Raw genomic sequence first — 69,567 nt, forward strand, 5'->3', positions numbered from 1 at the left:
AGAGGGGGAGTCATGACTGTGTAAATAGGTTTGATATTGCTTTAAATGTATGGTGCAGATGGGGCCTAAAACCACAAGGAGAGGAACATCTGGGGCAGAAGGGAGAGGGCAAGGAAGACCTTACACAAGAATGGGTGTATTATGAAGTCACATAGAGCTAGAAGGGACTTGAGTTCAACATTCTGCATTGCAGGGGCTCGAACCCATGACCTTGACCATACAAGCATGCATAAATGTATGGTTTAGATGCAACTGCTGTCTAACCTCCCTGGAAACAAATCAGAATGAATGTGCAATCAAACGAGTTGCTCAAGCCTTAAGGTTTCTTTATTTTCAAAGGGGCGATGGTTGTAGCCCCAACCTTAAGGCTTATTTGTATTTATTTTTTTATTTTTTAAATAATATTTATTGAAAATTTTAAGATTACAAAGAAAAAAAGGGGGGAAAGAAGGAAAAAACAAGTAACATTTAAACAATACGAATCAATAAAAAAAACAAGGTCAAAAAGAGGGGGGGAACAAAACACATAATACATCAAAAGCAAAAAGCAAAAATAGACAAAAAAATTAAAAACAAATCCAATATTCCCAAATCATTAACTCATTACCTTGTTTCATCGACCTCCTCACACCTCCCTTTTTTGTATTCTAGTTGTTAATTATCTCAGCAAATCCTTTCCATCTTTCATAAATATTCTGTCATTAAATTACCTTAATCTATTTTAACCTTATCTTACCATAAAAGGCCCTAAAACTTAAAATTTAAGTCTTATTTATACCAAATTCTCTTAACCATGACATATTCGTACATAATTCTTTTTAACATTTCTTCTACGGCCAAATAATTTCATTCCAACATTTTTCTAATACTCTTTACTTTTACAAGATTTCCCTAAATAAATTGTTTAAAACTTTCTTCCAATCTTCATCCAACATCTCTTTCTCCTGGTCTCGGGTTTTGTCAGTCCTTTCTATCCCATCCATCTAGTCCATCAACCTGGTAACCTTATATCCGAGGCCCTTGGATCTCTTCCATGTCCCATCCGCAGATCTTCTTCATATTTATACCTGTGCTTTACTTTGTCTTCTGTTCCTTTCACTCGGGAAGACTCCAGCTTGACAATGTTTTTGTCCCTTCTCGACAGATCAGCCCCTTTTCCAAAGTCAACACTGAACTCCATGTGGTATTTAAAAGCATGTTTTAAAGTCCCTCCAAAGTTAATGGCCCGCACAACTCCGAATGCCTCCCGGCCCAAAGCCAGACTTGAAAGGTCAAAACATCCCTGCATAGGGGGGTCTATCCAGCCCCCCATCTCCAAGCCAAACAGAACTCTGTCTCTCCAAATCTGGCTTTCTCCAGGTTCATTCGTCAAGTCCAACAACTCATGTTCCTGCTGGGCCACAGTTCCCTCCATCTCTGCCTCACTAGGTCCAGCAACAACCTCCTCCCTCATCTGATCTGTCAAAGCACACTCCTGAGTTAATTCCTGAGTGGGTTCTATATAAGTGCCCACTGCCTGTCCAAACTTTCCGATCCCAACAGTCATCAAATCCATCTTCTCATGTAACTGTTCCAATAAAGCACTTGTCTTACGAAAGGCCAACACCAGAGCCTCTGAGTACATTGTTGTTGAAGGTCAGAGTCTGTTCCCACGATCTTAATCTATTGCAGCTGCAAAGCTCCCCAGTTCGAATTTAATAACAGTTTCACAAGCTCCCTCTAGGGGAAAAAGCTTCTATTTGTATCCATCTCTCTCTTTCTTTCTTTTTTAAAGCAAATCTAACAACAAAGTTTCCTTTTTCAGATATTTTGTCAATATTTTGTTCCTTTTAGATGCAAAGGGGAACAATAGAATCAATATGTTTCTCTTCTTTTAACTATCTGTCAAAGACGTTTGTCTATAGTCAATGAACTTCCCAAAGACGTCTGTCCAGACACCCCGCTCCCAGATTCAGGACGGTGGAGAATTGCTTTTCTTTGCTTGTCTTCTGCAAGTTTAATCAGTCCAGAAAAAGTTCCCCCCTCTTCTCCTGCTTCCAAGGGGGGTTCAGTAATTTTAAATGATAAAAATTGATCCTTTACAAATGATTTTCTAAGCTCTAGCTTGCCGTGTCTTTGCTTCAATCTATTTACAAAAAGAGGAAGGCAGACTTCCTGTTTAGACCTTCCCGCTTCAGTGCCAAATTAAAAGAAATTTCTTATTCCAATTTTCTGTTCTACTCACGGACAGTTATTTAAGCTCCAATTGTCCACAGGAAAAAGTCAGCGCTCTCCGGCAACAGCAATGTGGCTTCACTCCGTGAAAGAAGCAGTCGATTCAAGGCACCGCGCCGCTCACCCCACGTCGCTCTGGAGCCCCGAAATTGGGTTTCCCCGCGAGTAGAGGGGGCGCAAAGGTGCCAGCCGAATCCCACGTCCACAGGCTTCTCCCGCCTGTGGTTTCTGATGGGTCTCCGCCTCGCCGTGGCGGTTCAGACCCTGTTTTCCAAGGAGCGGATTCCTCCCGATCGGAGGAAATCCACCATTGCCAGAGGCGCCAACCCGGAAGTCCAAGGCTTGTTTGTTTTTAAAGGGGTGATGGTTATAGCTGCGCTTTTACATGTGAAAGCGCAGGCATGTGTCATCAACCATTTAGTTGACGAGCTGGTAAAGCGCAACTATGCCCTGATTGATCCAGTGTTTCTGGGACAAATCAGAAGTGAGCTCAATGTAGAGGATGTAATTGGTGGACCTGCCATTGGTGGACAGCGTGCCTCTCCCAGCACTGGTTTCGAATATGGCACACAGGTAAATTCCCTTGTGTAGAATTTTGGTACCCTTGCCAGGTTTCAGCCAAATGATGGGCAGGGAGTCATAGAGGGTTTGGGGAAAAGGCTCTCCAATCCGCATGGTCTCCCTGTCCCAACAGGGCCCTTCCAGATAAAGCCCTTTCACATAGGCTCCATCTTCAGGCAGTTGAGTCATACTCTGCTCCTGTATCATCCCCTAAATTGGGTGGGGGAAGGAGAGAAGAGATGGTGTATTAAAACATGGCCTAGGTCTTGCGGAAGGAAGGTTCTATCCGGTGCTAGTTGCTAGCCATGGCAAGGAATGTCTCCTGTAGGTTACCAAGTATTATTTCTGCATAGTATACAGGAGCTCTTAGACATGGAATGAAATGGTTTTACTTACCTGAAATTCAAGTCCAGTGTGATCTATTGTGATGCCGTATTTCCTGGCATAGTTCTGTGAAACTATGACAACTGAGTAGCAGTTGGAACCATAGCAACTTCCAACAAGATCAAATGTTGGGGGGTTCAATATGTATCTTCCCCATGTTGACTGCAATGAACAGTTGGGTGGCTGGAATGATTTTCTCTGGTCTCAGGCATCAGAAGATGACCATGCGGTCAAGACCTGTGAACAGATTCCATTCAACGGAAAACTCTTCTTCATGAAGTTTGGCAGACTCATAAATCATTTTGTATTCCACAAGATTGGACTCCAAAGTCCTTATAGAGTTGGTGTCAGACAACTTGATAACGGAAAGCTTATTGCCCTTTTCCATATTTTTGACCCACTTGTTGGCTTGTCCTTGAGGATCAATCATTAAAGCCCTTCGTCTTGAGATGGAAACGATGATGCCATTGTCAATCGAAAAAGAATCAATTGGCAACCCAGCAATCTGCCAGGCACAGATCTTGACTGGTTCCAGTAAATTGCTACTCAGGCTGAAATCAGAAGAAGAAGAAGAAGAAGAAGAAGAAGAAGAAGAAGAAGAAGAAGAAGAAGAAGGAGAGGAGGAGGAGAAGTTTGGATTTGATATCCTGCTTTTATCACTACCCAAAGGAGTCTCAAAGCGGCTAACATTCTCCTTTCCCTTCCTCCTCCACAACAAACACTCTGTGAGGTGAGTGAGGCTGAGAGACTTCAGATAAGTGTGACTAGCCCAAGGTCACCCAGCAGCTGCAGGTGGAGGAGCGGGGACGCGAACCCGGTTCACCAGATTATGAGTCCACCACTCTTAACCACTGCACCACAGTAGAACATGGGACTTTCTCCTCCTTGCACAAAACCAGCCATCTCTTCTGAAATTCTGTATGGTAATCAACAGTAAAGGCTTCCTTTACCACTGTCCCTGAAGATAACAAGACATCCCCAGTGAGGTCAGGGTGCCGAAGTCCTGGCAAGTGTGTTGCTTCCGTCCAACTATCCTTCTTGCTTCCCAAGCCACTGTTCAGCTTTTCAGCCCTGTCCAGCTTCTGAGAGCATTCGTCAATGCTGTTTTCGAGTTCTTTCTTCTGGTTATTAAGTTCTTCAAGTTCATCCTTCAGTTCCTGGAGGCGGTCCATCACTTTCTTGAGTTCTGCTCGCTTCGTACTGAGCTTCTGCATTTCTGCAGTGAACAAACCTTCATCTTCCCTGAGTTGTTCACGTTTTGGGGGCGCCTCCTTTGTGACACGGTCGTGCACGTCCATGGCTCTCACCCCGTTGCACAAGCCTTCGCAGGTGAATGACACATTCTTTAGGACAGCTGGCTGAAAGTCCGAATGTTTGATGAACTTCTCTCTAATTCTCTTAGTTAAAGCTGGTGGGATATTATCTTTGTCATAAGTCTTCAAGACTTTGTGGAATTTCAGATCTCCTAGAGCCTTTTTGGAACTACCTGAAATCTCACATAAACACATACATATTAAAATACTTTCAAAATAAGAATATCTCATGAAAAAATCTGGAAGATTTTCAACCTCCCTCCTTTTACCCCGAAATACAGTGGTGCCTCACAAGACGAAAAGAATCCATTCTGTGATTCTCTTCGTCTAGCGGTTTTTTTCGTCTTGCAAAGCAAGCCCATTGAAGGATTAGCGGATTAGCGCTATAAGCACTATTAGAGGCTTTTAGAGGCTTTTAGCGGCTTATCTGCTGATCGGATCAGCTGATAAGCGGCTTAGCGCTATTAGCAGCTTTTAGCTGCTTTTAGCGGCTTATCTGATGATCGGATCAGCAGATAAGCGGCTTAGCGGCTTAGAAAAGGGGGGAAGGGGGGGAAAACCAGCAGGAACTCGCAAGACATTGTCGTCTTGCGAAGCAAGCCCATAGGAGATTCGTTTTGCGAAGCACCTCCAAAACGGAAAACTCTTTCGTCTAGCGAGTTTTCCGTCTTGAGAGGCATTCGTCTTGCGGGACACCACTGTAGTTTTTTGAGCAGCCAGGTGACTCTTAAGCCAAAGCAAATGGATAAGGTAATATAATGTCTCACTTCCCATAACAATTGTATCTATGGTCCATTTAATTGCATTGAATGCAAGGAAGGCTGATGCCCATTGGACTTTTAGGGCAAGCTGCAGGAGACTCAACAGTGGCGGGGAGGTAGAGCCAGTGATAGGCAGAGTCAACTAATTCTAGATTTCTCCTCCCCCCTCCTTCCTGATGAGTTTTATAACAGCAACACTGGGGCTAAGGAGGAGCAGGTGGAGGCGTGGGCTGTGCTTGGAGGGGCAGTGCCCCACTTGCCCATATGGACTAAAGTCTACTGGTTGAATATCTTAATATATAATATAGTGTGAGATGATGACAATGCTCAGTATCAGCAAAGAAGCACATGACAACCCCCCCCCCCAAATAAATGATTTTTTGTTGTGTTTGGTTTTTACAGCTTCCACTTGGATCAGGCTTTCTTTCTGTCTTTTCTCTCAAGCGCTTCATGACCAGCTTGATAGGTCCTGGTGGATTCTGCATGGATTTGACAAGGGAGGTATTTGCCGGGTTCAGGTTATCGAGAGCCAAAAAAGCAGCTTCCAGGGCTGGCATTGGTTTTGGTAGGTTCCCCTTGCACTCCTCCTGTAATCACATCAAATATATTCACAGAACATGGTCAGGATGCTACCACACAGTCCAGTGGAACAAGAACTTTGCAAGAGCAACCCTTTCCTTTCTTACTGCAGCTGAAGCCACTGGATGTGCCTTGACTGGAATTGATTGAGGGCCCTCTCGGTGGCTGGTCCCCACCTGTCAAATGCACTCCCTGGCGCAACGGGCACATGGTCACCCAGTGAGTTTTAGAACTCAGTGGGGATTTGAACCCTGGTTGCCCCGGTCTAACACTCTAACTGTATCACACTCACTCTCTGGTGACCCCATAAAAGCGGAGCAGTTTTAGAACAACGTCACTTTTAGCATATGTGTGTTTGGAAGAAATAGTTTCTCCCTGCTCTGGGGTAAATAGCAGCCCTGGGGAGGCAGATCAGATCTGGGGGGGGGGGGCAAGGGTTTGAATCCCCTCTCAGCAACATCATGTTCCCAGTGTGACCATCCCCTCTTATGTTACTACTCTTTAGTTAGAAACCAACCAAGGAAGGGGACATCCTGTGCTGACAGTGCAGCCCTGTGCATATTCAGTAGTAAGTCTTGTTGAGTTCAATGGGGCTTACTCTCAGGTAAGTTGGCATACCAGAGGATGGAGAACACTCTCTTCCTCTCTCTCTGGCCCTCAGAGCTGTCCTCTGGCAACACCCCCTCACTTTGTCCCCCAACCGTTTTTGTCTGACTGGACTGTGTCCATGAACTCTTGCAATGCCCCTTGCTTGTCTGAACGGGGTGTGGATATGAGGAAACCAGCCAGCTGTACAAAAGGTAAAATGGGCATTTGTCGCCCCTTCCACTTCTGTCTCTGGCCCTGCCCACCACTAGCATGTGGCCCTCAGTAGGTTGCCCGGGAGGAGATGTGGCCCTTGGGCTGACAAACATTCCCACACTTGAGGTGCAGCCTTAGGACTGGAGTCAATGGTAGTCCTACGCAGAGCAGATTCACTGAAATTAAAGGACAGAACTAACTTGGGTTCCTTAATTGCAACGAGCCTACTCTGAGAAGAACCAGCATTGCATACATTCCTCCAGGGAAACCACAGATAGGTCAGAAAAAGCACATCACTGGTAGCTCTTTACACCTCTCTTACTTTGGATTTCTCATTTATGACACTGCACTGTCGGAAACAGGGACACGGGTGGTGCTGTGGGTTAAACCACAGAGCCTAGGACTTGCCGATCGGAAGGTCGGCGGTTCGAATCCCCGTGATGGGGTGAGCTCCCGTTGCTCAGTCCCTGCTCCTGCCAACATAGCAGTTCAAAAGCACGTCAAAGTGCAAGTAGATAAATAGGTACCGCTCTGGCGGGAAGGTAAACGGCGTTTCCGTGCGCTGCTCTGGTTCGCCAGAAGTGGCTTAGTCATGCTGGCCACATGACCCGGAAGCTGTATGCCAGCTCCCTCAGCCAATAAAACGAGATGAGCGCCGCAACCCCAGAGTAGGCCACAACTGGACCTAATGGTCATGGGCCCCTTTACCTTTACAGAAAAGGAAAATATTAAAATGGCAACATATTAGGTTGTCAACAACAAATATCCTATGGCATCTGACAACAGAAGAGGGAGAAATAGAGTTTCAAATTGAAGATAAAAGGTTAAACGATTTAAATGGATGCTGCTCGTTATTTCTCCCCCATCCCCATTTATGATTCAATGGCAGAGCACATGGCTTTGCACATTGGTCCCTGGCATCTCCAACACCTGAAAACCTGGAGAGTTGCTGTCAGTCATTGAAGACAGGGCTAAGTTAAATGGACCAGGGACAGCGACAGCTTCCTATTTTGCTAACCATGGAGGTTTTTTATCAACCTCCTGATCCTAAATCAAGTGTCCCTTCATTTAACAAACACAGAACAGTACAGGATTCTATAGCAAGAGCAGTGGCAGTCGAAGATAGTGACTAGATGTGGTTGGGGGAAATGTGTTAGGGAAAGAGTTAATGTAGTCTGGAATCCTAGGATGTTCTTTTCCGGTTAGGTCTGTTATCAAGTGCAGAGAGGGAGTTTTACTGTGAGTTTGCTTTATACTGCTATGTGCCTCAGAATAAGTCTGTAAAATCTCAGAAATCTGCCAGGTTCTCGTGTGTGTGTGTGTGCGCGTGCGTGCGTTTTCAGTGCTTTTTGGGGTGGGTGGGTTACGCAGGGCTATGCGTAGCCCTAAACATTTTGTGAATCTAATGGGAGAAGAAACTAAACATTTTATTTTCTTCTCTATCATGGTGAATCATCACTACCATTGCTACTCAGACAGAAGCGAGCGTTTAATATGTGAAGTAGGAGTTGGAATCTAGCCTCAGGTAATGTATGTTCTTTGCACTTTTGTCCATTTACTATATTTATTTTCCCTGATTTGAACTATAAAATGGTGATTTCTTGAGTCAAAATGAGAGTACCCCTAAACATTTTTAAAGAAAAAAATCACTGTATGCTTTAGTATACTAACTAAAGTTTTGTGCTATGTTTAAAATCCTGGAGCAGCTTCTGCACATATAAATACCACAATATGTGCTTTCTTGAAGAGAAGCACATTCCTCACTGTCCATTTACCCCAGAAAAGTGGACTCAAATCTCAAATCCAAAATTTCACCAGCAATGGCACGGATGGAAATAATGGGCAGGTAACTTATGAAACGCCCTGTAAGACACAAAGGAAGACAGTAAGTCTCCATGCAGCTTTGCCATTCCTTCTGGTGACCCCAGGCAGATAGTTGAAACTTCTGATAAAGGTGTGGCAAGGTCACGTCACATCAGAGGTTGCAGGTCTCCAACTCCCAGCATCCCTGACCACTAGTTAGTCAGGGATGATGGGAGTTGTAGTCCAACAGTATTGGGGTCCCAAGGTTGAGAAAGGCTGTCCTATTGCATTTAATCTGACATCATACCTGTAATATCATTCCTTCCACCTCCTGGAGGCCCCATTGCTGAAAGAAGCAGAACCTCAGCAAGAGCAAGCCTTGAGGTGTCCTTCTTTTGTTTTTCTTTTCTTTTGCATTGAGTTCTTTAATCAGATGCAACACTAAAACGTTGTTCTCTTTCAGTTACTCTAACGCTATCAAAGAGTTCCTATGACCTTCCAGAAATTGTTGAATATGAACTCTCATCATTCTATTATTATTATTATTATTATTATTATTATTATTATTATTATTACTACTACTACTACTACTTTATGTAGTTGCTTTTATTTATGTATTGTTGCTTTTGTTTATGTATTGTTACTTTATGTATTGTTGCTTTTATTACGTGCACTATTTTATGAATTGTTGCATACAACCCTGGGATTCTTCAGGCTGAAGGGTGGGGTATAAATTAAATAATCTCAGGTCATACTGCTTGGGGCTTATGGGAGCTGGAGTTCCCCATCCCTGGTGTTCAGGATGATCAGTTCCTTTCTTAAGCTCTGGGACCTATTACAAAACAATTCAATGCCCATAGTGAAGATATGACGCATCCTGGTGCATAAGCAAAGCCACTTATTTAAATTTGCAAGAGTATATGTGTTTAATCAGACCTCTTTCTGGAAACACGTTATTCTTCATCAGCTTTATGCTTTTGGGACGTGGCGTAGATGGTTATCATCCATTCCCATCAAAACCTCTCGGTAATAACGGTCACATTTCTTTCTTCCCTCAGCATTGGTTCACACTGTGGCAAATAGGAATAGACCCTGCACCCACAGAGTGGACATGGTCATCCATTAAAAAAGAAGAGCAGATGAAGATTGTTCTTTGACAGAAGGCACAGTCATCCATGTAGACCTGTGTCTTGGGGCAGATCCAGTAATCCTGGGCTCCACTCTGTCATGTGCCAGCCCTCCTCCAGGCCTCCAGTGCCTAAGCCAAATCCAAACTACACCAGGAATCAAGAGTTGGTGTGGCCAACCATGGTCCTCACCAAGGCAACCAGGAAAAGACCACGCAGCCACAGAGTGGACATAATAATCTATTTAAAAAGAAGAGCAGATGAAGATTGTTGCATGGCAAGAATGATAGAATTTCATAATGTGCAAGGACCGTTACAAAAATACGTCGGCTACAATAGCTTCAGAGAATGAAACACTTTTGTTAAATTATGCTAAGAATAATTCCCACATGGTGGCAAATATTCAGCATATGCTTGTTTGGTAAATTTCTTCATAATTCTTGCCAAAAAGAGAAGTCTTTAACAGTGTTTGCATATATATGTCTGCAGTTGCAATAATAAAATACTTGAACTATTGTGGTCTCCCTGATATTTGCTAAACAGTATACTGTACAGTACTGCTAAAACTTACCAATCAGTTTTTAACCAGCTACGAATTTGAAACCAGCTACGAATTTGCTGGTGGATGGGAAAGGTTGGCTCTTTGACACAATCGTACTCAGTAACATGTACACATTTCTAGTGTGCTCAAAACACTTTATTGGTGTATTTCTCAGCAATGCTGCCATTTGCACATAAGGGGGAGCTGAAGTCAAATGTGCTGAGTAAACCTTTATTTTAAATTTGGGGTGCGGGAGGAGTATGTGGAAGGCTTTGCAATGCTGCCTCGTCGTCGTCGTCTTCCCCAATAGGAATGCGTTTATTTGGTTTACATGGGAATATGTCTGTTTGTCTATCTGCTTTGTGTGCGTGATGCTTCCCTCAGTCGGGGTGCTGCTCCGAGTTGGTTTTATTCAGAATATTTACACGACACGCAATGAGAAACGTTCTTGGGGTGAGAAATGACTGGCAGAATCCGAGACCAGGGAGAAGAGTCGGCAGAAGAAGATTGGAAAAAATTTAAGGACTATTTACAAAAATACTGTAAAATTAAGGAATGTTGAATGATGTTGGATTGAAATTAAGTGGTTTCTAGCTGTGATGGTACAAAGGAATATGATAAAATGGTTTTCTTTTTATAAGTAAGAATTTAAGGTTATAATAGCCTAAGATGTTAGAGAAAATAAGGTGTTTTTTGTTTTTAAAGCTGTAATGCTTTGATATATGGATTTGCTGCACAAATAATTTGAACTGGTATGAGGTCAGGGAAATGTGTTATGAGAAAATAAGTTGTGAAATTTATGTGTTTTTAACTTTTTTCTTCTTATGTTTGATTTTTCTTTTTGTTTGTAAAAAATTGGAAAATTTAATAAATATCTTTATTTAAAAAAAAAGAGAGAAACGTTCTTGGGGTGGTTCACAACAATAAAATACCGAAATACCACTATTTAGCTGCCCTTTATGGGCACAGGAGTCAACCCCACGGAACTCGAGACGCGTGTCGGGTGGTCATCTGGTCTCTTTTGACATGGGCCCCGCACCCTTGCAGGCTGGGGTTGGCACAAAAGACACGTGTGTGCGCGCGCACGTGTGAGTGAGCGAGCGCGTGGAAGGAATGTCGAAGTCCAGCTCGGCCCCGTCCCTTCGTCCTCTGACCCGGAGGATCCCCGGCCCTCCTCGCCAAGGAACACGCCGCCACCACGGCAAAGGAGGGCGGCCGGGCGGCCCTCTCAGAGCCTCGCCGTCCCTCAGCTCTGGCCTTGACGCGCGCGCGAAGCTCGGCAGCCGCCGCGCGGGCCTCGGTTCCAGGCGGGACCGTTAGAGCGGGCGGGCGGGCGCGCGGCCGCAGAGCGAAGCGTCGCCATGAAGCTGTTAGCGGCGGCGCTGCTGCTCCTCTTCGCCGCCGGCCTCGGTGAGTGAGGGCGGGCTCCCTCACGCGCGCGCCGCGTTTAGGGACCCGGACTGGACAAGCCCAAGCTGCGGCCCTTAGGCGCTGTTGGACTACAACTTCCATCATCCCTGTCCTCTGGGCCTGCTAGCTAGGGGATGATGGGAGTTGTAGTCCAGAAATACCTGGGGACCCCAGGTTGAGAAATGCCTGAGCTGTCTATCATAAAATGAACACGCCGCCTGGTTGTTTAAAACCCCTCAACGCGGTTTACAAAAAGATAAAAGCACTGAGAAGAAATCACAACCATGCTTTAAAACATAACAAAAGTTAAAATACTAAAACGGGTTGCCTCAGCTTTCTAAGCGTCTCTGAGCAGGGAACGCTTTGCGCAGGCGCCTGCTTGATCTCAAGAGGCAGGGAGTTCCCAAGGCCAGGTGCTGCCACACGAAACGATCAGGCGCTGAGCAACACGTGGCACCAACTCCACCCATGAAAATGGCCCCCTGGGCACAAGTGGGGCAGGTTTTGCAGGTAAACGGGTCCCTATCTGAAGAAGTGTGCATGTGCACGAAAGCTCATACCAAGAACAAACTTAGTTAGTCTCTAAGGTGCTACTGGACAATTTTATTATTATTATTTATATATTTCTACTTTGTCAGACCAAGCCGGCTACCTACCTGAATCTGGGTCCCTATTTGTTAAGGGCTTTATCTTGATCTTGGCCAGTGCCAATCTGTGAGTGCAGGCACTCCATGCTGACCAGGCCTCCCTCCTGTCAGCAATCGTGCTGCAGAATTCTGCCCTAACTGCATCTTCCAGCTCAGTCCCGAGGGAAGCCCCACACAGAACACATAGGCATCCTAACAGAGATGGGTACAGCAGATGGTTAAGGCAGATGTGGGTATCCAGTTGTCAGTTTACTATCTAGGAAGAGGGGTCAACCTCAGTGTGGAGGAAATGTCCTTTAAAATCTGTCTCTGCCTTGGAACCTAGGAAGCTGCCTTAACCAAGTCAAACCATTGGTCCACGTAGCTCAGTATTGTCCACACTGACTGGCAGCAGCTCCTCCGGATTTCAGGCAATAATCTCTCCCAATCCTACCTGGAAATGTCAGGGATTGAACCTACCCCTGGCCCAGGGCCCTTCTCCCTTAAGGGAAAAGTAGCACTTGTTGTTGTTGTTTAGTCGTTTAGTCGTGTCCGACTCTTCGTGACCCCGTGGACCAGAGCACGCCAGGCACTTCTGTCTTCCACTGCCTCCCGCAATTTAGTCAAACTCATGCTGGTAGCTTCGAGAACACTGTCCAACCATCTCGTCTTCTGTCGTCCCCTTCTCCTTGTGCCCTCCATCTTTCCCAACATCAGGGTCTTTTCCAGGGAGTCTTCTCTTCTCATGAGGTGGCCAAAGTATTGGAGCTTCAGCTTCACAATCTGTCCTTCCAGTGAGCACTCAGGGCTGATTTCCTTCAGAATGGATAGGTTTGATCTTCTTGCAGTCCATGGGACTCTCAAGAGTCTCCTCCAGCACCATAATTCAAAAGCATCAATTCTTCGGCAATCAGCCTTCTTTATGGTCCAGCTCTCACTTCCATACATTACTACTGGGAAAACCATAGCTTTAACTATATGGACCTTTGTTGGCAAAGTAGCCCTTAAAATAGTGCAAAAATGGTATCTCACACCAGTACAATCAGCCCATTTTCGTTCCTCCTGCTCACCAAACTGTTGCAGGAAGTTAGGCTCATATCAACACATATTTGAGGTGGGAAAGTTCTGGGAGGAAAGTATTTGTCAAAATATATTTCAAAATATCCAGAACTGATGCTGCTCAAGTCTTCTCACAGGCAATGATGTCAATGTACGGCTCAAACCTCTAAGTTTTCTTTTAATAGTGGCTCCTAATGAGATGCTAAAAGAAGTTGTAGGGTGCATCTCTGACAAATTAGTACAATAAAATATGGCAAATAGCACTTGTGGGAAAATCAACATAAATAAAATTGGCATAAGGTTTGAAACATAAATTCTCTTGTAACAGATTGGTATAGCTTTGTTATGCATATGGCTAGAAATGAAAACAGTCTAAAAGTTTCTGGTTTACAAACTGTTTATTGCTTTCTATACAAATGGTAGTCTGGGATAAGAACTTATTGTGTTATTTGGATATTATTTTGGATGTATTGCCTTCTGGGTTAGGGTGGGATATTTTATTACTTGTGTACAATGTCATTATATGTTGTAAGAATTTAATAAATGGAGAAAAATAGAAAAAAGAAGAATGGTACTGATAAAGGCACAAGGGTTTGTCTTTCCTACATCTCTATTCGGTTAGCGATCCTAATTTATATGACGTAAATGTATATAGAATTTCTAGAGAGACAGCCCCCTGCTCCCAAGCAGGCTGCAATATAATCTAAGGACCTCTCCAGACTAGTTTATTGTGGGTGTAACCTGCCACATATCATTAAGGGTGTTTCCAGACTCACTGTTTTCATGTGGGATTCAGCCATTTCTCAGCGAATTCAGAATGTGCAACTGAATGTGATTGGATGTTATTCTTAGGTGTCTTACGGTGCTGTGACATTTGCGCCTTATAGACATTAAATGGTGATTAACTTCTTGGCATTTTTCTTCTTCTCCAGATTGTCAAACCTTTTTAGATATCACAATTCCAAAGAAAATTCCATCCAACATGACTGAAGATGGTCTAGGAGAAGATGAGGTATTTGGAATTAAGAAATATACTTATTCAAAAGTTTGTGCTATGGAGTGAACATCTACTCAGTGGATGATATTTTGCACAGTGATTCCCAAGCTTGCTTCCCATGGGAGTCAACTAGATACCTCTGGGAAACCCACAAACAGGGCACATGTTCCACACCTGGGGTCCTCCAGGTGAGTGAATGAGCAGAGATCCTCATGTGTGCACTCTACAGTTGTGCATAAGAATCTTTGGCTCCAACCGCCTCCAGACACTCACACAGGACCTTCACCACCTTCACTGGTTCCAATTTGAAAGAGATATAGAGCTGGGTATCATCTGCATACTGGTGAACACCCAGCCCAAACCCCCTGATGATCTCTCCCAGCGGCTTCATGTAGATGTTAAAAAGCATGGGGGGGAGGGCAGGGAACCCTGAGGCACCTCACAAGTGAGAGCCCAGGGGTCTGAACACTCATCCCCCAACACCACTTTCTGGACATGGCCCAGGAGGAAGGAGCGGAACCACTGTATAACAATGCCCCCAGCTCCCAGCTCCTCTAGATGGTCCAGAAGGATGTTATGGTTGATGGTATCAAAGGCTGCTGAGAGATCCAACAGAACTAGGAAACAGCTTTCACCTTTGTCCATAGCCCACCAGAGATCATCAACCAGCATAACCAAGATGGTTTCAGTTGCATGATGAGGCCTGAATCCCGATTGGAAGGGATCCAAATGGTCCACATCCTCCAGGCGTGCCTGGAGTTGTTCAGCAACTCGACTAGACAGGACTCTAGCACTCTCCCTCCCCGGCCTTGCTCCCATGGTGTAGTCTACCTCTTTCCAAATCTGAGCGACTTTATCTGCAGGAGATCTTGGGGTCTTTATCAGGGCCCGATGACAAAAGTGGTTCTGTTAAATTGTGAACCACCTGAAAGAGTCTCCTTCTGCTATTTTCTGCAGATGCAGTAGAGGCGGTGAGGAAAGTCCTCTTCGCCATCGCCCTCGCCACTTGGTAGGCTCAACGTTGAGCTCTAACCCGTGTCTGGTCTGATTCAAAATGAGGTTTCTGCCACCAGTGCTCTAGCTGTCTCAGTGATTGTTTCATCGCCTCAGCTCCGGGGAGAACCACGGGGCTGTCCGGACTTCATGCAATCAGAGAGGGCACTTCGGAACCAGACAGTCCATAGCCCTGGCTCAGCCAATCGCTGGGCAGCAGCAAAAGCAGCAATCCTTAAGAGCCTTTCAGGCCCTCTCCAAGCCAGCTGGAAAGAGGCCAGGCAGGGCCTTTCAGGCTCTTCTCAGGAGGCCTGCTGAGATAAAGAGGCTCAGCCAATCCCTGCCATAGCTTTTCTGCCATCATCAAATACATCTCAATAGAGAGTGTTCATTTCATTTGTAAAAGTACTGTTTCAACATACTCTTCTGATTGATTTTTTTGTTTTCTTTTTAATTGTCCAGAGCACACAGACTTACATTATTACAATAAAAAAGAAGACGTACACAATTCACCTGCAGCAACAGTAAGTGACCGCCTAGTCTTAACCCTTTGGCTTCTGGCTGTGGGATGTAAAGGTGCAGCCAAGTGCGACATTCCGACAGAGGACTGACGGCCTCCATGTTCTAACCAGTAGCTGTGACAACCAGTTTGTCGGTTGCTGGTAGTTTTGAAAGATAACTGCTCAGCTGCAGTCACCTCAGGACCAACTTCCCTCTGGTATAGTTTATTTGCTTGTTATGTAACCTAAGCCTGCCTTCAGATACAGTTCTGTAAACCTGAATGAATCTGAGAGTAAAATAGCTATATGTGATGGGATGATGAGCTGCTTGTGCGTAAAATCCCAGTCCCTCAGAGTTTGGTTAAGTCCGCAAACCTCTGTCTGTAACGGAGCCCCCTAAGCATGGCTCCGTCAGTCGCTGGCAGATTCCGACAGTGGTTGCTTTCGGAATCTCTTCCAACATAAAAGCTCCTTAACGGAAACGCGTCTTCTGGACTCTCGGCGTGACAGTTTCCGGCGAGGAGTGGGTGTCCCTACAGGAGGTCCTGAAACCTCCCCACTGTTTTCGCTGGAAGTGTCTCTGAGCCATCCCTCCTGCTCACTTTCCCTCGGAGCTCCTCCTCTCCCCCTGCTGGTTCCCTCTTCAGCTGCTGAGTCTCTCCCAACCTCTGTGAGCCCTTCCACCTCCTGTCCTTCCGATGGCAGTTCCCTGACACTATATGATATTAATGTTATATTAACATGAATCAGATTCATGTGTGTATTCTTTAAGAGGGATTCAAAGGGATTTTTAACCAGGAAGGCATCTTTATTAGTAGAACTCAGGCAAGTCAGCAACAAGCTGATCGCTGAATAAAGGGGATTGTTTAACTCTGCTAAAGCAAACCTTCCCACAATGGGGAGGCTGTAGCTCAGTGGCAGAGCATGCGCTGTGCATGGAGAAGGTGCCAAGTTCAGTCTCCAGTGTCTCTAGGCAGAGACCCGTCTGAAACCCTGGAGAACCATGGCTTGTCTTAGCACGACACATGACCCAGGTCACTTACTAATCTGCACTGGATTTTGATTTCAGGCGCCCATAATGGCTAGCTCCAGAAGGTGATCAGATTGGGCCTTTTCAAGTCCACTACTAGGGCCACTGGTCTTATTTTGCTCAGAAATGTCCAGAAGGTCAGAGGCAGTTTGAGAATTCTCAGTTTATGCCTGCTCTAGACAAAAGCACCCCACAAAAGATTGATTGATTGATTTCTTAGGAAGCATCTTACCCAAACTGTTCAGCAGCAAGTTTCCGGAATGACTTACAAGGGATCAAAGAAGCCCAGTATTAGTAGTAGTAGTAAAAATGACTACTAAAAATTAGTAGTAGTAGTAGTAAAAAATGACGACACATACATAACAATGGCACTTCTCAAGAAAACGTCATGGTGGAAAAAATTCCAGCAATGATTAAAAATGGATGAATCTAAAAGGCACTGAAAGAAAAAGAGAAATGACATGCAACAAGCCTCCTTAGAGAGGCGAACTGATAAAGCTGCAGGCACCACGAGGCAGTAAGGGGTACTGAGAGAAAGGCCTAAAGTTCATGTGAGATTCTGGCCCCCCACCCCCCCAAATTCTGGAGCCAGCCTGGATTATAATTTATATTGTTATTCCTATTTCTGTCTTTAAACACCAGCTTCCAAAATGTCATTCCACAATTCCAACATGCTGTTATGCTTTAGTGTGACCTGGAAACAGAAGTTAGGAGAAGACTTTGTGGACACCAACTAATTTAATTTATTCTTTTTCCTTAAAAATAACAATACATGTTTTATTAGTTTCATATAAAACAAATATAATAATAGCAATAAAGAAATAACACTCAGGCTACATTGCTTATTAATTGCCAAGGACACCAAAAGTAAATAAAATATTTAGTTCAACACCCCCTATGGTGTCTCTTGAGAAAAACCCTTGGATTTCCTCTGTGGAAATTAATGGTTACCATTCAATTCAGTGGGAGGAAAGGCAAACCACTGCAAAGGGAGAGAGCATTGTGGTGAGAACAACCTTCCCTCCATTCCCTGACACTGTGTAATCACAGAATCATGGAATTGTTGAGTTGGATGGGACTCTTGGGTCATCTAGTCCAACCCCCTGCAGTGCAGGGATCTCAGCTAAAGCATCCATGACAGAGGGCCATTCACCCTCTGCTTAGAAACCCCCAATGAGAGAGAGCCCACAACCTCCCAAGGTGATCTGGGCCTCACTTATGGGAAGCACTGCAGTAAAGAGCTTGGCCTCCATCATTGTGATAGGCAGTTTGCTACTAGTATTTATGAATGCTGTACCTCTCCACTTAGCACTGCCAGCATATTTCAGAAGCATCCCCTGTTTCTGTTCCTCAGCTTGCTAGCTGACAAAGACAAAGTGCAGCATTCTAGGGGATCTTCATTAGTTACCTCTTCAACCCAACCCTATGAGACTTTTCCCAGAGGGTAGTTAGTGATTCTTTTTGCAGTGCCAACGTAAATATCACTTTGTTGTTTTCTTCACAGAACATTTTTGCCCAATGACTTTTGGGTTTATACGTACAACCGAGGAGGCTTTGTTAATCCCAGTTCCCCACATATTCAGGTAAAAGTTCTTAATTGTGTTTGGATGTCATTTCAGACATTTATTGATTGATTTTAAGTGTTTGTACACCACTTGTCAGATATATCACCTCCCTGAACAGCATTTTGAGGCAATACAATATTGTTATGGGTGTGTGGGGTACCATGTCTCTCCTAAATTCCTGCATGCAATATTCTGCCCCACCCCCCAAAAAAGCAGTGTAAAAAGCAGTGTAAATGGCGTTTCTGTGCGCTCTGGCTTCCATCACGATGTTTCTGTTGTGCCAGTAGCAGTTTAGTCATGCTGGCCACATGACCCAGAAAGTTATCTGCAGACAAACGCCGGCTCCCTCAGCCTGAAGCAAGCTGAGCGCCACATCCCATAGTTCCCCTCCATGGGTCCTTTACCTTTACCTAGAGGGCTGCAATATGAGAATGTCGGGGGTGGCTCCCTGCTGATGGAATGCTCTCCCAGGAAGGCTCATCTGGCACCTTTGTTACATATCTCTGGGGGCCAGGCAAGAACATATTCCTCTTCTCCCAGGCCTTTGGCTGATTAAACAATCTATGGCCTTTTAAACAGTGGGTGGTGGGTGGTAGTTACTGTTTTTGCTTGTTACTACAATAATCTATTTTTGTATTTTTACATTGAAAACTGCCCTGTGATCCTCAGATGGAGTGCACACATTTGATAGATAATAGTAATTCCCATGAACAGCACAAATAACTGTGGCTAGGCTCTCTCTTTCTAAGACAAGCTATCATTGGCACATTGACTTGAATGGATAGAAGATGGTTAGAAGCACAATTCTGGGGGAATTGAAACTGTGCGGCAGGAGGGGGAGGGTTAAAAACTGCATGTGCACCTAGTTGATAGAGAATTTCAATTGTGTAAATGCTGCGCCAATTGCTTTTTTCTAATTTTAAAAAATAACTTTAGGGTGAATGCTTCTATCAAGGATACATACAAGGGTTCCCAAACTCTGTTGCAATACTCAGCACCTGTCATGGGCTCAGGTAAGAGATTTCAACAGCCTAAGTCAATTATCTGTCAAGCCTAGCAGCGACCTGTCTCCAGCGTAATCCAGGCACCAGATGTTTCACAAAAGTACATGCAGTATATGTTCTGTCTCTCCCATCCCCATCCTTGTGTTTCACACTCCTGACTTTCTTCAGTGGAAGTTTGCAGCAGCCCAATATATTTGCTCTTCTCTGAGCAGTGGGTGCCTACCCAGGTTTGGTTTCCTTTGGAAGGAAATCACTGGAGACTTACTTGTGTTTTGTAATATTTGAGCTTATTCACAAACATGCAGGTTGATCGTAAGTGGAGGCCTTGCTTAAGCATTCCAGTAGACAGCTAAATACCCCTGTCCCTGAATGAGGTATCCGGAGGAGATGGCCAGCAGCCTAAGATACTGTGCACCCAAACACAGGGCTAGCAGACTCCAGGGATTAGTCGGCAGCCCTTACGCCAACCATTTCCTTCTCTATACATTCATACCTCTGGTTGAAGTAGCTTCAGGTTGAGCATTTTCGGGTTGCGCTCCATGGCGACCCGGAAGTAATGGAGCACATTACTTCCGGGTTTCACCACTCACACATGCGCAGACGCTCAAAATGACGCTGCGCAGAAGCAGCTAATTGCGTCCAAGTGCAAGTAGATAAATAGGCACCACTCCGGTGGGAAGGTAAATGGCGTTTCCGTGCACTGATCTGGTTTGCCAGAAGCGGCATAATCATGCTGGCCACATGACCCAGAAGCTGTACGCCAGCTCCCTCGGCCAATAAAGCAAGATGAGCGCCGCAACCCCAGAGTCGTCCACGACTGGACCTAACGGTCAGGGGTCCCTTTACCTTTAAGCTCACTTTTCCTATAGTCTCCTTGAACCTTGGCTAGTACTTGCTATTTTTCCAGAGGGCTGTTGCAGTTTGAGAATGTCAGCTACGGAGTTGAGCATTTGAAAGACTCGGCTAATTTTGAGCACCTGATTTATCAAATAAACAACAAAAACCTCCAGAGTCTCCTTAGGAGAGAAGATTTGCCATCTACAGAAAGACATCTGGGGAGCGAGGGCATGCCTTATAAGTTGCTCTCAGATAATGCGGTAAGTGCTAAGAGGTTTCTTGCCTTCTTAAACTGGCCTTTAGGAGTGATTACCATCAATATTCATTTTTTATTTGGATTCCTCCCTGAGAACTTAGGTTAGTAGGCTTACAATACAGATGCAATGCAATAAATAGACAATAGCTACTGAGGTGGGGAAAGGTGTATTTTCCTTTGTACGCTCATTGCATAACTTACCTGCACTAGATGTCTGTTATGTACCTGTACACAGGATACGGAGAATAAGTTTAAAAAAATTAAAAATAACAGAAAAAGGCTGTGGCATAGCATTGGTTGCTGGCGCCCGGGGTGCGTGTGTGCATGTGCCAGATGGGGGGAGGGTGCACGTGCACTGGGCGGAGGGATGCCAGCCCAGCTCTCAGTGCTGATGCTGCCGGAATGATTCCATCCCCAAAAGAGAAGTGGAGCCATCCTGAGCCACCTGCCTGTGTTTCTCACCCTTCTCTGAGGCTAGTGCAGGTGGTGGCAACCTGAAAATGGGACTTTTCACAGGTGACTCCCCAGTTGTGGAATGCTGTCTTCAGGGAGGTGCACATGTCACCACCATTTTCAACTTTTAGGTGCCAGGGGGAAATGTTCCTGTTCACCTAAGCATTTGATCCCTAATTGGGGTCATATTGTATAGCCGATTGTGGTGTTCATCTCTTAGTACTGTGGCATAGGATTTATCCTTTCTATAGTATTGCAGAATGAACACTTCCAGTTTATTTTTCTTTTTGATATTTGTTTTAAACATCTGTACTTGTATCCTTTTTATGACGCCTTAAGACATTTTATCTAGTAAATGGTGAATAAATTTAAGAAATAATAATACCATCAGGTTGACTTGATGGCCCTCTTGCTTGACTCTCATCTTCATGTCTTGACCAATACCTGCTTGCCTCCAAACATCAAACCCTAATGCTAAACCATATCAAAATACCTTTCTGGGCACAGCTGTGCATATTTTCCGAATACTGCTTTGGATTTTTTAAACATTATCCACACTCCTCTGCTGAAACCCTTAGACAGCACTGGGACTTGGGTGCATTGGTGCCTTTTCTGGAGAGATTTTCTGTAGATGAATAAATTGAGAAAGTAAGAACCACTGTTAGGTGAACTGGATAAATGCACAGCTTTTGAAGTGATTTTTTTCCCCAGTGGGGCAGCTTGATGCAGGCTTGGTTCTAGTAATCTGCTAACGTTAACCCATTTTGCATTATAAAAGCTCCAGGGACCAAAATACAAAAATTATTACTAAATGTGACTTATTTTGTCTTTCCTCAGCCACTGTCAGATGTCACTAAAGTACACAGATACATAGAAATATATATCGTTTTGGATAAGGGTTTGGTAAGTTACTGACCACAAGAAATACATCTTCTTGGAATGCTAACAAGGGCAATTCATTGAACCAGCATGGTGTTGTGCAGAGTTTTTTAACCTTTTTGAGTCCATGCTCCCTTGACCAACTACCGTATTTTTCGCTCTATAAGATGCACCAGACCACAAGACGCACCTAGTTTTTGGAGGAGGAAAATAAGAAGAAAAAAATTCTGAATTTCAGAAGCCAGAACAGCAAGAGGGATCGCTGCGCAGTGAAAGCAGCAATCCCTCTTGCTGTTCTGACTTCTGTGACAGCTGCGCAGCCTGCATTCGCTCCATAAGACGCACACACATTTCCCCTTACTTTTTAGAAGGGAAAAAGTGAGTCTTATAGTGCAAAAAATACGGTACATTCTTTCTGCGGCTGCCCTGTGGGGAAACACAACCCAAACCTCCGAAGCCAAGTTATGTCACCCCTTGCCTGCAGCCTCTCACCCCTTTTTGAACACCCTCCCTTGTGGAGTATTCCCTCAGCCTCCTCTTCTTGGGAGTCCTCCAGGCAGCTGCCGCCACTGCATCCTGGTCTCTGAACCACCCCAAAGAGGCCCTGGGAAGAGGATGCCCCCAGCCTTAGTGGCCCAATGGACATTGGCCGAAGGTAAACGTGAGGCCAGCACCATACTCACCTGGGAGGCTGCCGTGGGTTGCGCCAAGCCTGCAGGGTGGAAAGGCTCCCTTTGGCACTGGGCACTCAGCTCCTAGGAAGGCATTGCACACAGCAAGCACAAGAAAGGCCAGCATGGCGCCTACCTGCCTGGCTTCCTACTTATTCGTCCATTCTGAGCAGTAAGGGCTGGGCTCTCTCACCTACTTGCTTGCTTACTCCGAAGCCACCGAAGCTCCTGGCAACCAGCACCCCCTGGCCAGCCTCAGAGGCACCATTTGTTGAGAATTTGTGTATGTGCAGCTACTCACACAGAGTCAGTTAAGGTTTGGCAGACAGCCAGAAGGCAATCTGAAGAAGTCTGCCTGGTGATAACAGAGGCATGGAGACAGCTCCCTGACTGGTCAAGCTCTCTCAAGGGAGTGATAATTAGTGGCCTACTAACTGGTAGTTTGTGGTTAAGTGTGTCAGTGAGTGTAGGAGTTGTGAGTCGTGTCAGAGAGAGCTAGCTAAAGATCCGTGTTCTGTTCCTGTAAATAGTCCACTCTATATAATAAACACCTAACTACAAGTTCCTGGTTCCTGCTTCGTCTATCCTATCTGCAGCCAAGTCGCCAATTGCTTCCGTGGATTCTGCGTGTACTCTGCTAGGTCTGGCTAAGGTCCTGCAGCTAGTCAGAAAGTTGCGAAACACCAAATAGGTTCTACCAGTAGGTTATGGGCAGCAGATTGGCGTAGATTGGTTGCAGCGAGTTCCTGAAGCAGTGGACGCCTGGGTCACACTATTCGCCTGTGGAGCTTGTAGCCAGGGTTGCTGCAGCAAACAGCTCCTCCTTTGGGAGGCAGAGACGCAAGAGGGCATCAGAGGAGGAGGGAAGGAAGGAAAGAGGGACAGAGGCCAGTGTTGCCTTCGGCACCCCTGTCCATCTTTTAGGCACCCCAGGGTGCCATGGCACACAGGTTGAAAACCGCTGGTATAGTGGATAGTGTTGGTCTTAGATGGTGAGATTTGGCATATAGGGTCAACTTGGCCTAGCCATTTTCTCTCAGTCTAATCTGGTTTGCAGGGCTACTACTGAGTATAAAATGAGATAACACCGTATACTCACTTAGCCTATTAGCAGTAGACTGCAATTCAAGCATGACAGGAGGTTGTTGAGGACCCTGAAGACCATCTCACCCTGCTAAGGTTGTTTGATTCACTGCTATCCTACAAACACACATGCACTGAAAGGCGAGCTCTAAGTGCATTCAAAGCACTTCACATCCCTTTACCATATATGTTGGCCCAACGTTTGGTTCAGCTCTCGGACCAAGTTGCATATGACCCAGTGTTCTGTTGCCAACACTGGCAGTCTACCATAACTATTGTCTATTTTATTGTTTATTTTGCTATGATGCATGCAACTGTTTTTCTCTCCAGTACAACTTTTTGGGTGGAAGCAAAGAAATTGTAACCGACAGCATAGCACAGCTTATTGGTTTTGTCAACAGTGTAAGTGACTGCCATGTTTTGTTTTTCTTTTGTACTAACAAGAGCCACTTGGATGTTTTCACTTGGCTATCACTCTTAGCAGCCTTGTCTTGCAAGCATCTGCTCTGGCAAAGTAATTGCATAGCATTGGATGATAGGTCTTCTGCGAGTGGACCTAATGGTCCCTTTACCCTTTATCTTCAGTAACAGTGAACCTTGGGTTCACACACTCCTTATTCCCCTCCGCTCTTCTGGCACAGCCATGAGAAGGAGATCAGAAGCTACTTGCTTCCCATTTAAAACTAACTAGAGTTTCTTTTATGTCTGAACTGGGACCAGGATGAGGTGGGGTGGAGGAACTCTGTTTAGTTAAAAGTACCGTTTGTTGAAACAAACCAGGATCAAACTTTGGTGTGGGATCTTGACTTGTTAACAAACCATAGTTCAAACTAACCAACCTCCGCAGTTCAGAAGTCTCTGATTAGTTTAAAACCGTAAGTGGACACGCTAAAAGAGGAATGGGGAGGGGACAGACTTTGAGCCCAATCTGCGGATCTATATGTGCATGCAGTCTGAAAGTCTCATTCTCATTCTCAAACCTTTACTGAGTGGCTGCCGAGACCATATAACACCAGTACTGAAAGAACTACATTGGCTCCCAGTACGTTTCTGAGCACAATTCAAAGTGTTGGTGCTGACCTTTAAAGCCCTAAACAGCCTTGGCTCAGTATACCTGAAGGAGCGTCTCCACCCCCATTGTTCAGCCCGGACACTGAGGTCCAGCTCCGAGGGCCTTCTGGCGGTTCCCTCACTGTGAGAAGCGAACCAGGGAACCAGGTAGAGGGCCTTCTCAGTAGTGGCACCCGCCCTGTGGAATGCCCTCCCATCAGATGCCAAGGAAATAAACAACTATCTGACTTTTAGAAGACATCTGAAGGCCACCCTGTTTAGGGAAGTGTTTAATGTTTGAAGTTTTATTCTGTTTTTAATGTTATGTTGAAAGCTGCCCTGAGTGGCTGGGGAAACCCAGCCAGATGGGCGGGGTAGAAATAATAATAATAATAATAATAATAATAATAATAATAATAATAGGCGTATGTACAAGATTCCAGTAGGGTTCAGTACAAAAAATAAATAAATCACTCATCAGAAACCTGCATCTAACACTTACGTTACGTGTAGTATAACATTCATGAATCCTCATTTCATGTTGCCGAAACCTGGCTACTATCTCCATCTAATCCCCCCCCCCCCGTCCTGAAGGCTTACATTTGTCTGAATGGCCACTCCCTACTAACAACCTACAGATTAATAAGATTAGATTCTATTTGTCACAGCAGTCGCCATTTGCTGCCCACCATCGACATGCACCTGGACAGTGTGTGTGTTGCAATGTGTGCACTGTGGTGCCCCCCCAAGCTGTCTGGAGGCTGCCTCCCTGAGGCCACCCCCTCATTTGCCTCATGGGCACACCAGCCCTGAGCCCCTGGCATCTTGCACGTGTAATGGCAAACTGGTGAGCCCTGGCACAAATTAGGACTAGGCTCTTACAATCACCCAAATCTTTATGATGAATTCATCAAAAATTAAGTTGGAACCGCCGAACATATATTTTGCTCTGCCTTTATTTGAGCTTGCATTCTTTCCATCTTTTCAGATGTTTTCTAGCCTTAACATTACAGTTGTTCTATCTTCTTTGGAGTTCTGGACGGACCACAATAAAATCTCAACAGCAGGGGAGCCCGATGTGTTACTACGAAAATTTCTACGTTGGAAAAATTCATATCTTGTTCTACGACCTCATGATCTGGCACTTTTGTTAGTGTAAGGAGATATATTTTCTCATATAGAGCACTCTAATATAGCTATAGCATGCTTACTCATCAACGCTGAGAGATAGTGACTCACTAACATAGGCGCTTTCTCCCGGGGGCTCTGGGTGCCCAAGCACTCACAAGGTTTCACATATAGGGGCTGGGCACCCACAAAATGCAGGGGCAGGTGTGTGGACACCATGGTACATGTGAGAGAGAGTGCGGAGTTTGGGCAGAGGGTGGAAGAAAGTGTGGAGTTCGGGTGGGAGGGGTCCAGTCGCCTCGCTGCTGGAGCTCACGCCCTGCACTACGACGTCATGATGTGGGGCGTGCTGGGCACCCACAATGTCAGTGTTGTTGTTCTCTAACATTTCAGAGAGGCGTCTTTCTGGTGGAGATTGAGCCTGGAACCTTCTGCGTGGAAAGCAGGCATTCCACCCCTGAGCCATAGCTTTCACCCTTTACTGAAATATTTATTATAGAACATTGTGCCCTTCAACAATATTTCTTCCTTAGAGTAGGTAGCAAATATAAATAACATAGCCTTCCATTAAAATGCAGTGCTGTTAAAACTAGGGACAGACAGATCAGTTTCAGCCCACTTCAAATAGCCATTTTGCATGTGCTCACATTTTACATGTGTTGTTTGCACATTCCATGTGCAGAGCGCTCCCTCTGCGCTTCGGAGGCTTTGCGTTGCTATCGCTGAAGCCAAGGAGCCTGCATTCACTCCATAAGATGCACACACATTTCCCCTTAAATTTTGGAGGGGAAAATGTGCGTCTTATAGAGTGAAAAATACGGTATCTTCTCCCTCCACTGTCAGTGGTAGAATGGCTCTGAATACACTTGGTGGGACTCACAAGTGAGAAGAGTGCTCTTGCGTTGAGACCCTGCTTGGCCACTAAGAACAGGATGTTGTACTAGATGGGCCTTTGGCCTGATCCAGCAGCCAGGCTACATGTTGAAAAGGGGGCTTCAAAAGCATCTGGGAGTGTTATGGTGTATTGTCTCTCTTATGGGCTTCAGATGGGAAAAGCAGGTGGCTGCCCTGATGGCTGATGAGGGGGGTAACCTTTTTACTGTACTAATTTCCTACAACGGCTGTCATGTCACCATGCCTTGTTGCTGCCCCATCCCCTGCTTCGTGTGGCTAACACCTGTTTCACAAAGAAAACTGTTAATGTCAGCCCTCAGACCAGTTAGTGGAAATCCTGCCCACTTTCCTAGGAGCATGCCCTGTTGAGCTTAATGGGACCTACTGCTGGGCTTGGGGTTGTGCTATTGGGATCAAAGGATTTTCAGCCTTTTTGTGCAGTTATTGAAAAATATAGCATTGCAAGAGCACCAGCAGCTGGCCATAGAAAGTGAACCGACCTTTCCGTAGGTAAAGCTAAAATAAAAAGTGCCTATGATCAGTCACTGTGTTGTAGATAGCATACCAGAGTTAAACCAGAGAGACCTATTTCCAGATTCCTCTTCGGCCATGAAGCTCACTGAATAATCTTGGTCCATCATTCTGTACAGTGGTACCTCGGGTTAAGTACGTAATTCGTTCTGGAGGTCCGTTCTTAACCTGAAACTGTTCTTAACCTGAAGCATCACTTTAGCTAATGGGGCCTCCCGCTGCCACCGCGCCGCTGCTGCGTGATTTCTGTTCTCATCCTGAAGCAAAGTTCTTAACCCGAGGTACTATTTCTGGTCCTGGAGGAGACTCTTGAGAGTCCCATGGACTGCAAGAAGATCAAACCGATCCATTCTTAAGGAAATCAGGCCTGAGTGCTCACTGGAAGGACAGATCTTGAAGCTGAGACTCCAGTACTTTGGCCACCTCATGAGAAAGAAGACTCCCTGGGAAAGACCCTGATGTTGGGAAAGATGGAGGGCACAAGGAGAAGGGGACGACAGAGGACGAGATGGTGGGACACTGTTCTCGAAGCTACCAGCATGAGTTTGACCAAACTGCGGGAGGCAGTGGAAGACAGGAGTGCCTGGCGTGCTCTGGTCCAGGGGGTCACAAAGAGTCGGACACGGCTAAACGACTAAACATCAACAACAACTATTTCTGGGTTAGCGGAGTCCGTAACCTGAAGCGTATGTAACCTGAAGCATACGTAACCCGAGATACCACTGTATTTGTTTATCAAGGAATAAATCCAGCATTGCACTGTTACAAATGTTATGTCAGTGCAAGCATCCCCCCTCCCCCCTCTATGCTGTTCTTGGAGTACTCAGGACCCTGCCCCCAGTCAATTAGAGGGCATGGGGGAGAGGGGAGAAAGTCCCATTGTGCTAGTTCAAGTCTTTGCACAAGTTTGGACCAGTTACTGTATTTTTCGCTCTATAGGACACACCCGACCATAGGACACACCTTGTTTCAGAGGGGGAGAACAAGAAAAAAAATTCTCCCCCTCTCTGTGCAGCGCCCCTTCAGCGAAGCGGCAGGAGAAACGGAGCCCCTTCCATTTCTCCTCCCGCTTAGCTGAAGGGGCGCTGCGCCTTAGCTGAAGGGGCACCTATCCCTCAGTGAAAAGAACCCGACGCCTCCAGAGCACGGTGGGAGCTCCCACTGCACTCCGGAGGCTTCAGGCAGCTATCTTTGAAGCCCGGAGAGCGAGAGGGGTCGGTGCACAGAAGGCAACCCGAAGGCAAAAGGAACCCGAGGCTATCTGGAGAGCGAGAGGGGTCGGTGCGCACCGACCCCTCTCGCTCTCCAGGCTTCAACGAAAGCAACGTGAAGCCCCCGGAGCGTGGTGGGAGCGCTCCCACTGAGCTTCGGAGGCTTCGCGTTGCTATCACTGAAGCCAAGGAGCCTGCATTCGCTCCATAAGATGCACACATATTTCCCCTTAATTTTTGGATGGGAAAATGTACGTCTTATAGAGCTAAAAATACAGTAGTTGAATCCAGCACAGTATTTATATAATGCCCTTCCTCACAAAGCATTATGTCACAGACTTGCCTGAGTTCCTTGGATGAAGATGTGATGAAAAATGTCTACATATCAAATAATAGTTGTGCCATGTTAAATGCTCTTGATGTGGGGCAACATAAGGAAGAGAACTCAACTGCATCTTTGGACAGCTGTAGGATGTTATGTGCACATTATCGATGGATCCATGGAAAAGCCAATTTAAGACAACTAAGAGAAAACACCAGCTGAAGGGTATGTGAGAGACAGAGACTTTGCCAACTAGGTCCCTCCAGATGTTTTGGATTACAGTTTCTGTCATATCCAGCAATCTGTTGGCTGTGGCTGATGAGAGTTGTAATCCCAAACAACTGGACAGCACCAAGTTGGCAAAGCACCTGTCATAGATGCAAGACAGAAACTGCACAAAAAAATGGTGTCCTTCTCTTGCTTCACCATGCATCTAATTCTAAACTTAATTTTTAAAACTCACACTGATTGAGTGGTAGCTACAGAAAGCCGCAACCAGTGGACAGCAGGCAGAGATACTTGAAAGCATAGAAGCACAGCTCAGGGGCCCCTGCCAGGAAAAGTTTCCCTTCTACTGAAAGATTCCAGCAGATGTTAGAGCTAAATAGCAGATTGCTCACCTGGGATTGTGGGCAAATGATGGTGAAGGGACCAGCTGTGGCCACAAGACCTGGGAAAGCCACTGTGTATGTAATGTTCTCCACACCTTCTTGATTATGTGAAGACTTTGCCATTTCTTTTGAAGACACAATCCCTTTAGCTACTCCACCATCTACTTTTGTGTTTTAGTTACAGGGAGAAACCTAATTATATAGGAGCAGGATTTATGGGGAAGCTGTGCCTCCGGAATTTTGATGCAGGAGTTGCTCTGGTACAGTATCACTGAACTTTCTTGGCTAAAGTGTATATGTTGCCTGTCTTGGATTTAGGTATTGCAGGGGTGGGTAACCTGTGACCCTTCAGATTGAACATGCTCTGCAGACACACCCTTAGGGTATGAACAGGGATGCCTTTTCAACTTCCCTGTCTTTAGAGCAAAGCACAATATGATCTTAGGTTCTACAAAATGAACTTAAATCCAGTGGTACCTCAGGTTAAGAACTTAATTCATTCTGGAGGTCTGTTCTTAACCTAAAACTGTTCTTAACCTGAAGTACCACTTTAGCTAATGGGGCCTCCTGCTGCCACCGCGCCGCTGCTGCACGATTTCTGTTCTCATCCTGAAGCAAAGTTCTTAACCCAAGGTACTACTTCTGGGTTAGCAGAGTCTGTAACCTGAAGCATCTGTAACCTGAGGTACCACTGTACTGAGAAGCTCCTAAAATACGGTCCTAAGAGACTTGTTTGCATTTAGTCACCCATAATGGAGTGGAATAATCTGGTTCCTGATTCCAGTCTTCCCTCTTCCTTTTAGTATCAGAAGTCCATGAGCAAAGAGCCATTCTCCGTCATTCTGGCCCAATTGCTGGGCCTTAACCTGGGGATGGAATATGACAATGGCAAAGAGTGCAAGTGCCCAGGAGGCTTCGTCTGCATAATGAACACGGAAGCAGTGTAAGTACTATGACTATTGCACTGAGCAGCTCAGTGTTAGGCCTCTGCTTGCACTTTTGAAAGTGGAAGGCAGCAGCAGAGCTCATCTGCTATCTCAGCACTGTACTGAGATTGGAGATAACAGAAATGGTGGCTACTCTTCTGCAATTTACCATCAAAGAACAGGCACAGGCTTATCTCCTGTGGATTTTCAACAACAACAGCAACATTTATTTATATGTTGCCTATCTGACTGGGTTGCCCCAGTCACTCTGGGCTGCTCCCAACAAAAAATAGTAAAAGCACAATACAACACCACACACTAAAAACTTTCCCTAAAATTCTGGGAGAAATTCAGAGGCCAGGAAAGCCTAATTATGCCTGTGGGTCTGATGTTCCCCACTCCTTCCATAAGGGGTGAAGTTCTGCTATGTTGTCGTTTAGTCATTTAGTCGTGTCCGACTCTTAGTGACCCCATGGACCAGAGCACGCCAGGCACTTCTGTCTTCCACTGCCTCCTGCAATTTGGTCAAACTCATGCTGGGAGCTTTGAGAACACTGTCCAACCATCTCGTCCTCTGTCGCCCCCTTCTCCTTGTGCCCTCCATCTTTCCCAACATCTGGGTCTTTTTCAGGGAGTCTTCTCATGAGGTGGCCAAAGTACTGGAGCCTCAGCTTCAGGATCTGTCCTTCCAGTGAGCACTCAGGGCTGATTTCCTTCAGAATGGATAGGTTTGATCTTCTTGCAGTCCATGGGACTCTCAAGAGTCTCCTCCAGCACCATAATTCAAAAGCATCAATTATAGAAGTTCTGCTATACCTGTGTATAAAATAGGGCTTGTGCATTAGCAAACTTTGAAGAGCCAAAAATCTTCCACTGCTATTGATAGATTTGGTATCTGCTGTTATCATTTTGTACCAAATATAACTGGAAAAAATCCAGTAAGTAGAAAGTGTAAAGCTTGTTTAATACTGGAGACCTATGCTATTTCTCCCCTCAAGATAATTGGAGGTGGTTTTAAAGAGGGATCATGCTTTGTGCACTCATTTCTCCTTTTTCCTCTAGACAGCAAGTTCTTTCAGGTCTTTTGCATTCTTTCAATAATTGCAAAACACCCACAATTTACATTTAAAATACATGGCTTCCCTCCAAGAATCATGGAAACTATACCTAGTGGTTGTGAAGTGTAGCTCTATGAGCGGTATACTACAATTCCCAGATTAATTGGGGGAAGTCATGTGCTTTAAATCTATGGTGTGGATGTTGACCACCTGAAAGTAGGACAAAATAAGTACTCATTTTTAAAAACTGGCTCCTACCTTTTATTGTTTTATAGTGATTTAATATGATGCCTCGGAGCCATGTCTGCAACTATGCAGACTGTAACAAAACTTCTTGAAAACTTCATAAAAATGTTAAAAGGTTTTTATTTGTTTTTTGGTGAAAAAAATGTTGCTCAGGTCACCTTCCAGGTTTCAGAGACTGGCCTGGCCTCCTGCTGCATGTCAGGTGCTCGTCCTACAATCGAGTAGGACCCTGGCAGAGACACATGCCCGACTGGCATGTTTTCTCCCTCCTGATCGATCGTTCGGGGGCTTCAAAAGTTTTCTTCTGCCTGAACATCACAGCGACCAATCCCAACAGACACCGGCACACTTAGGGATCCGCAGAGTTCACGCAGCTTGCCTAATAGACCTCATCAACTCAGCATTTTGGCTAATCTATTTTATTTACATATAAACACACACAGAACACTGCAACATGGCTCCCTCTCTCTCTAGCATCAGACAGCAAAGAGAAAGAACAAAGGACAATAGTCCCACTTCACGGAACACAGTACAGTGGTACCTCAGGTTACAGACGCTTCAGGTTACAGACGCTTCAGACTCCACTAACCCAGAAATAGTACCTCGGGTTAAGAACGTTGCTTCAGGATGAGAACAGAAATCATGCGGCGGCGGCACAGCGGCAGCGGGAGGCCCCATTAGCTAGAAGAAGAAGAAGAAGAAGAAGAGTTTGGATTTGATATCCCGCCTTTCACTCCCTTTAAGGAGTCTCAAAGCGGCTAACAATCTCCTTTCCCTTCCTTGCCCACAACAAACACTCTGTGAGGTGAGTGGGGCTGAGAGACTTCAAAGAAGTGTGACTGGCCCAAGGTCACCCAGCAGCTGCATGTGGAGGAGTGGAGACGCGAACCCGGTTTCCCAGATTACGAGACTACTGCTCTTAACCACTACACCACACTGGCTCTCTAAAGTGGTGCTTCAGGTTAAGAACAGTTTCAGGTTAAGTACGGACCTCTGGAACGAATTAAGTTCTTAACCTGAGGTACCACTGAGGTACCACTGTAACACAAACATCCTGTCTCCATCACTTCCTACTCTGTGGAGTCAAAACATACCACGTCATGTGAAAGACAACAATCCCATGACTGCAGTCATGGAGCAGGAATTCTAACACTGCACTCAGCAGCCCTCCATTCAGCATGCATAAGAAGGAAGGGGCTCTTTTTTGTATTTTTTTTATTAAAAATGTGTTGAATGTGTATGTGTGCTTGCCATATAATAATATCAGATTCATCTTACTATGTTTCAGACTTTCAAGTGGAATTAAAGCTTTTAGCAGCTGCAGCATTGAAGACTTCCAATATTTCATTAAATTCAGAGGAGCCCGCTGTCTCTCTAATCGACCTAATTTAAAATTGTTTTATAAGAAGCGAAGTGCCAGAAGCAGAGCGCTTTGTGGGAATGGAGTTCTGGAAGCTGGAGAGAAGTGTGACTGCGGCTCTGAAGAGGTCAGTACCTCCTAAATGTTTTCCAGGTTTGTTCATTTGAATGTGTATCCTGCTCTGTTCCAGGGGTCTTGGGTTGATTATTTAAAATAAACAGAGATGCAGACATTTAGAATAACTCCCACCTACTACCTCTGCCTAAGGGACGCAGGTGGTGCTGTGGGTTAAACCACAGAACCTAGGACTTGCTGATCAGAAGGTCGGCGGTTCGAATCCCCGCGACGGGGTGAGCTCCTGTTGCTTGGTCCCTGCTCCTGCCAACCTAGCAGTTTGAAAGCACGTCAAAGTGCAAGTAGATAAATAGGTACCACTCCGGCAGGAAGGTAAACGGCGTTTCCGTGCGTTGCTCTGGTTCGCCAGAAGCGGCTTAGCTGTCTGCAGACAAATGCCAGCTCCCTCGGCCTGTAAAGCGAGATGAGCGCACAACCCCAGAGTCGGTCACAAGTGGACCTAATGGTCAGGGGTCCCTTTACCTTTACGTTTACCTCTGCCTGCCTTCCACTTTTGCTCTGGGAAGCCTCCAGGGCTGCTGCAAACTCCCCTTTTGGAAAACTGGCAGCTGCCTTAAACCAAGCGGCTCTCCAAGGTTTCAGGCAATATTCTCTCCCAGTCCTACCCGGAGATGATGGGGATTGAACCTGGGACCTTCTGCATTCAAAGCCGATGCTCTAGCACTGAGCTACGGTAAGGTTACCACAATTTTTTTCAATGAATCTGGGGACACTTTTCAACTTCAAACAAAAACATCTTGGAGGTCCCAGGCCACAGAGAGATTAGGATAGCCTCAACCAAAGCCAGGGCTTTTTCGGCTGTGGCCCCGATCTGGTGGAACGCTCTGCCGCAAGAGACTAGGGCCCTGTGGGACTTGACATCTTTCCGCAGGGCCTGCAAGACAGAGCTGTTCCACCAGGCCTTTGGCCAGGGCACAGCCTGACTCCCTCCTCTGGCAATCTTCACAGAACTCTAGCCCAATGGTTGCCATCAGTTTGATTTGAATTAATTTTATAATGAAATGTTTTTAGAATGTTGTATTATTTTATTGTTGTTAGCCGCCCTGAGCCCGGCTTCAGCTGGGGAGGGCGGGATATAAATAAATAAAAATTATTATTATTATTAACTTCAGTAGGAATGATAGGATTTTGTCAGAGGACTGATTTGTACATCCGGGGACTGTCCCTGGGAAACGGGGACATCTGGTAACCTTAAGCTACGGCTCTTCTGCTTGTTTCTGCCTGCTCCTGATGTGTTTAAATTGGAAATATACTTGTCGCATTCTCTTCTAGCACAGCTTTTGAAATTTAAAAACATCAACAACATGGTTATCAAATGAAAAACTATGTAGCAGTTATCTGAAAAGCCAACCAAAGCCACAAATATATATATATATATATATATATATATATATATATATATATATATATATATATATACACACACGAAGACCAGTTTACTGTCAGGAATTAATTTAAAACTAACCCTATATCCAAACAACAGTACAAAAAGCTCATTGGCTTAGAGCCAGGTTAGTTTAGGGACCCATATATATCTGCCTAGGAATTAAATTTACCTTCGGGATGCCTCATGGGAATTGCTTTGTATATTAAAAATAGTATTATAATCAGGTTTATTTGAGTAAAATTTGAAGTCAACCTTTCCCTCTTGTCTTTTCCTGTCTTTTGAAATTCCTCTGTGTTAAAAAGCATAATGTAGCAGAAAAGATTTGGGCAGATTCCATGTATAAACCTTTACTTTTATTTATTTAATAAAATTTATACACTGCTTGATTATAAAACAACAACCTTCAAAGCAGCTTACAAAAAAAGCTTTGGAGTTTCATCTTTTACTTTCATATTTTTTTTCACTGTCTAAACTCTTTCCTGACCCCAAACAAAAAGCTGTATGATTTTTGTTTTCAGGAATGTAAGTACAGTAAATGTTGTACTAGCTCATGTACATTTCTCCGTGGAGCAGTGTGCAGCAATGAATTGTGCTGTGAAAATTGTCAGGTAAGATGCTAAAGTACTCTCTTCACTGCCTTCGCCACACATTCACCTCAGTTTGTTTGAATCGACACTACCACTTCCTCTGAATTTTATCTCCGCAACCTCTGTATTTGAGCCAATGCTCATCCTGCACAAAGCTGACCCATCAAAGTTAATGGACATGGCAAGTTTAGTTTGATTAATTTCAGTGGGTCTACTGTGAGTAGAACTTAGTTGGTTACAACCATTTGCAGCCTGATGTAAGATGCTAATTAACACTGAACTGCAGTTAGATCAAGGAAGAATTTCCTTTAAAGATGGAATGCCACTTTTGAGGATTTCCATATCTACAATTAAATGCTGGTGTTGTTCAAGGGTAGGGAAAGAATCTCGGGATCTCAGCAACAATGTAAGCACTGACACAGGTGAGTGTGAAGGTTTACCAGAGTTCTGCAGACCATGTAGGAGAAATCCAAATCACAAAATGGAGACACGGTTTTATTGATTGCAAAGCAATGCACATGGCCACCAGGTTAATGCAGTTACTGATCAAAGACGGCTTACTGCACTCAGAATTATACCTTCAGTGGCAACTCATCTAGCCTTCTGGCAGAAGAGACACTTGTACCTTTTCTGCTCAGCCCAAGGCAGGGCTTCACTAATCTCTAGGGAAGAGGCAGGATATAAATAAATATATAATAAAATGGTACTACTACTACTACTACTACTACTACTACTAATAATAATAATAATAATAATGGTTCAGTTACAGATAGGTAGCCGTGTTGGTCTGCCATAGTCAAAATAAAAAAATTCCTTCCAGTAGCACCTTAAAGACCAACTAAGTTAGTTCTTGGTATGAGCTTTCGTGTGCATGCACACTTCTTCAGATACACTGGCTTAGTCATGTATAATGAGATAATGAGATAAGAATCCAATGGACATTGGATTCTTATCTCATTATACATGACTAAGCCATTTTTCACCTTCTCACCCCTTGCCTTTTCCTGTAAGACCTATTGCAGTCGTTAAGAGTCATCAACAGGCTCATCTCAGCTATCTGCCAATCTCCCATTCCCACCACCCTTCTGAGTAATACCCCTCCCCACCTTCTCACTATATAGAAGGATCTGGCAACTTCTGTTTCAGTGTATCTGAAGAAGTGTGCATGCACACGAAAGCTCATACCAAGAACTAACTTAGTTGGTCTTTAAGGTGCTACTGGAAGGAATTTTTTTATTTTGAATAATGGTTCAGTAAGATAGTCCCACAGTCTGTTTCCCATGGGATTCTTCATCAAAGCCTTGTTGCTCCCATTGCTCTGTCCCAGCTCCTGCCAAGCTAGCAGTTCGAAAGCACACCAGTTCAAGTAGATAAATAGGTACCACTGCGGCGGGAATCCTCCTCAACCCTAGCTGTAGTCCTCCATGAAAAATGCTATTGATACTTTCCTTCTTCCTTTTCTTTTTCACCTAGTTCAAGCCAAGAAACACAATCTGTAGAGCAGCTGTAGATAGTGTCTGCGATTTCCCTGAGTACTGCAATGGCAGTTCGGCATCCTGCCCAAGCAATGTTTATGCCCAGAATGGCTATAGCTGTGCCTCTAATTCTGGCTACTGTTATGGTGGATCCTGTCAGTCGGCTGATCTACAGTGTCAGGATCTTTTTGGTGAAAGTAAGTGAGACAACTTGCTTTTTTTGCTTCTTTTAAAAACAAAGTGAAATGTTTACCCTTAAAAACAGCAAACAAGCAAACAGGTTCCTTCTGTAACCAGATTGTGTGTGCATGCCCACTCGCACCTATACCATGAGCTTTCCTCAGCTTTTATACCAGTTTGCCCGTCCAATGAGTCCTGGGTTTCTCTTGGACTCTTTGAGCAGAATTCAGCATCACGCTATTTAGATTGTTCCATCAACAATGCAAGCATTTCTGCTCGGCAGATGAAATCATCTCCCCACTCCTCCCCCCAGGCCCTGTTTTGGGGGATCTCCTGACACACCCGCCCTTTCACCTAAGCTGGCTGGAAGGGGAAGCCCATGGCATTAGCTGTGCTGCCTTCCACATTTGCAACTAGTCCCCAATGTGGCTCATTGCCAAGGGATGCTTCTTCTTCCTTGGTGCAGAAGATGGCCACCAGAATTCTGACTGGTATGACCAGCTTTATGCATTTTATGCAAACTTTAAAATCACTCTACTAGCTACCTAACTACACTTAGGCACAAGCCAAAATGTTGTTAGTCAGTATGCCAACCTGTTCAGTTAGGTTGTTTTGGTGAAGCCCTTCATCAAATGCCTTTATGAGGAACCCTGCTTCCTCTGAAGGCCTATCTAGTCAGGATTCTGTTCTCACCGTAGCCAATGAGATGCCTATAGGAAGCCTACAAGTACTGTATTTTTCACTCTATAGGACGCACCCGACCATCGGACCGCACCTTGTTTTAGAGGGGGAGAACAAGAAAACAAATTCTCCCCCTCTCTGCTCAGCGCCCCTTCAGCAAAGCGGCAGGAGAAACGGAGCCCCTTCCATTTCTCCTCCCACTTCGCTGAAGGGGCGCTGCACAGAGAGGGAAAGCTGTGAAGTGCCTCTCCAGCGAAGCTAAGCCAGGAGAGCAAGAGGGATTGGTGCACACCTACCCCTCTCGCTCTCCAGGCTTCAGCGAAAGCAACGCAAAGCCTCCAGAGCGCGGAGGGAGCGCTCCCTCTGTGCTTCGGAGGCTTCGCGTTGCTATCGCTGAAGCCAAGGAGCCTGCATTCGCTCCATAAGACGCACACACATTTCCCCTTAATTTTTGGAGGGGGGAAGTGTGTCTTATAGAGCAAAAAATACAGTAGCTCTCCTGCTCCTTCTGCCTCTTTCTACAGGAGGTTATACTGTATATAGATCCGTCGTAGCTATTTATAGACCTACCATTCATAATTTTGCTAGTCCACTTCTAAATCCATCTAAGTTGGTGGCCTTCACTACATGTTGCAGTGGTCTTCATTGTTTAACTATGTGCTGCATGAAGAAAATATTTTAAATAACTAAATAATTCTGCTTCAGTGAAAACAAAGAGTCTTGCAGCACCTTCAAGGGTAACAAATTTATTATTTGTGGAGGCAAATCCAATATATCTGATTTTGTGCATCAGACTGATATGTTTTTACACATATGAAAGTATCTGGTAAGAGCATTGCTAACAGAAAACTATTAAATGTTTCATTTTAGTCCTTCTAATCAAAATCCTTTTAATATTTATAGAGTCAAAAAGTGCTCCGCAAGCATGTTATGAAGAAATTAATGGTGAGACAGATAGGTTTGGACACTGTGGGATTGACATAAGAAATGGATTTAAGACTTGTTCTTTGCGGTATGTGATTAGGAAACAGAAGCAACTGTGGCAGGCATCTTCTATTGTACAGTGCATGTTTTTACTGTTGATATAGTATCAAAGTAGCCAGGTAGAGTGGGCTGTCATGACTCTCCCACAGGGACTGGAACACCCAGCTGGAGACTCTTGTGTCACTAGCTGAGGGACGGCACTGGGTTTCTGACCCTGACGCTGGTGGTCAGTCCCACTAAACTGTGGTTGACAGTCAGGTGTCTGCTAAACCACATCCTACAGCATCAAGGCCCATGGTGCTGGAGCCAGGATTGTCATCAGCATCTTTTCCCCCCAAGACCAAGTAACACAGTGTCTACCACACTGTTAGTCCAACAGTGCAAGAAGCATACCACATGGGAGGTCATGGAGGTTTACAAGCCCTCAGTTCACTTCCAAGCAGGGGCGGATCTTGGTAATATGATGCCCTGTGTGAGGCCCAAATGTGACGTGTTCCCCACTCCACCCTAAGCTGCCTTCCAAAAGCCGGAGAAGGGGGGCACCGAGCTTTGGGAAGGAGGCACAAGGCTCCCTCCCACCTCCTTCCTAAAGCTGGACAAGTGCTAACTAGGCTTTGGGAAGGAGGCAGGAGGACTCTAGGATCCTGCCAGAGCCCTCACGCCTCCTTCCCAAAACCCACTGCTTACTTTGGGGGAAGGTGCACCCTTGACTCCTGTGCCCTGGGTGGGGGAACCAGGTGTGCTACCCTAAATCCACCTCTTTTCCAAACCTTGTTGCACACCAGGCTCTGTCTCTGTAACAAGGGACGTGGGTGGCACTGTGGTCTAAATCACTGAGCCTCATGGGTTTGCTGATCAGAAGGTTGACGGTTCGAATCCACATGATGGGGTGACCTGTTGCTCTGCCCTAGCTTCTGCCAACCTAGCAGTTCGAAAGCATGCCAGTGCAAGTAGATAAAGAGGTACCACCCACACCCTCACACACACACCCTCACACACACACACATACAAACAAGCAAACCACACTGCAGCTAACTGAACACAACCAACCAAGCGCTGGACCCCAATCTTTTCCCCCAATCGCATATGTGTCTAGAACCAAATGTTAACAAACTGTGGGGGAAAACTCTATGAATTGAAAGTAGAGACACTATATGTACTTTTTTGTCTGTTTGTTTGATACACAATGAAATCTTTAATAAAAACTAATTTAAAAAATAGAGGACACAACACAAAAGAAAAATGGATTGAGGAGAAGGATTAATTAATTAATTAATTGTAGATTGCCTTCCACCAAAATGATTATAAGGTGGTTCACATAAGAAAATCAATACAGCAAAACCATACAACAACAACAACAACAAATTAAGATATACCAAAATATATCCGTTGGGCACAAACAGTTGGGCAATAATCTTTGATGCCAGATGTTTCAAAGGTTGAGGAATGGTAGCCCCTCCCGTTTGTCATCTGCGTAATGAAAAGCATGCATTTTTAGGTAACATGTTCAAAAACATACTTCCGTTGTCAAATCTGATATTGTGAAAAAAACAGATATTTCCAATACATAATCCCCAACTCTTTGCAAATGTGTGATCCTGTTCTTTTCTCCAAATGCCTTTGACAGGGATATCAAATGTGGAAAGTTAATTTGCCTCTATCCAACCAGAAATCCTTATGTTGACATGGACGTTCCAGTTCTGTACATTCCGTTCCAAGATACCCTTTGTATATCTCTGGACCTTCAACAACCAGAGGGCTTTCCGGACCCAATGCTGGTGAAAGAGGGTACAAAATGTGGAACTGAAAAGGTAAGGGATACAATCTGACACAGCATGACTATTACTGTTGCTTAAATGTCGTCACCAGTGCGTATGGTTTCCTAAAGTGCAGCACAAGCAAAAGGAAGACCACTGGTCTCATGCTTGAAGAACTTAAAATCTAAATTTCCACTATGAGGAGACAGGTATGGTGGGCTGGGAGTGATGGGAGAAGCAGAGAGGGTAATCAGCAAATGCAGTTAGACGTTGTTTGTTCATAAAGTATACCTAAAGCGGGGGGGGGGGGGACGGACGGACGGACGGACGGACGGGGGACGGACCTCAAGGCTAGGGGTCTTAATGCAGCCCTGCAGACTTTCCTGTCTCCTCAGGCCATGCCCCCTCCACAGATCTCACCTCTCGTTGGCCATGCCCTCCTGGACTGCTTTTGCTTGGCTGCAACAAGTCCCTGAGCAGTGCTGACACCTCTTGCTTGCCTTGGTGGAAGAGGGAGAGAAGGGTGCGCATGTGAACCCACACAGCACGGCCACAGACTTGCACGGCCGGCTTCTGTCACCCCTCTTGTTCCATCCACTTTAGCATATGGCCCTTGGAAGACTAGTGAGGGAACGGCCTTTGGCCTGAAAGGGGTTCTTTGTCCTGGCTTTCAGGTATTTACATGTTTGGCTTCCTTTCAGTTGGGGATGATGCAGTGCCCCTCCTGCCATGGTGTTCTTCCTCCAGTTCTTCCTCTTCCTTTTCCTCTTGCACCAGACTGAGCCCAAGCGAGAGTTGCTACTACTGCTGATTTCAAAGAGGAAGCAAGTGAGAAAATAGCTGCTCATTGTAGCGGCCAGAGACATGACCACTATCTTCCCCCTAGCAGCTGTCAGCATCGCCATTGAGCCAGTGCCACCAACTGGACTCATCCACTTCAGCCCCGACTGGGCCAGGCAAGCTGGGTAGCACTTCCAGAGACCACCTTTTACACAGGAACAGGTCAAAGTGCTGTGGACTCACAGCTTAGAGTTGTGAGCACTGGATTCACTCCAACAAGAAGACAGTCGTCGCACAGCAGAGTATAGCAGAGCATAAACGACTCGGAGAGCAGCTCTGTAGAATATCTTCTTTATTCTATCTACAACTATAATACACAACTATATACACAGCTAAAGGAGGTCTAAGCGAAAAATGCTGAACTGCACTGAGTGTCTGCAGCTGCTCTTAGCAGCAACCTTATCTATACACACGATCTCTCTCTAACACTCAGTCTCTCTCTCTCCGACACTGACATGTGAGGCTGGAGCGGAATAAGTAGAGAGCAGAAAACCGCCCCTCCTCTCTAAAGAATCAGCAGAGAACATCAGCAGATTCTTGGATATGGGAGGGGTGAAATCTCCTCAGCAGCCACTTGCCACTCACTCCTTAATCTGTCTGCAGGCTCCATCAGCTGCCCTCTGACTTTCTTTTTTTATTTTTTATTTTCAAAGATCTTCATTGAAACTTAACATGTATACATAATAACCAAAATTCTCAATGATTCCCTCACATAAAATATAATATCTAAATTACAACAGCTGCATAATTATACACCTAATTATAAAACCCACCTCCCACCCTCTGCTTCCCTCCACAGCAATTCGACTTCTTTATATTTCTTTCTACCTCCTTTTCCTTGCATTCTGTAATAAATTATTTTTGTTAAATTCTGATTTTTCCTTCTTTCTTTATTTGTTTTGTTATTGCTTACATTTTTTATTCTAAGCCTATTAACATGTCATTTTTAGAATATTTTGACATATAATCTTCGAAATACTTCCACTCAATTCTTAACTTTTGATTTGATTGATATAATTGAAGTTAATTTTGCCAATTCTATATACTCACTTAATTTACAAATCCACTCTTCCTTTGTTGGTATGTCCTGAGATTTCCATTTAGTAGTAATCACTACTCTGGCAGCCGTGCCCTCTGACTTTCATAGGAGGTGGAGGAGACTGGAAGAGGAAAAGGTTTTTAGGCATTTGTGCTGGACAAGAGGATGGCATTATGGTTAATCTTGCGTCGTCGTCCCCCAACCCCCCATGATAATGCGGTTTTCCTGTAAAAAGGGTAGATCTGGATTAATGGAGGAGGGGGAAATACAGACTACCACTTTGACGTTGTACATACAATGGAAAAATCTTGCATACAGATCTCGCAATAAACACCTGTCTGGAAGCACTCATAGATGCAGTCTGGTGAATGCAAAAGGTCTGTTGCAGGGCAGCAACTCTTCTGAAAACTGAAAATTGATTCATTTATTTTTAAGGTTTGTCTCAAACAAGTATGTGAAAAGTATGACGTCCTGAAATATGATTGTGATCCTACAAAAACGTGTTTGGGGCATGGAGTAAGTAAAATGAATGTTATATTTGTTGGGATACTGCCAGGGAGATAAAGTCCATCATGGCCCCAAGCCGTCTGCCGGACGATCCATCGATCTCCCGTAGGCACGCAGTATCAGCAATTAGTGACACGAGTTTCCTGAAATATCTTGCCACATTCCAGAGCTCATGCACACTCTTATCAGCAGATAATGCACAGCCAGAAGTCGCACTCAGGAGAGCATTATTTACAAGTTTTATTCAGCGTTGATCAGAACAAAGAAAGACATGACTGCCTGCGTCAGTGTCTCCAGCACAGAGAGAGAAATGAAAGCAATAGAAAACATAAACTTCCTGTGAACAGGAAATACGCAGACTCTGTGACTCACAGCCTGCTCCCTTTTAAGGTGGAACGGAAATATCCTAACAATATTTTCCATGTTGGTGTTTCTGCTATAAAAAGGAGGTGGTGGTGTTTTCCTTCAGAAACTATTTGGTGTTTTCTTGTGTGCTTGAAATTGGTTGTACATATGCAAAAGATTGAGGTGGTGGAGTGGACTGTCCTACTTCAGACTGCAGCTGGGGAGTTTCATATTTTACTAAAACCACTGTGTGGGTAGAAAAACTAGCACAGCAAGAAGAGTTCAGGTAATCCTTCTAACTGCTGTGTTAATTTTCTACTTGGGAGGAATTAATATGGGAACTTTTCTTAAAAAATCCCCAATGCATAGCTTGAAGTGGTACAGTCAGCTCTTACCGCTTTAGGATTCTTCGACTCCATTCTTCATGTGAAGATATCCAGCCGCAGACACTCAGGGTGCTTGGCAGTTTCTGAGGGCAGCCATAGAGATAAGAAAACTAGATGGCACACTGTGCCCCTTCCTGCTTCCTGAGCTCCTCCAACGTGCCATCAGCAAGAGAAAGCCTTTGCAAAGGTGTCTTACCTTTGCATCACAGTCCTGAGCTGGGAGGAGAGACAGTGTTTCTTAATCCTTATAGAATGATGGCCTGGGAGGAGAATTTTCTCTCCTCCCAGCACACTGATGGGAAGGGAAACCCCCATCTTTCGCAGGTGTGATTGTATGATTTCATGTATGTTTGCGGGGGAGAGAAATAGAGCTACTTGCCTGCATGTGTGTCTCTGGTCTGCATGTGTACTTTATGTGTGGTAACTTCAGAATTTGCATGATCGCTTTTGCCACAACCACTGTTGGCATGTGATCCGTAGAGGGTTGACCAGTCTTGAATGTAGCCCATGGGCTGAAAAACATTAGCCACCACCCCTGACCTAAATGCATGCTTTCCACTGCTAATTGTGAGATCAAGGCATCTGTTAATACATTCTAACACATCCATGACTTGGTCGTGGATAGAGGAATTGATCTGGCATACATAACAGAGACTTGGTGGACATGGCAGATGGGGCTATTATTGCTGCTGCTTGTTCACCAGGTTTCTCTTAAGCACTGCAACCCAGGGTATGTGGGTGGCAGAGTGGTGGTTATTGCAGAAATTTTTAGGAAGTCATTAGTTTTCATCGGGCATCCTATTAAAGAGACTCAGTTTTCTGAATGCATGTTCTAGAAGTTGGACAGGATTCCTGTTGGGGTACCGACCTCCCCACTGAACCAAGAATTCCCTGCCTGAGCTGCTTCAGGTCATGGCAGATGTTCTGCTGGAGACACCTAGTCTGGTGGCCCTAGGGGATTTGAACATCCATGCTGACATGACCCTACACGGGACCGCTTGGGACTTCATGGAAAGCATGGCCTTCATGGAGCTGTCCCTGAATAACTCTGACCCTACTAATAACCATGGACATGCCTTAGATCTGGCATTTACCACTGTGGATGTGGGTGATCTGACATTAAGTTCCAGTACAACAAAAGAAGTGCCATGGTCAAATCACTTCCTGGTGCAATTAGACTTCTCTGTGACCCTTCCCCTCTTCAGGGAGGTGGGACTGATTTGAATGGTCATTTAATGGATCCAAATGACTTCCAAAGAGTGGTGGGGGGTGTCTTGTTCCCATGTTGATGGCCTCTCAGCTGATTCCCTCTGGACCCAGCCATTATGGCCAGTTATTATCTAGTCTCAACTTTTCCATTCTTGGGCAAAGTAATTGAGCAGGTGGTTGCTCAACAACTCCAGACATGTCTAGAGGGTGGGGAACATTTGGATCCCTTCCATTTAAATCAGAACCAGTGAATCTCCTGTGTGAGTGTCTGGAAGCGGCTGGAGGATGGAAGGCAGCTAACAGATTGAGGTTGAATCCCAACAAAACAGAAGTACTGGTCCTGGAGGACAGGGGGCAGGACTTTCTAGCCCTGAATGGGGTAACTGCCCTTGAAGGACCAGGTGCTCAGCCTGGGAGTCACAGCTGTCCATGGAGGTGCAGGTTAATTCTATTTTCAGGGCAGCTGTCTACCTGCTCCATCTGGTATGCTGGCTGAGACCCTACCTCCTTGCACACTGTCTCACCAGAGTGGTACATGCCTTGGTTATCTCTCGATTGGACTACAGCAGCACGCTCTATGTCGGGCTACCTTTGAAGTTCCAGCTCCAAGGGCCTTCTGGCGGTTCCCTCCCTGCGAGAAGTGAGGTTACAGGGAACCAGGCAGAGGGCCTTCTCAGTAGTGGTGCCCTCTCTGTGGAACACCCTCCCACCAGATGGCAAGGGGATAAGTAACTATTCAACCTTTAGAAGACGTCTGAAGGCAGCTCTGTATAGGAAAGTTTTTAATGTTTAATGTTTTATTATGTTTTTGTATATGCTTGAAGCTGCCCAGAGTTGCTGGGGCAAACCAGTCAAATGGGTGGGGTACAAATAATGAATTATTATTATTATTATTATTATTATTATTATTATTATTATTATTACTACTACTACTACTACTACTACTACTACTACTACTACTTTACCCTTAATTTTATTTTAGACTAGAACTGAGGCCCTACTCAGGAAATAATAAGAATAATAAAGTTTTCTTAAAGCATAATTTTCTTTATAAAATAAAGCACCTAAGCAAGGAGTAAATGTTTGCTATTCCTCCCCCTCCCCCCATCAGATTTGCAACAACAAAAGAAACTGCCACTGTGATCCAGGATGGGCACCTCCAAATTGCAAGGAAAAAGGAGGCCCCCTCGGAGGAAGCATTGACAGTGGGCTTCGCATGCTGGCTTCTGGTTAGTAAAAGCAAGACCCTCCATCCTGACAAACAGCTCTGCTGCAGTAGTTTCCAAACTGTTTAGCATTAGGACCCACCTTTCACCTCAGCCTGAAACCATGGGACTGGGTTTGATTTTTGTTTTAACCCATTCATTCCCCTCTTTATTCTTCCCTTGAATTGTCTGTCTTTCTCAAGGCAGAAAGATGAGAAGTGACAGCACATTAGCTTAATAATCACTCCTTCTTCCGAAGGAACTTTAGGATTGCAGGCTGTGTGTTTATGAGAGTCAGTGTGAGTGAAATGTTTTAGAATTCTTGGTGCCTGAACTAAACTGCAATTCCCAGGAAATGGGGGAAGGGTGGCAGTTAAGCTGGTATAAAATTGGTATATGTTTTCAGTATAGACATAACCCCTCTCTCCATCCCTGTATTTCTAGTTCTCTTTCAAAGAGCAAAAGTGAAAAGCAAATGTTTTAGTACTACTGCCCCTCCCTAAACCAGGATGTGATGGACTTGTGGATTCTGATGCGCCAGCTGAATCCCTGTGGACTAGTACAAAGTCAACGTGGGTGTACTTGCTGATGTACGATTAATTGGGCCAGAACAAAATTTATTGGTGCCAGAGTAAAAAATCCAAACAATACCTTCTTCTTCTTGTAATAACCCTGGACCACAGGAGACACTTTACCAGGAGACACTCTTGCCCAAACTCCAGTGAAAGGAACAGGAGCTGTACATGAGGATAGCACTTAGACACAGAAGAGAGAGAGAACACTGCAGAGAAAGAGGTTAACACATTCCTAGTGCTATCCAGTTACTGCTTTTCTGCTGTAAGCTGCAAGCAGAACTGCAGCTGATTTCCTACATCTTTAGTAGTAGGGCATTTTTCTATGTGTATAACCTGCTATGTTCTGCTGACACCTGTGGATTTGACATAACTTCTGTCCGCAGCTTCACTGTGACCTTTGTGAAGGATGCCATTTTATAACCCCATTTTATATATATCTTTAAGCGGTCTTTTAATTTAACACTTTTCCAGCTCTCCATTTATTTTTTAATGAAAGAGAGGAATAGTGCTGTAAAACTGTGTCATTACATTTTTATACCACAAGAATGCTAAATTAAAAAATAAAAAAGCTTTCTGGTTGTTGCTGTTTTAGCAACGTGGAAAGAGTTTACTTTCTAATCTTTAAAAAATCCTATAAAATTGGAGCATTGGGCAGTGGCACGCTAAAAATGTCTAATGCGGCAGCTCTCCTGGTTCAGCCTTTGCTGTGAAATTTGTTTCCATCTAGATATTACAGAAAGAGCCATAGAAGACAACATGCGGACGTGGGTGCTCCTGAGCATATTTCTCTTTCTGCCCATTGTGGTTGGGTCAGCCGTCCTGATTGTCAAATGGGCACGAATCAGCAACTACTTCATAGAGGACAGCGGGTCCCTGGGTGATTCTGAGTAAGTCACTTTGGCCACAGTTTATCAGGGCCTGCCCTGTACACACCTGAAATCTTCTGGTCCATCAACAATTTGGTCATGTAGGACCTGCAACAGAATGCAATCTTTTTCAGCCATGGCCACCTCCACATGCCCTCTCCCCTCTCACCCACTTTTGCATTGGGCTGTGGGTTTTTTGTGGGGGGAAGTCCCTTGCTTAGGGATTTTTCCTAATTTTTGTTGTATTTCTGCAAACCTTGGGGTTCGTCTGAGCCTGCTGATGCGTCAGAGCTGCCATTTCAGCTACATAATAACACAGATAGGAGTTTGCTGTTCATATATATGGGGGTCTGTATCCCTCCAGATGTGGTTGGCCATACTGGAGATGATGTCCAACACTAAAAGAAAGAAAAGCAAAGATGTACTGCAACAACCCATTATGGCTAGTGGTCAGGAAAGACGGGAGGTATAGTCCAACAACCTCTGATGGGCCATAGGTTGCCCACCCCAGTACATATAATAATAATTAATTTTCAGACTTTATAGTAAAGCTAACTCCATGACAAAGCCGAGGTATGCTTATCTGTATATAATTGAGGTTAAGTACTGGTAATCTTAATTCTCTTTACATTTCAGTTCTTATACTAGATCCGATGAATATAGCACGTCAGACAAAACAAGGTAAGCTTCAACTAACTTAAAGTATACTGATTAAAAACAAACTAACTTTCCTTCCAGAGCTGGCTGCAGTCTAGAAAAGGATCACTCCCTAATTTATTTCCTCCCTTTGTGGTAGTGAAACATGGATTGAATTGCCTTGTTTTTCCCACCAATTAAGGAAGGACTGGGTTTCTCTGCAAAATCTGCATTTCCTTCCAAGGAGCCTCAAGGGAACACAAAGTAAAATAAGACCTGAAAACAAACATGGGCAGAGCAGTCTTTTACTCTGGTTACTCAGGGGTTGTGCGTGGGGGTGGCAAGAGAGTGATTCTGTTGTTCCGCCAGCAAAGTAACTGTCATATCTACTATTCAGTCTCACTCTACACCAGTCCAAAAATTAGAAGTCAGCTTGGGATGTGAGGGCGATCTGGCTGCGACATCTGTCACCCCATCTGTCAGCCAGGGTTGATTCGGCTGATCTGGCGGCTAGGCGGGTGTCCCCTCCCTCCCTCACCGCTCCATGTGCGTCCCTCCCGAAGCTGCGCGCTCGGTGGAAGAGGACGACCCTCCCAGATAGAAGGAGTGTACCGTTCTTTGGTCAAGGGTATACAATAGCTGCGCTCCCCTGCTAGAACCTCCAAACGAGCTCAAAAATTAGAAGTCAGCTTAATAGTCACAATAGACACAGCATTCCTGGAAAACCATCAAAGCTTACCAATCCTGGGCTCCACCAGCAATGATGCCCACAGTGTCCCCCAATGGCACAGATCCAGTGGCACAGCCAGCGGTCAGCCCTCTACTGCTTGTCTCCAGGCACCCCTACAAGCCAGACTGCTTGAACTCACAGCTGTTGTTCTTTTAGCACAACACACAAAGGGGAGGAAGGAGAACCCCCACAACACAGCACCCATATAGCTCTGGGCTTAGGGGGCCTTCAAAGAGCACTCACATTCGTCCTGAGCCGAGACTAAGGTTCAGGGCCCACCCAAGGTCATCCAAGGCCAAGAGCGGAAGATGCAACAGGCAGAGTCACAGACACCCCGCAACAGCCATCAGCCTTCAGTTGATCACTGCACTGAGTGACAGATTGTGATGCAGAAGATGAGAGTTTGTGCCACATCAAGGTTGAGGTGGAAATACCCTTACACTGTTGGGAAATCCAACAGTGATGTCAGGGGTAAAAGAAAGGGAACTTTTAGGAGGCTGCCGACATGGATTCCAGCCCAGGGCATTTCCTGAACCAGTCAGCCAAAGTAACACAAATGGATGGCACAGCTCATGGGGCATTGATTTTCCCTCAGACCCTCATCATTAACACCAAGAGGAGTCCGTCAATACCTTAGAAAGTGGTACTATAGACAGCAGATTCTTTGGGCAATTTCTGTATTAGGGCAGCAGCTTGATGTTAGGAACACTTTTGCTATAACACAACCCCAAAGAGGTGGGCCTCACTTGTGGTTGACATGGAACATGAGTTGGGAAGGATCATACCGCATGCAGGAATCAATCGCACAACCCCAAGCCTTTCTAAACAAGGATGAATTTTGCTCGTCTCCTGGAGGGGACTGTCAGGCAGGATTCCAAAGAATTTTTTAAAAAATGTTCATGACTTCTGCTATTCTATGGGGATATATGACTATAAGTCTCCTTAAATTATAGATCATAAATATATAAATACTACAACTACAAACAAAAGACTCATTAAATACTGTCCTATTAATGACAGTGATGTTTGCTTTTTCTTATTTTCTTTTGAATTTTTGGTTTACAACATTATACATTCTTATATTATTATTCATCATTACTCGATTTTAACTGTATTTGGTCTGTTTAAAATATAGGATAGTATCCGTTCTAATTGTTTAGATACTGTTTTCTCAGTTCACATGGTTTCATCAATTCAAAAATGTTAAATGGCACACCTAAAACTCTGCCAGCCTTCACCAGTGTGGTGCCCTCCAGATGTTTTGGAGTGCAGCTCCTGTTGGCCTCAGCCAGCTTGGCCATTTGATGCCAGGGCTGAAGGGAGTTGTGGTCTGAAACATCTGGTGGGCACCACGTTGGTGAAGGCTGAACAAAGCAGTGACAGGCATTGCTTGGGAAACTGTTTCATAACAGCAACAGCACTTCCAGGCAAAGCCCCACACTAGATCTTGCCCCACCTAGGAAAGGTACAAAGCAGAGCCAGTCCACCCAAGAGGCAAGGTAAAGCAACTGCCACAGGCAGCAGGATTCATAGGGGCAGCAGATCTGGCCTCCAAAGTACGCATCACCTGCTGCTGCTGCTGCTGTGGTGGCAGTGACAGCACTCCTTGGAGGCCGGATCTGTGCTTTCTTTGGCAGCCCACCCCCCCATGCCACCTCTACAGCAGCCTCTTGGTGAACAGGTCTCCTCCGACTCTTGTTACCAATGCACAGCTTTATTCCCCCCAGTTCCTGATGTAGATCTTCACTCAGCCCTTCCTCCCTGGCAGGCAGGAGGTGCCAGTCTGTGGTTTGCCTTAGGGGCCAAAGTGTATTGAGCCAGCCCTGGTACAGAAATTTCAAAGACAATGCAGGGAGTGGAGAGGCTTCTATGGGAGAAGATGGTTTTTCCAATCTCTTCTCCATCTTTCTGGGTGGTGCTAAGGAAATGCAGATGCACCATTTATTTTTTTGCCTCATTTTGCGGATTCACCTTATTGCATTGCTCCACCATGTCTTCTCTCCTCTCTCCCTCCTGCTGCCCCTATCATGTGAATAGCTTGAGCAACTGAGAAGACACAACGTGACCAGACCTGGGCCAGGCTCCTGCTGTTTATATGACTTGTAGCTGCCTAATAAATTACTGCTTGCTTATACAGTACAGGTGAAAAATATTCTGTGAATGGTTCTCCAGGTCCTTCTTTGCATTTGTATACAGCATGCAGGGGCTTCATTATGGGTTGGCATCAGCAGGTGCAAGCTGAGACTGCAAGTCCTGCCAATTACCCATCAAGGTAAAGGTAAAGGGACCCCTGACCATTAGGTCCAGTCGTGACCAACTCTGGGGTTGCGGCGCTCATCTCGCTCTATAGGCCGAGGGAACCGGCGTTCGTCCGCAGACAGCTTCCGGGTCATGTGGCCAGCATGACTAAGCCGCTTCTGGCAAACCAGAGCAGTGCATGGAAACGCCGTTTACCTTCCCACCGGAGCGGTACCTATTGATCTACTTGCACTTTGATGTGCTTTCAAACTGCTAGGTTGGCAGGAGCTGGGACCGAGGAATGGGCGCTCACCCCGTTGCAGGGATTCAAACCGCCGACCTTCTGATCAGCAAGTCCTAGGCTCTGTGGTATAACCCACAGCGCCACCTGCATCCCTGTTACCCATCAAGCAAAGTTTGTATTCTTAGGTACATATCCAAGCATTCTTCACAGCTAAGGTTGCCCCCCCTCCCCAACAACCAGCTCTTAGGCTTACCAGCTGCGTGGAAAGCAGAAATGAAACCATTACAGCGGTACCTCGGTTTACAAACTTAATCTGTTCCGGAAGTCCTTTCTTAAACCGAGGCGCGCTGTCCCTAATGAGGCCTCCTGCCGTCTGTGCCCTTCCACCGTTCTGATTCCGTTCTTAGACTGAGGTAAAGTTCGCAAACACTACTTCTGGTTTTGCAGAGTTCGTAAACCGAATCATTTGTAAACGACTGTTCTTAAATCGAGGAACCACAGTACTTTGTCCCCTTCCAGCTTTACAGTGATTTTTGTTTGTGAATGAAACTTTGTCGCCTCACACACTACTGCTAAGACAGGTGATCTGGGAGGGAGGAGCAGAATGGCAGCGCAAATCTTATGTCCCAGCCAACCTAATTTACTGAGTACAGCTCCTCTTTTCTGGTACCTGTTCTGGTAATTTGGGTTTGAGGACACATTGAAGCCTGGCGCAAACACACACAAAGGGTGGCAAAGCAGGGCTGGTGTGGGGTGTGGCCTGGGAAGACGCTCAGATCTAGAAAGCCGCATGTGACCTGGAGCCTGAGGTTCCCCATTCTGGGTTCCCTCCAGTCAGGCCTCCCGTTATCCAGAGCCACCAGCCTGATGTCTGTGGAAACTACAAGTCAAACAGCTGTGCTGGCAGCACCACAGTGACCACCCCAAGGCACAAGCCTGGGCAATGTGTCTGGAGGTCCTGGGCTGCCCAGATGGCAGGGTCCCCCTCTTGGCCTCACTGATGAGGTCCAAAGGAAAGCACTAGCTTGGTTGCAGGAGTTGCCAGGCGGAGGTGTACAAGGTGCCATCCAATCGTTTTAGAGACTGCACTCTGGATTTGTGTAGGGTTTCTCCTGAGCATTCTCTTCCCCGAAGATGCCTTGCAAGAGATTTCAGATCAGCTTTCCTTCTCCTACATACAGGGAACTAGGCAGAGGGCCTTCTTGATAGTGGCACCCACCCTGTGGAACGCTCTCCCATCAGATGTCAAAGAAATAAACAACCATCTGACATTTAGAAGACATCTGAAGGCAGCCCTGTTTAGGGAAGTTTTTAATGGCTGGTGTTTCAATTTATTTTTAATCTTTTGTTGGAAGCCACCCTGAGTGGCCGGAGAAACCCAGCCAGATGGGAGGGGTATAAATAATAAATTACTGCTACTACATACCCTCCCAGGTTTCTGAGCTACATCTGCCCCTCATTTCCCATGCACATACATACATACAATCAAAATTACAGAGTTGGAAGGGACCAAAGGCTCATCTAGTTCTAGTGGCTCATTTGCAAAAACCAAGCCCCTTTTGTGCCCCCCCCCCAATCCACCTGGCTTTTGAGGTCTGCCTGCAGCTCTACCAGCCCCAGTGCTTTGCTGCTTCTCTTCCAAAGCAGCCTGCAATCTGGCCCTTCGCCACGTCTCTCCGCCGAAAGGTCTCTGTCCTGCCCGGCCAGCCCTTTGCCCGCGGAGGTGGCCCCGCACCCTATTCCAGTTCCTTCTTTTCTTCCTTCCCTTCCTCTCTCTGGCTTCCTTTCTCTCTGGCTTCCAATTCCTTCCTCTCTCTAGCTTCCTACTCCTTCCTTCCTCTCTCTGCTTTCCAATTCCTTCCAAACTTCCTTCCTTTCCTCTTTCCTCCCTTCGTTCCTCTCTCTGGCTTCTTGTTCCTTCCTTCTTCTCCCTGGCAGCCAACTCCTTCCTTCTTTCCTTCTTCTCTCTGGCTTCCAACTCCTTCCGTCTTTCCTTCCTTTCCTTTCCTTTCCTTTCCTTTCCTTTCCTTTCCTTTCCTTTCCTTTCCTTTCCTTCCTTCTATTCTTCCTTCCATCCAGCCTTCCTTGCTTCCTTCCTTCTTCTCTCTGGCTTCTTCCTTCCTTCCTTCCTTCCTTCCTTCCTTCCTTCCTTCCTTCCTTCCTTCTTCTCTACTCAGAGAAGGGCAAATATATTGAGCTGCTGCAAACTTCCACTGAAGAAAGTCAGGAGTGTGAAACACAAGGATGGGGATGGGAGAGACAGGACATATACTGCATGTACTTTTGTGAAACATCTGGTGCCTGGATTATGCTGGAGACAGGTCGCTGCTAGGCTTGACAGATAATTGACTTAGGCTGTTGGAATCTCTTACCTGAGCCCATAACAGGTGCTGAGTATTGCAACAGAGTTTGGGAACCCTTGTATGTATCCTTGATAGAAGCATTCATCCTAAAGTTGTTTTTTTAAATTAGAAAAAAGCAATTGATGCAGCATTTACACAATTGAAATTCTCTATTAACTAGCCTTACATGCAGTTTTTAAGCCTCCCCCTCCTACCCAGTTTCAATTCACCCAGAATTGTGCTTCTAACCATCTTCCATTCATTCATGTCACCACCCACCACATAAAAGGCCATAGATTGTTTAATCAGCCAAAGGCTTGGGAGAAGAGTATTTTCTTGCCTAGCACCTAAAAATATGTGATAAAGGTACCATGTGAGCCTCCCTGGGAGAGCATTCCCTAAGCAGGGAGCCACCCCAGCCATTCTCATGTTGCTGCCGTCTAGGTAAAATTAAAGGACCCCTGGATGGCACCTATGGGATGTGGCGCTCATCTTGCTTCAGGCCGAGAGAACCGGCGTTTGTCTGCAATAATCTAAGCTAAAGGCCTTTCTCTCAGTACCCCTTACCGCCTTATGGCGCCTGCAGCCTTATCAGTTTCCCTCTCTAAGGAGGCTTCTCCCATGTCATCTCTCTTTTCCTTTCAGTGCCTTTTAGATTCATCCATTTTTAATCATTCCTGGATTTTTTTCCACCATGCTGGTTTCTTGGGAAGTTCCATTGTTATATATGTGTTGGCATTTTTTATTGTGTTACTGCTGCTGCTGGGCTTCTTTGATCCCTTGTAAGCCATTCCAGGAACTTGCTGCTGAATAGTTTGGGTAAGATGTTTCCTAAGAAATAAACAAACAAATCTTTTGTCGGGCGCTTTTGTCTAGAGCAATCATAAACTGAGAATTCTCAAACTGCCTCTGACCTTCTGGACAGTTCTGAGCAATATAAGACCAGTGGCCCTGTTGAGGTAGTAGTGGACTAGAAAAGGCCCAATCTGATCACCTTCTGGAGCTAGCCATTATGGACTCCTGAAATCAAAATCAGGAGCAGATTAGTAAGTGGCCGGGGCCACGTTTCACGCTAAGACAAGCCATGGTTCTCCAGGGTTTCAGACAGGTCTCTGCCTAGAGACACTGGAGACTGAACTTGGGACCTTCTCCATGCACAGCACATGCTCTGTCACTGGGCTACAGCCTCCCCATTGTGGGAAGGTTTGCTTTAGCAGACTTAAACAATCCCCTTTATAAGTTTATGCAGTGATCAGCTTGTTGCTGACTTGTCTGAGTTCTACTAATAAAGATGCCTTCCTGGTTAAAAATCCCCTTGAATCCCTCTTAAAGAATACACACATGAATCTGATTCATGTCAATATAATGCTTTTTTACTCTCAGATTCATTCAGGTTTACAGAACTGGACCTGAAGGCAGGCTGAGGTTAAATAACAAGCAAATAAACTATACCAGAGGGAAGTTGGTCCTGAGGTGACTGCAGCTGAGCAGTCTTTCAAAACTACCAGCAACCGACAAACTGGTTGTCACAGCTACTGGTTAGAACATGGAGGCCGTTAGTCCTCTGTCGGAATGTCGCACTTGGCTGCACCTTTACATCCCACACCCAGAAGCCAAAGGGTTAAGACTAGGCGGTCACTTACTGTTGCTGCAGGTGAATTGTGTACGTCTTCTTTTTTATTGTAATAATGTAAGTCTGTGTGCTCTGGACAATTCAAAAGAAAACAAAACAATCAATCAGAAGGGTATGTTGAAACAGTACTTTTACAAATGAAATGAACACTCTCTATTGAAATGTATTTGATGATGGCAGAAAAGCTATGGCAGGGATTGGCTGAGTCTCTTTATCTCAGCAGGCCTCCTGAGAAGAGCCTGAAAGGCCCTGCCTGGCCTCTTTCCAGCTGGCTTGGAGCAGGGCCTGAAAGGCTCTTAAGGATTGCTGCTGTTGCTTCTGCCCAGCGATTGGCTGAGCCAGGCCTATGGACTGTCTGGTTCCGAAGTGCCCTCTCCGACTGTATGAAGCCCAGAGCAGAGGGTGATGAAACAGTTGCTGAGACGGCAGGATTGCCGGTGGCAGAAACCTCATTTTGAATCAGACTGGACACGGGTTAGAGCTCAACGTTGAGCCTACCAAGTGGCGACAGCAAAGAGGACTTTCTATTGCATCTGCAGAAAATAGCAGAAGGAGACTCTTTCAGGTGGTTTGCAATTTAACAGAACCACCTTTGTTGAATCCCAACAAGACAGAAGTGCTGTTTCTGGGGGGCAGGGGGCGGGCGGGTGTGGGAGACTCTCTGGTCCTGAATAATAATAATAATAATTTTTTATTTATACCCCGCCCTCCCCAGCCAAGGCCGGGCTCAGAGTGGCTTACAAGCAATAATAAAGACAAGATGAATGATTACAACTTAAAAACAAAAATAAAATACAACATTAAAATAATGGAACATTAAAATATTAAAATGTAGCCTCATCGCAGGAGGAGAAGGAAAAGAAAAAAGAAAGAGAGGGAGGGAGGGAGGGAATCAAATTGGCTCCAAGCCAAAGGCCAGGCGGAACAACTCTGTCTTACAGGCCCTGCGGAAAGAAATCAGATCCTGCAGGGCCCTGGTCTCATGAGGCAGAGCGTTCCACCAGGCAGGGGCCAGTGCTGAAAAGGCCTTGGCTCTGGTTGAAGCCAATCTAACTTCCTTAGGGCCTGGGACCACTAGGGTGTTGCTATTTATGGACCTTGAGGCTCTCCGTGAGGCATACCAGGAGAAGCGGTCCCGTAGGTACGAGGGTCCTAGGCCGTGAAGGGCTTTAAAGGTTGTTATGTACTGAGTTGAATAGGATCCAAACTGCAGGAAGGAGTCTGATTGGTCCTAGAACAATAGGATCCAAATTGCAGCAGTCTGATTGGTCCTAGAACAATAGGATTCAGAATGCAGCAGTCTGATTGGTCCAAGAACAATGCAGCAGTATGATTGGTTGGCAGGAACCACCCAATCATGCTCCAGATATAAGTGAATCCACAACCTGATTGGCTTACAGTAGAATTCCAGAATTAACCAATCATGTGCAGCCCATTGTGTAAATAATGTATATAAAGCAGATACTTTGAGGGGACTTTCATTCATTCCTCCTCACCACTATGAGCTGAATAAAGAGCATGAAATCACTTGGCGACTCTGAGTATATTTCAGACTGCTTCACCTGCGGAAAAAGATTATTCTGAAAAATCCCTAAGGCGCGCGGTCACAATTTCATCAAAAATCGGCCGTATTCCACTTTGCTCAAAAATGGTGCCAAACTGTTGTAAACCATCCCCTGAGAGGGTTCGCGGTGGAAACGGAAGGCATTTAACCATAGGCCAAGAAATCAGCCCTCGACTACTTCACCTGCGGAAAAATATTTTTCTGAAAAATCCCTACGGCGCGCGGTCACAATTTCTTCAAAAATCGGCCGTTTTCCACTTTGCTCAAAAATGGTGCCAAACTGTTGCCAATCATCCCCTGAGAGGGTTCGCGGTGGAAACGGAAGGCATTTGACTATAGACCAAGAAATCAGCCCTCGACTACTTCACCTGCGGAAAAAGATTTTTCTGAAAAATCCCTAAGGCGCGCGGTCACAATTTCATCAAAAATCGGCCGTATTCTACTTTGCTCAAAAGTGGTGCCAAACTGTTGCAAACTCTCCCCTGAAAATTTTGGCGGTGGAAACGGAAGGCATTTGACCCTAGGCCAAGAAATCAGCCCTCGACTACTTCACCTGCGGAAAAAGATTTTTCTGAAAAATCCCTACGGCGCGCGGTCACAATTTTATCAAAAATCGCCCGTTTTCCACTTTGCTCAAAAATGGTGCCAAACTGTTGCAAACCATCCCCCGAATGTTTTGGCGCTGGAAATGGAAGGCATTTGACCATAGGCCAAGAAATCAGCCCTCGACTACTTCACCTGCGGAAAAATATTTTTCTGAAAAATCCCTAAGGCGCGCGGTCACAATTTCATCAAAAATCGGCTGTTTTCCACTTTGCTCAAAAATGGTGCCAAACTGTTGCAAACCATCCCCTGAATGTTTTGGCGGTGGAAACGGAAGGGTTTTGACCATAGGCCAAGAAATCAGCCCTCGACTACTTCACCTGCGGAAAAAGATTTTTCTGAAAAATCCCTAAGGCGCGCGGTCACAATTTTATCAAAAATCGCCCGTTTTCCACTTTGCTCAAAAATGGTGCCAAACTGTTGCAAACCATCCCCTGAATGTTTTGGCGGTGGAAACGGAAGCCATTTGACCATAGGCCAAGAAATCAGCCTTCGACTACTTCACCTGCGGAAAAAAGATTTTTCTGAAAAATCCCTACGGCGCGCGGTCACAATTTCTTCAAAAAAGAAATTGAGGGCTGATGGTGCCAGAAGCTTGCAAATGATCCCCTGAAATCTTTGGAGATGGAAACAGAAGGCTTATTATTACAGGATAAGAAATCAGCCCTCAAAAACTTAACCGGGAGAAAATATTTTTTTGAAACAATCCCTAAGCCCCGGGGTCACAGTTTCAGCAAAAATCTGACTTTTGGCAGTTCACTCAAAAATGGTGCCTAAAGCTTGAAAATGCTCTCCTGAAAGCTTTGGCACTCGAAACAGAAGGCTTTTTATCACAGGACAAGAAATCAGCCCTCAAAAAACTTAACGGGCAGAAAATATTTTTTTTGAAAAAAATCCCTAAGCCCCGGGGTCACAATTTCAGCAAAAATCTGACTTTTGGCAATTCACTCAAAAATGGTGCCAACAGGTTGCAAATGCTCCCCTGAAAGCTTTGGCAATGGAAACAGAAGGCTTTTTATTACAGGATAAGAAATCAGCCCTCAAAAACTTAACCAGGAGAAAATATTTTTTTGAAAAAAATCCCTAAGCCCCGGGGTCACAATTTCAGCAAAAATCTGACTTTTGGCAATTCACTCAAAAATGTTTCCAACTGGTTGCAAATGCTCACCTGAAAGCTTTGGTGATGGAAACAGAAGGCATTTTATCACATGACAAGAAATCAGCCCTCAAAAACTTAACCGGCAGAAAATATTTTTTTGAAAAAATCCCTAAGCCCCGGCGTCACAATTTCAGCAAAAATCTGACTTTTGGCAATTCACTCAAAAATGGTGGCAACAGGTTGCAAATGCTCCCATGAAAGCTTTGGCGATGGAAACAGAAGGCTTTTTATTACAGGATAAGAAATCAGCCCTCAAAAACTTAACCGGGAGAAAATATTTTTTTGAAACAATCCCTAAGCCCCGGGGTCACAATTTCAGCAAAAATCTGACTTTTGGCAGTTCACTCAAAAATGGTGCCTAAAGATTGAAAATGTTCTCCTGAAAGCTTTGGCACTCGAAACAGAAGGCTTTTTATCACAGGACAAGAAATCAGCCCTCAAAAAACTTAACGGGCAGAAAATATTTTTTTTGAAAAAATCCCTAAGCCCCGGGGTCACAATTTCAGCAAAAATCTGACTTTTGGCAATTCACTCAAAAATGGTGCCAACTGGTTGCAAATGCTCACCTGAAAGCTTTGGCGATGGAAACGGAAGGCTTTTTATCACAGGACAAGAAATCAGCCCTCAAAAACTTAACCGGCAGAAAATATTTTTTTGAAAAAATCCCTAAGCCCCGGGGTCACAATATCAGAAAAAATCTGACTTTTGGCAATTCACTCAAAAATGGTGCCAAAAGCTTGAAAATGCACTCCTGAAAGGTTTGGCACTCGAAACAGAAGGCTTTTTATCACAGGACAAGAAATCAGCCCTCAAAAACTTAACCGGCAGAAAATATGTTTTTGAAAAAAATCCTACGCCCCGGGGTCACAATTTCAGCAAAAATCTGAGTTTTGGCAGTTCACTCAAAAATGGTGACTTTTGGCAATTCACTCAAAAATGGTGCCAGAAGCTTGCAAATGATCCCCTGAAAGCTTTGGCAATGGAAACAGAAGGCTTTTTATCACAGGACAAGAAATCAGCCCTCAAAAACTTAACCGGCAGAAAATATTTTTTTGAAAAAATCCCTAAGCCCTGGGGTCACAATTTCAGCAAAAATCTGACTTTTGGCAGTTCACTCAAAAATGGTGCCAAAAGCTTGAAAATGCTCTCCTGAAAGGTTTGGCACTCGAAACAGAAGGCTTTTTATCACAGGACAAGAAATCAGCCCTCAAAAACTTAACCGGCAGAAAATATTTTTTTGAAAAAAATCCCTAAGCCCCGGGGTCACAATTTCAGCAAAAATCTGACTTTTGGCAAGTCACTCAAAAATTGTGCCAACTGGTTGCAAATGCTCACCTGAAAGCTTTGGTGATGGAAACAGAAGTCTTTTTATCACAGGACAAGAAATCAGCCCTCAAAAACTTAACCGGCAGAAAATATTTTTTTGAAAAAATCCCTAAGGCCCGGGGTCACAATTTCAGCAAAAATCTGACTTTTGGCAATTCACTCAAAAATGGTGCCAACCGGTTGCAAATGCTCCCCTGAAAGCTTTGGCGATGGAAACAGAAGTCTTTTTATCACAGGACAAGAAATCAGCCCTCAAAAACCTAACTGGCAGAAAATATTTTTTTGAAAAAATCCCTAAGCCCCGGGGTCACAATTTCAGCAAAAATCTGACTTTTGGCAGTTCACTCAAAAATGGTGCCTAAAGCTTGAAAATGCTCTCCTGAAATCTTTGGCACTCGAAACAGAAGGCTTTTTATCACAGGACAAGAAATCAGTCCTCAAAAACTTGACAGGCAGAAAATACTTTTTTGAAAAAATCCCTAAGCCCCGGGGTCACAATTTCAGCAAAAATCTGACTTTTGGCAATTCACTCAAAAATGGTGCCAAAAGCTTGAAAATGCTCCCCTGAAAGGTTTGGCACTCGAAACAGAAGGCTTTTTATGACAGGACAAGAAATCAGCCCTCAAAAACTTAACCGGCAGAAAATATTTTTTTGAAAAAATCCCTAAGCCCCGGGGTCACAATTTCAGCAAAAATCTGACTTTTGGCAATTCACTCAAAAATGGTGCCAAAAGCTTGAAAATGCTCCCCTGAAAGGTTTGGCACTCGTAACAGAAGGCTTTTTATCACAGGACAAGAAATCAGCCGTCAAAAACTTAACCTGCGGAAAATATTTTTTTGAAAATATCCCTAAGCCCCGGGGTCACAATTTCAGCAAAAATCTGACTTTTGGCAATTCACTCAAAAATGGTGCCAACAGGTTGCAAATGCTCCCCTGAAAGATTTGGCAATGGAAACAGAAGGCTTTTTATTACAGGATAAGAAATCAGCCCTCAAAAACTTAATCGGGAGAAAATATTTTTTTGAAAAAATCCCTAAGCCCCGGGGTGACAATTTCAGCAAAAATCTGACTTTTGGCAATTCACTCAAAAATGGTGCCAACAGGTTGCAAATGCTCCCCTGAAAGCTTTGGCAATGGAAACAGAAGGCTTTTTATTACAGGATAAGAAATCAGCCCTCAAAATCTTAACCAGGAGAAAATATTTTTTCTGAAATTGTGACCCCGGGGCTTAGGGATTTTTTCAAAATAATATTTTCTGCCGGTTAGGTTTCCGAGGGCTGATTTCTTATCCTGTAATAAAAAGCCTTCTGTTTCCATCGCCAAAGCTTTCATGGGAGCCTTTGCAACCTGTTGCCACCATTTTTGAGTGAATTGCCAAAAGTCAGATTTTTGCTGAAATTGTGACGCCGGGGCTTAGGGATTTTTTCAAAAAAATATTTTCTGCCGGTTAAGTTTTTGAGGGCTGATTTCTTGTCATGTGATAAAAAGCCTTCTGTTTCCATCACCAAAGCTTTCAGGTGAGCATTTTCAAGCTTTTGGCACCATTTTTGAGTGAATTGCCAAAAGTCAGATTTTTGCTGAAATTGTGACCCCGGGGCTTAGGGATTTTTTTCAAAAAAATATTTTCTCCTGGTTAAGTTTTTGAGGGCTGATTTCTTATCCTGTAATAAAAAGCCTTCTGTTTCCATTGCCAAAGCTTTCAGGGGAGCATTTGCAAACTGTTGGCACCAATTTTGAGTGAATTGCCAAAAGTCAGATTTCTGCTGAAATTGTGACCCCGGGGCTTAGGGATTTTTTTCAAAAAAATATTTTCTCCTGATTAAGTTTTTGAGGGCTGATTTCTTATCCTGTAATAAAAAGCCTTCTGTTTCCATTGCCAAAGCTTTCAGGGGAGCATTTGCAACCTGTTGGCACCATTTTTGAGTGAATTGCCAAAAGTCAGATTTTTGCTGAAATTGTGACCCCGGGGCTTAGGGATATTTTCAAGAAAATATTTTCCGCAGGTTAAGTTTTTGACGGCTCATTTCTTGTCCTGTGATAAAAAGCCTTCTGTTTCCATCACCAAAGCTTTCAGGTGAGCATTTGCAACCTGTTGGCACCATTTTTGAGTGAATTGCCAAAAGTCAGATTTTTGCTGAAATTGTGACCCCGGGGCTTAGGGATTTTTTCAAAAAAAAATTTTCTGCCGGTTAAGTTTTTGAGGGCTGATTTCTTGTCCTGTCATAAAAAGCCTTCTGTTTCGAGTGCCAAACCTTTCAGGAGAGCATTTTCAGGCTTTTGGCACCATTTTTGAGTGAACTGCCAAAACTCAGATTTTTGTTGAAATTGTGACCCCGGGGCTTAGGATTTTTTTCAAAAACATATTTTCTACTGGTTAAGTTTTTGAGGGCTGATTTCTTGTCCTGTAATAAAATGCCTTCTGTTTCGAGTGCCAAACCTTTCAGGAGAGCATTTTCAAGTTTTTGGCACCATTTTTGAGTGAACTGCCAAAAGTCAGATTTTTTCTGAAATTGTGACCCCGGGGCTTAGGGATGTTTTCAAAAAAATATTTTCCGCAGGTTAAGTTTTTGAGGTCTGATGTCTTGTCCTGTGATAAAAAGCCTTCTGTTTCCATCGCCAAAGCTTTCAGGTGAGCATTTGAAACCAGTTGGCACCATTTTTGAGTGAATTGCCAAAAGTCAGATTTTTGCTGAAATTGTGACGCCGGGGCTTAGGGATTTTTTCAAAAAAATATTTTCTGCCGGTTAAGTTTTTGAGGGCTGATTTCTTGTCATGTGATAAAAAGCCTTCTGTTTCCATCACCAAAGCTTTCAGGTGAGCATTTGCAACCAGTTGGCAACATTTTTGAGTGAATTGTCAAAAGTCAGATTTTTGCTGAAATTGTGACCCCGGGGCTTAGGGATTTTTTTCAAAAAAATATTTTCTCCTGGTTAAGATTTTGAGGGCTGATTTCTTATCCTGTAATAAAAAGCCTTCTGTTTCCATTGCCAAAGCTTTCAGGGGAGCATTTGCAACCTGTTGGCACCATTTTTGAGTGAATTGCCAAAAGTCAGATTTTTGCTGAAATTGTCACCCCGGGGCTTAGGGATTTTTTCAAAAAAATATTTTCTCCCGATTAAGTTTTTGAGGGCTGATTTCTTATCCTGTAATAAAAAGCCTTCTGTTTCCATTGCCAAATCTTTCAGGGGAGCATTTGCAACCTGTTGGCACCATTTTTGAGTGAATTGCCAAAAGTCAGATTTTTGCTGAAATTGTGACCCCGGGGCTTAGGGATATTTTCAAAAAAATATTTTCCGCAGGTTAAGTTTTTGACGGCTGATTTCTTGTCCTGTGATAAAAAGCCTTCTGTTACGAGTGCCAAACCTTTCAGGGGAGCATTTTCAAGCTTTTGGCACCATTTTTGAGTGAATTGCCAAAAGTCAGATTTTTGCTGAAATTGTGACCCCGGGGCTTAGGGATTTTTTCAAAAAAATATTTTCTGCCGGTTAAGTTTTTGAGGGCTGATTTCTTGTCCTGTCATAAAAAGCCTTCTGTTTCGAGTGCCAAACCTTTCAGGGGAGCATTTTCAAGCTTTTGGCACCATTTTTGAGTGAATTGCCAAAAGTCAGATTTTTGCTGAAATTGTGACCCCGGGGCTTAGGGATTTTTTCAAAAAAATATTTTCTGCCGGTTAAGTTTTTGAGGGCTGATTTCTTGTCCTGTGATAAAAAGCCTTTTGGTTCGAGTGCCAAACCTTTCAGGAGATCATTTTCAACCTTTTTGCAACATTTCTGAGTGAATTGCCAAAAGTCAGATTTTTGCTGAAATTGTGACCCCGGGGCTTAGGGATTTTTTCAAAAAAGTATTTTCTGCCGGTTAAGTTGTTGAGGGCTGATTTCTTCTCCTGTGATAAAAAGCATTCTCTTTCGAGTGCCAAACTTTCAGGAGAGCATTTTCAACCTTTTGGCACCATTTTTGAGTGAATTGCCAAAAGTCAGATTTTTGCAGAAATTGTGACCCCGGGGCTTAGGGATTTTTTCAAAAAAGTATTTTCTGCCGGTAAAGTTGTTGAGGGCTGATTTCTTCTCCTGTGATAAAAAGCATTCTCTTTCGAGTGCCAAACCTTTCAGGAGAGCATTTTCAACCTTTTGGCACCATTTCTGAGTGAATTGCCAAAAGTCAGATTTTTGCTGAAATTGTGACCCAGGGGCTTAGGGATTTTTTCAGAAAAATATTTTCTGCCGGTTAAGTTTTTGAGGGCTGATTTCTTGTCCTGTGATAAAAAGCCTTCTGTTTCGAGTGCCAAACCTTTCAGGAGAGCATTTTCAACCTTTTGGCACCATTTCTGAGTGAATTGCCAAAAGTCAGATTTTTGCAGAAATTGTGACCCCGGGGCTTAGGGATTTTTTCAAAAAAATATTTTCTGCCGGTTAAGTTTTTGAGGACTCATTCCTTGTCCTGTGATAAAAAGCCTTCTGTTTCGAGTGCCAAACTTTCAGGAGAGCATTTTCAACCTTTTGGCACCATTTTTGAGTGAATTGCCAAAAGTCAGATTTTTGCTGAAATTGTGACCCCGGGGCTTAGGGATTTTTTTCAAAAAAATATTTTCTCCTGGTTAAGATTTTGAGGGCTGATTTCTTATCCTGTAATAAAAAGCCTTCTGTTTCCATTGCCAAAGCTTTCAGGGGAGCATTTGCAACCTGTTGGCACCATTTTTGAGTGAATTGCCAAAAGTCAGATTTTTGCTGAAATTGTCACCCCGGGGCTTAGGGATTTTTTCAAAAAAATATTTTCTCCCGATTAAGTTTTTGAGGGCTGATTTCTTATCCTGTAATAAAAAGCCTTCTGTTTCCATTGCCAAATCTTTCAGGGGAGCATTTGCAACCTGTTGGCACCATTTTTGAGTGAATTGCCAAAAGTCAGATTTTTGCTGAAATTGTGACCCCGGGGCTTAGGGATATTTTCAAAAAAATATTTTCCGCAGGTTAAGTTTTTGACGGCTGATTTCTTGTCCTGTGATAAAAAGCCTTCTGTTACGAGTGCCAAACCTTTCAGGGGAGCATTTTCAAGCTTTTGGCACCATTTTTGAGTGAATTGCCAAAAGTCAGATTTTTGCTGAAATTGTGACCCCGGGGCTTAGGGATTTTTTCAAAAAAATATTTTCTGCCGGTTAAGTTTTTGAGGGCTGATTTCTTGTCCTGTCATAAAAAGCCTTCTGTTTCGAGTGCCAAACCTTTCAGGGGAGCATTTTCAAGCTTTTGGCACCATTTTTGAGTGAATTGCCAAAAGTCAGATTTTTGCTGAAATTGTGACCCCGGGGCTTAGGGATTTTTTCAAAAAAATATTTTCTGCCGGTTAAGTTTTTGAGGGCTGATTTCTTGTCCTGTGATAAAAAGCCTTTTGGTTCGAGTGCCAAACCTTTCAGGAGATCATTTTCAACCTTTTTGCAACATTTCTGAGTGAATTGCCAAAAGTCAGATTTTTGCTGAAATTGTGACCCCGGGGCTTAGGGATTTTTTCAAAAAAGTATTTTCTGCCGGTTAAGTTGTTGAGGGCTGATTTCTTCTCCTGTGATAAAAAGCATTCTCTTTCGAGTGCCAAACTTTCAGGAGAGCATTTTCAACCTTTTGGCACCATTTTTGAGTGAATTGCCAAAAGTCAGATTTTTGCAGAAATTGTGACCCCGGGGCTTAGGGATTTTTTCAAAAAAGTATTTTCTGCCGGTAAAGTTGTTGAGGGCTGATTTCTTCTCCTGTGATAAAAAGCATTCTCTTTCGAGTGCCAAACCTTTCAGGAGAGCATTTTCAACCTTTTGGCACCATTTCTGAGTGAATTGCCAAAAGTCAGATTTTTGCTGAAATTGTGACCCAGGGGCTTAGGGATTTTTTCAGAAAAATATTTTCTGCCGGTTAAGTTTTTGAGGGCTGATTTCTTGTCCTGTGATAAAAAGCCTTCTGTTTCGAGTGCCAAACTTTCAGGAGAGCTTTTACAACCTTTTGGCACCATTTCTGAGTGAACTGCCAAAAGTCCGATTTTTCCTGAAATTGTGACCCCGGGGCTTAGGGATTTTTTCAAAAAAATATTTACTGCTGGTTAAGTTTTTGAGGGCTGATTTCTTATCCTGTCATAAAAAGCCTTCTGTTTCCATTGCCAAAGCTTTCAGGGGAGCATTTGCAACCTGTTGGCACCATTTTTGAGTGAATTGCCAAAAGTCAGATTTCTGCTGAAATTGTGACCCCGGGGCTTAGGGATATTTTCAAAAAAATATTTTCCGCAGGTTAAGTTTTTGACAGCTGATTTCTTGTCCTGTGATAAAAAGCCTTCTGTTACGAGTGCCAAACCTTTCAGGGGAGCATTTTCAAGCTTTTGGCACCATTTTTGAGTGAATTGCCAAAAGTCAGATTTTTGCTGAAATTGTGACCCCGGGGCTTAGGGATGTTTTCAAAAAAATATTTTCCGCAGGTTAAGTTTTTGAGGTCTGATGTCTTGTCCTGTGATAAAAGGCTTTCTGTTTCCATCGCCAAAGCTTTCAGGTGAGCATTTGCAACCAGTTGGCACCATTTTTGAGTGAATTGCCAAAAGTCAGATTTTTGCTGAAATTGTGACCCCGGGGCTTAGGATTTTTTTCAAAAAATTTTTTTCTCCCGGTTAAGTTTTTGAGGGCTGATTTCTTATCCTGTGATAAAAAGCCTTCTGTTACGAGTGCCAATCCTTTCAGGGGAGCATTTTCAAGTTTTTGGCACCATTTTTGAGTGAACTGCCAAAAGTCAGATTTTTTCTGAAATTGTGACCCCGGGGCTTAGGGATTTTTTCAAAAAAATATTTTCTGCCGGTTAAGTTTTTGAGGGCTGATTTCTTGTCCTGTGATAAAAAGCCTTCTGTTTCCATCACCAAAGCTTTCAGGTGAGCATTTGCAACCAGTTGGCACCATTTTTGAGTGAATTGCCAAAAGTCAGATTTTTGCTGAAATTGTGACCCCGGGGCTTAGGGATTTTTTTCAAAAAAATATTTTCTGCCGGTTAAGTTTTTGAGGGCTGATTTCTTGTCCTGTGATAAAAAGCCTTCTGTTTCGAGTGCCAAACCTTTCAGGAGAGCATTTTCAAGCTTTTGGCACCATTTTTGAGTGAACTGCCAAAAGTCAGATTTTTGCTGAAATTGTGACCCCAGGGCTTAGGGATTTTTTCAAAAAAATATTTTCTCCCGATTAAGTTTTTGAGGGCTGATTTCTTATCCTCTAATAAAAAGCCTTCTGTTTCCATTGCCAAATCTTTCAGGGGAGCATTTGCAACCTGTTGGCACCATTTTTGAGTGAATTGCCAAAAGTCAGATTTTTGCTGAAATTGTGACCCCGGGGCTTAGGGATATTTTCAAAAAAATATTTTCCGCAGGTTAAGTTTTTGACGGCTGATTTCTTGTCCTGTGATAAAAAGCCTTCTGTTACGAGTGCCAAACCTTTCAGGGGAGCATTTTCAAGCTTTTGGCACCATTTTTGAGTGAATTGCCAAAAGTCAGATTTTTGCTGAAATTGTGACCCCGGGGCTTAGGGATTTTTTCAAAAAAATATTTTCTGCCGGTTAAGTTTTTGAGGGCTGATTTCTTGTCCTGTCATAAAAAGCCTTCTGTTTCGAGTGCCAAACCTTTCAGGAGAGCATTTTCAGGCTTTTGGCACCATTTTTGAGTGAACTGCCAAAACTCAGATTTTTGCTGAAATTGAGACCCCGGGGCTTAGGGATATTTTCAAAAAAATATTTTCTGCCCGTTAAGTTTTTGAGCGCTGATTTCTTTTCCTGTGATAAAAAGCCTTCTGTTTCGAGTGCCAAAGCTTTCAGGAGAGCATTTTCAAGTTTTAGGCACCATTTTTGAGTGAACTGCCAAAAGTCAGATTTTTGCTGAAATTGTGACCCCGGGGCTTAGGGATTTTTTTCAAAAAAATATTTTCTGCCGGTTAAGTTTTTGAGGGCTGATTTCTTATCCTGTAATAAAAAGCCTTCTGTTTCCATCGCCAAAGCTTTCATGGGAGCATTTGCAACCTGTTGCCACCATTTTTGAGTGAATTGCCAAAAGTCAGATTTTTGCTGAAATTGTGACGCCGGGGCTTAGGGATTTTTTCAAAAAAATATTTTCTGCCGGTTAAGTTTTTGAGGGCTGATTTCTTGTCATGTGATAAAAAGCCTTCTGTTTCCATCACCAAAGCGTTCAGGTGAGCATTTACAACCGATAGGCACCATTTTTGAGTGAATTGCCAAAAGTCAGATTTTTGCTGAAATTGTGACCCCGGGGCTTAGGGATTTTTTCAAAAAAATATTTACTGCTGGTTAAGTTTTTGAGGGCTGATTTCTTATCCTGTCATAAAAAGCCTTCTGTTTCCATTGCCAAAGCTTTCAGGGGAGCATTTGCAACCTGTTGGCACCATTTTTGAGTGAATTGCCAAAAGTCAGATTTCTGCTGAAATTGTGACCCCGGGGCTTAGGGATATTTTCAAAAAAATATTTTCCACAGGTTAAGTTTTTGACAGCTGATTTCTTGTCCTGTGATAAAAAGCCTTCTGTTACGAGTGCCAAACCTTTCAGGGGAGCATTTTCAAGCTTTTGGCACCATTTTTGAGTGAATTGCCAAAAGTCAGATTTTTGCTGAAATTGTGACCCCGGGGCTTAGGGATGTTTTCAAAAAAATATTTTCCGCAGGTTAAGTTTTTGAGGTCTGATGTCTTGTCCTGTGATAAAAGGCTTTCTGTTTCCATCGCCAAAGCTTTCAGGTGAGCATTTGCAACCAGTTGGCACCATTTTTGAGTGAATTGCCAAAAGTCAGATTTTTGCTGAAATTGTGACCCCGGGGCTTAGGATTTTTTTCAAAAAATTTTTTTCTCCCGGTTAAGTTTTTGAGGGCTGATTTCTTATCCTGTGATAAAAAGCCTTCTGTTACGAGTGCCAATCCTTTCAGGGGAGCATTTTCAAGTTTTTGGCACCATTTTTGAGTGAACTGCCAAAAGTCAGATTTTTTCTGAAATTGTGACCCCGGGGCTTAGGGATTTTTTCAAAAATATATTTTCTGCCGGTTAAGTTTTTGAGGGCTGATTTCTTGTCCTGTGATAAAAAGCCTTCTGTTTCCATCACCAAAGCTTTCAGGTGAGCATTTGCAACCAGTTGGCACCATTTTTGAGTGAATTGCCAAAAGTCAGATTTTTGCTGAAATTGTGACCCCGGGGCTTAGGGATTTTTTTCAAAAAAATATTTTCTGCCGGTTAAGTTTTTGAGGGCTGATTTCTTGTCCTGTGATAAAAAGCCTTCTGTTTCGAGTGCCAAACCTTTCAGGAGAGCATTTTCAAGCTTTAGGCACCATTTTTGAGTGAACTGCCAAAAGTCAGATTTTTGCTGAAATTGTGACCCCGGGGCTTAGGGATTGTTTCAAAAAAATATTTTCTCCCGGTTAAGTTTTTGAGGGCTGATTTCTTATCCTGTCATAAAAAGCCTTCTGTTTCCATTGCCAAAGCTTTCAGGGGAGCATTTGCAACCTGTTGGCACCATTTTTGAGTGAATTGCCAAAAGTCAGATTTCTGCTGAAATTGTGACCCCGGGGCTTAGGGATTTTTTTCAAAAAAATATTTTCTCTTGATTAAGTTTTTGAGGGCTGACTTCTTGTCCTGTCATAAAAAGCCTTCTGTTTCGAGTGCCAAACCTTTCAGGAGAGCATTTTCAGGCTTTTGGCACCATTTTTGAGTGAACTGCCAAAACTCAGATTTTTGTTGAAATTGTGACCCCGGGGCTTAGGGATGTTTTCAAAAAAATATTTTCCGCAGGTTAAGTTTTTGAGGTCTGATGTCTTGTCCTGTGATAAAAGGCTTTCTGTTTCCATCGCCAAAGCTTTCAGGTGAGCATTTGCAACCAGTTGGCACCATTTTTGAGTGAATTGCCAAAAGTCAGTTTTTTGCTGAAATTGTGACCCCGGGGCTTAGGGATTTTTTTCAAAAAAATATTTTCTCCCAGTTAAGTTTTTGAGGGCTGATTTCTTATCCTGTAATAAAAAGCCTTCTGTTTCCATTGCCAAATCTTTCAGGGGAGCATTTGCAACCTGTTGGCACCATTTTTGAGTGAATTGCCAAAAGTCAGATTTTTGCTGAAATTGTGACCCCGGGGCTTAGGGATATTTTCAAAAAAATATTTTCCGCAGGTT

The 69,567-nt window shown here is 44.3% G+C and overlaps 3 protein-coding genes and 1 long non-coding RNA gene across 11 annotated transcripts; 2 read left to right on the top strand and 2 right to left on the bottom strand.

The window, feature by feature from the left end:
• Nucleotides 1-2,557: 2,557 nt before the first annotated feature.
• On the bottom strand, nt 2,558-6,296 carry LOC310699074 (dynein axonemal heavy chain 3-like). 2 transcript variants are annotated; one of them, XR_014521915.1, is made up of 3 exons: nt 5,634-6,296; nt 3,172-4,645; nt 2,558-2,985 (listed from the first exon to the last, which is right to left on the bottom strand). XR_014521915.1 is itself a non-coding variant. In XM_083520686.1 (2 exons), exons 1-2 carry the CDS (start codon nt 5,788-5,790, stop codon nt 3,987-3,989), a joined length of 816 nt encoding a protein of 271 aa, XP_083376812.1. In that variant the 5' UTR covers nt 5,791-6,296; the 3' UTR covers nt 2,558-3,986. The 2 variants fall into 2 exon arrangements, 1 of the variants encoding a protein (XP_083376812.1); XM_083520686.1 differs by having other exon boundaries at nt 2,558-4,645.
• A 978-nt stretch (nt 6,297-7,274) lies between these two features.
• Nucleotides 7,275-10,058, top strand: LOC310699078. The gene is made up of 2 exons (XR_014521916.1): nt 7,275-8,138; nt 9,475-10,058. It is a non-coding gene; the product is annotated as an uncharacterized lncRNA (long non-coding RNA).
• Nucleotides 10,059-11,041: 983 nt separating this feature from the next.
• On the top strand, nt 11,042-50,447 carry LOC310699073 (disintegrin and metalloproteinase domain-containing protein 2-like). 3 transcript variants are annotated; one of them, XM_083520684.1, is made up of 21 exons: nt 11,042-11,494; nt 14,112-14,191; nt 15,632-15,693; nt 18,204-18,282; nt 19,201-19,277; nt 20,176-20,365; nt 21,652-21,717; nt 23,778-23,849; nt 25,486-25,652; nt 29,373-29,454; nt 29,998-30,137; nt 32,713-32,911; nt 34,825-34,914; nt 36,367-36,565; nt 38,133-38,241; nt 39,883-40,024; nt 42,285-42,365; nt 45,408-45,525; nt 46,804-46,963; nt 47,579-47,623; nt 50,346-50,447. In XM_083520684.1, exons 1-21 carry the CDS (start codon nt 11,446-11,448, stop codon nt 50,356-50,358), a joined length of 2,220 nt encoding a protein of 739 aa, XP_083376810.1. In that variant the 5' UTR covers nt 11,042-11,445; the 3' UTR covers nt 50,359-50,447. The 3 variants fall into 3 exon arrangements, with proteins under 3 accessions (XP_083376810.1, XP_083376809.1, XP_083376811.1); XM_083520683.1 differs by having other exon boundaries at nt 11,179-11,494; nt 39,841-40,024; XM_083520685.1 differs by lacking the exon at nt 11,042-11,494 and adding an exon at nt 11,888-12,004 and having other exon boundaries at nt 39,841-40,024.
• Nucleotides 39,342-54,232, bottom strand: LOC310699076 (uncharacterized protein). 5 transcript variants are annotated; one of them, XM_083520688.1, is made up of 8 exons: nt 53,700-54,232; nt 53,163-53,239; nt 46,153-46,238; nt 43,097-43,170; nt 41,861-41,970; nt 40,653-40,774; nt 40,391-40,470; nt 39,342-39,683 (listed from the first exon to the last, which is right to left on the bottom strand). In XM_083520688.1, the coding sequence occupies exons 1-5, from the start codon at nt 53,753-53,755 to the stop codon at nt 41,952-41,954; spliced, it is 312 nt and encodes a 103-aa protein (XP_083376814.1). In that variant the 5' UTR covers nt 53,756-54,232; the 3' UTR covers nt 39,342-39,683; nt 40,391-40,470; nt 40,653-40,774; nt 41,861-41,951. The 5 variants fall into 5 exon arrangements, with proteins under 5 accessions (XP_083376814.1, XP_083376815.1, XP_083376817.1 ...); XM_083520689.1 differs by lacking the exons at nt 40,391-40,470; nt 40,653-40,774; XM_083520690.1 differs by lacking the exons at nt 39,342-39,683; nt 40,391-40,470; nt 40,653-40,774 and adding an exon at nt 40,786-41,438.
• Between the last annotated feature and the right edge of the window lie 15,335 nt (nt 54,233-69,567).

This window comes from Podarcis liolepis, assembly GCF_965112155.1.
Source record: "Podarcis liolepis genome assembly, contig: HAP1_SCAFFOLD_8, whole genome shotgun sequence".
Lineage (NCBI taxonomy): Eukaryota > Metazoa > Chordata > Lepidosauria > Squamata > Lacertidae > Podarcis > Podarcis liolepis.

Bases quoted from the DNA above. Each gene is read 5' to 3' on its own strand.
- LOC310699074 (XM_083520686.1), bottom strand. From the start codon at position 5,790: ATGCCAGCCCTGGAAGCTGCTTTTTTGGCTCTCGATAACCTGAACCCG. The intron at 4,646-5,633 runs GTAAAAACCAAA...GTGAGATTTCAG, and splicing joins GCCTGATCCAAGTGGAAGCT to GTAGTTCCAAAAAGGCTCTA.
- LOC310699076 (XM_083520689.1), bottom strand. From the start codon at position 53,755: ATGGGAGAAGCCTCCTTAGAGAGGGAAACTGATAAGGCTGCAGGCGCC. The intron at 46,239-53,162 runs GTAAGAGATTCC...CCTCATGTACAG, and splicing joins AGCACCTGTTATGGGCTCAG to CTCCTGTTCCTTTCACTGGA. The intron at 43,171-46,152 runs GTATTGTTTGGA...GGCTGCCCTCAG, and splicing joins GTTATTACAAGAAGAAGAAG to AAACTGCCAAGCACCCTGAG.
- LOC310699073 (XM_083520683.1), top strand. From the start codon at position 11,446: ATGAAGCTGTTAGCGGCGGCGCTGCTGCTCCTCTTCGCCGCCGGCCTC. The intron at 19,278-20,175 runs GTAAGAGATTTC...CTATTTTTCCAG, and splicing joins AGCACCTGTCATGGGCTCAG to AGGGCTGTTGCAGTTTGAGA. The intron at 40,025-42,284 runs GTAAGGGATACA...TTTATTTTTAAG, and splicing joins CAAAATGTGGAACTGAAAAG to GTTTGTCTCAAACAAGTATG.